This window comes from Ursus maritimus, unplaced genomic scaffold, assembly GCF_017311325.1.
Source record: "Ursus maritimus isolate PB19 unplaced genomic scaffold, ASM1731132v1 scaffold_6, whole genome shotgun sequence".
NCBI classification, from domain to species: Eukaryota; Metazoa; Chordata; class Mammalia; order Carnivora; family Ursidae; genus Ursus; species Ursus maritimus.
In genome coordinates, this window is record NW_024426774.1 from 58736209 (window position 1) to 58808297 (window position 72089).

At 42.8% G+C, this 72089-nt stretch overlaps 3 long non-coding RNA genes across 4 annotated transcripts; 2 read left to right on the forward strand and 1 right to left on the reverse strand.

The window, feature by feature from the left end:
- The first annotated feature begins 22539 nt into the window (after positions 1-22539).
- Positions 22540-32077, forward strand: LOC103671286. Its single transcript, XR_570815.2, has 3 exons — positions 22540-22655; positions 23488-23711; positions 31696-32077. It is a non-coding gene; the product is annotated as an uncharacterized LOC103671286 (long non-coding RNA).
- A 1516-nt stretch (positions 32078-33593) lies between these two features.
- On the forward strand, positions 33594-48219 carry LOC103671285. Its single transcript, XR_570814.2, has 3 exons — positions 33594-33691; positions 46453-46553; positions 48100-48219. It is a non-coding gene; the product is annotated as an uncharacterized LOC103671285 (long non-coding RNA).
- LOC121101034 lies at positions 45571-50015 on the reverse strand. 2 transcript variants are annotated; one of them, XR_005832970.1, is made up of 3 exons: positions 49907-50015; positions 48199-48371; positions 45571-45803 (listed from the first exon to the last, which is right to left on the reverse strand). It is a non-coding gene; the product is annotated as an uncharacterized LOC121101034 (long non-coding RNA). The 2 variants fall into 2 exon arrangements; XR_005832969.1 differs by having other exon boundaries at positions 49842-49967.
- Between the last annotated feature and the right edge of the window lie 22074 nt (positions 50016-72089).

Here is a 72089-nt window from a genome sequence, read left to right on the forward strand (position 1 = left end):
TACCAGGGGCCCCAGTGAGGTGATTCGGTCGGTATCCGAGGATGGACAAAGATGGCAGCTTGGGCAGTGGTCTGGAGGAGCGTGAAGATGGGCCTTGGAGATACGCCAGTGGCAGCTGTGTGGCATGTGGGAAGTAAACAGGATTGAACTGGGAGTGCTATGGGCTCTACCCCATACCCCCAGGGCACTGGGAATCTTGAAGTGGGCCTTGGGGCCAACAGAAGCTAGCTCTACTGTATTTAGTAGAACTTAATTTTACTTACAGGGTAAAGCCATGATATCCTTCCCATTACTTCAGTGTAATTATGTTCTGGCCAATCCAGCCCAACTGTTTCAAGCGAACAGACAAAAAACTCAGGGTGCAGCTGGGACATCATATAAGAACCCATAAGATGGTTGTATTAGTTATCTATTGCCATGTAACAAATTACCCCAAATCTTAATGGCTTAAAACAGTAATACATATATCACTCAGTAGGTCACAAACCTGGGAGTGGCTTAGTTGGCTGATTCTGCCTCAGAGACCGTCATGTGGTGCAAGTCAAGAAGTTGGCTGAGGCTACAGTCTTCTGAAGCCTTGGCGGGCAGGAGGATCTACCTCTAAGACGGCTCCCTCACAAGATTGGGGGCAACATCCTGGCTAGCTTTGGTAGGAGGTCTGAGTTCCTCAACATGAGAATCTCTCCATAAATCTGCCTGAATGGTGTCATGATGGCAGCTGGTTTTCCTCAGAATGAGTGATCCAAGAAGAAGGCCACAGTGCCTTTTATCACTCAGCCTTAGAAGTCACACACTTTGTTAGAAGTGTGTTACTAAGGGGTGCCTGGGTGGTACAGCGGTTGAGCGTCTGCCTTTGGCTCAGGGCGTGATCCTGGCATTGTGGGATCGAGCCCCACATCAGGCTCCTCCGCTATGAGCCTGCTTCTTCCTCTCCCACTCCCCCTGCTTGTGTTCCCTCTCTCGCTGGCTGTCTCTGTCAAATAAATAAATAAAATCTTAAAAAAAAAAAAAGAAGTGTGTTACTAAGTCCAGACCACACACAAGGAGAGGAGTATTAAGCTCCACCTTTTGAAGAGAGAAGAGTTGAAGAAATTGTAGACATATTTTAAAACCACCACAATGGTGGTTCACTTGTATTTAATCCCCTCAAGAGGTTAAAGGGTTAACAAGGATGTCAGGAAGCATGTGAGAGAGGGCCTTTATTTGGAGAAAGGTGTGGATAAATTTGCTGGCCTGCCCAGGGGTGAAATCTATTGTGAGTCATAGAAATTCTTTTTTATTTATTTTGAAATCAAAAGATGGGCTCCAGACATGACTGCTTGTTAAATTGGATGAAATTAAAAATAGCTTAAACGTTTGGGAAGAGGGGGGAGCTGATTAGTTCTCAGGATATATTAAATGTCCTCACATGAGAAGGGAGTCAGCTATTGGGAAGGGCTGCTTTGGAAAACATATGCTGTGTCAAACTCCGCCAGCAGATGCAGAATCTGCTAAAGTTAGCTCCCTGAGAACAGAGCTGGATGGGCTGCCATCACAGATGTCTCTGGAACCAGCACCCGAGACAAATATAATTCTTACCACTGGAAAGCAAGGCCTCACACAAGAGCCTTCTCGCCCTGGTGGAGGGGTTGGAGGGAGGTGCGAAGGCAGATTTATGACCCCAAATGCTGACTCTTCTGCGATTCTTCAGGATAACAGATGATTTTTGAAGCCACGAGGCGTCCTGGTATTTTGCATTTCTAAATTTGAGAATCTCTCATAAGGTGAATTCACGTTACCTTCAGCGGAACCCATGCCATGTAAAAATCCAAGGCCTGATTGGAAAAGTTTTGAAATGTGTATTTTGAGATTTATAGTCTGAAATGTTGGAAGCAGAGGAGTGTTCCAAATGCCTTAAACAGTAGAGGGGGAGTTAGAAAACCACAATAATGAGAAATGATTTAAATTATTTCATTAGCGCAGGAACCAAATGCTTTCCCCAAACAAGAAGGGGACCCAGTTTCACGGCTGACGAAAGATGGGTGATGTCATGTGCTGAGCTTCCAGTACACTTCAGAGCAGGATTTCTCCAAAGTGGGTTTCACGAATTTAGTCTCCAGGGATGCCTCACAAAAGGAGGATTCTCTGATAAATGATGCCGGGGAATGATGCAAACACAGTCTCCCTCTTAGAGGGTCACGGGGCACATCAGCCTTCTAATGGCCCTGAGAACCCCTTAAATGAAGAAATCTATTTAATTTTGTTTAGCTCCGTAGTTCTCAAACACAAAAGCATAGATTTTTTTTCTCCTCTATATTCAGTTAATCTCCAGCTCCTATTTCTACCTTTTTAGAATATCAGCTCCATATGGGCAGGTCTTTGTCTGTTTTATTCATGATTATAACCCCACAGCCTGGAACAGTTCACAAAGGCACCATGAAGTAACAGAGTTTAAGCTCCAGGATGCCCCCTCCAAGGCCCAGAACCTACTTTTGTATTCATAATTCTGTGTTCTTTCTGTTAGAACGGACCTCCGTGATTGTTAGCAGCTTCAGGTCCCACAAAACCTAGATCTGCCCCTGACTGGAACACATGAGGTGCTCGATAAATCATTATGGAATAAAGGAATAACCGACTGGATGCTACAAAACCAGCGTTCCTTGGAACACACCTTGGCAAACACCTTCGTAGAGACAGGAGACTACGGCACGAGGGCCCAATGGCTACTGCTCACGTCAGATTGAGGAGGTGGGAGACAGGAATAAAATCTCACCTGGGAAAGAAAATAACTGCAAAATACTGGAGTTGGAAATAAAGTCCAATTGATTTACAATGGATGATAAGGGCTTGTGTTCTCACCAGTTAGGATTTATCTGATACAGCGTTAGAGAATTTCATTATGAGGGCTTAGAGGGCCAACAAAAATCACAATGCAGTATTTAGTCATCTCACTAAGCCATAAGGTCATTCCTAAGAAGCCAAGTCCTGGTGTTCCTGCACAAAGACCCTCCATAGCTCCCTACGCAGGCCACTGCCCCGCCAGCCCGCAGTGGGGTCCCTCTCTGATGTGGCAAATTGGATTCTGACAGTGTTGGATGATGACCAGAGTTCCATAAAACCCAGGGCCTGTCCTGTTCTGACCCTTCCACCAGTCTTCCCCCCCCTTTTAGTTCTGAACATAGCTTTGACCCTCAATGAATGAGGCAGATTTGTAATAGTTCCACCAGACCTCACATGTCCAGATGAGCGTTGCCTTTTAAAGACGGTACTTTGGGGAGCAGCACACAGGCTCCAATACAGCTGTTACTAATAAAAATGTTGGGGCCCTCTTTTAGAATTGCCACTGTGTCAGTTTTGAGGCGCATGAGATAAATCCATCCCCTCGGCCATATGTTGTTTTTGACCAAAAATGGTCTTACCCAGCTTATCTTGTAAAATGGCCCTGCATATTCAGCTGGCTTGATTTTAGAATCACTTTAGGATTTTTATTCAAACTCAAATCCACTGTCAAAAGACGAAAATTTGCCAGTACTGAGATCATTCCAAAATATATGCCATGTGGTCTGAAAGCAACTCCCCAAGAGGAGACCAAAACCAGTGTCAGCAAGGACAGTGTGGAGAGCTTCTGGGAGGGCTGCCGTCAAGGGGGTAGTCTTTGCTGTCATTTGTCAAGTTCTAATAGAGTTTTGAAAGTTCTGATTCTGAATCCTGGCTACTCATCAAAATCTCCCGGGGAGTTTTAAAAACCTCTCCTGAAAGGTTCAGATTCAACTGGTTTGGAGTGGGGCCCAGGCATTGATTTTGTATTTGTGTGTGTGTGTGTGTGTGTGTGTGTGTGTGTGTGTGTGTGACTTGAATGAGCAGCCAGGATTAACCTCTATGTTAAAGAATCAATCTTATTAACTTTAGTCGCAGCTGTTCCTGTTTAATTTTTCTGTCGAGATAAAAATCTGTTGTACTAGGCCAAGAGGCTCCACTGAAGGTTAATCAGATGGGGGAAGTTTGGGGGGCAGAATTGTCATTAGCAAAACTGGCACTGTGTGCCACAACCACTAGAGGGCAGACTCTAACACTTATTGATAAATGTGCAAAGAACGTAGCTTTCAGGAAAAACAAAAACCAAAAAAACCTCCAGGAAACAAAAGGAAAAGTGGTCTGAGTTTTTCTTTGTGATCAGATCTTCCTCTTACGTGCCTCATTTTACTAAGTCTCCTAAATGCCACGATTTCTTCACATGTACCGGTCATGGAACTGCCAATGCTAACTATGGAAAGGGGACTGGCAGAGAAAGAAAAGTTACTCATGTATTTTGAGCTTTGTGGTGTGTCAGGCACCATGTTGAGCTCATTGCATCTCTTATCTCATTTAATCCTATTAACGCTAAGAAGCAGCATTATCACCTCCTTTTTACAGATGAGGAAATTCTTTATGGATGACTGAGGCTGGAAAGGCAAAGTCACTTGCCCAGCATTACACAACCATGAAGTATTTTTTTAAAAATATCTTATTTATTTGAGAGACAGAGAAAGAGAGCACTCATGAGAGAGCGCAAGTGTGGAGAGGGAGAAGCAGGCTGCCCATCAAGTGGGGAGCCCAATGTGGGACTTGATCCAAGGACCCTGGGATCATGACCCGAGCTGAAGGCAGTCACTTAACCGACTGAGCCACCCAGGTGCCCCACAGCCATGAGGTAGTAACAATAGATCAGAGTTTCAAATCCAGGTCTTTCTGATTTCTAAGGCCGTGCTCTTTCTTTACTCATACAACCTCTCTGGGGACAGATGGTGTTCAGGTGTATGAATTTTCGTTTTTGTTTTTGTCATCACGGATCAGATGGACTAAAGTGAGTGGTGGTGCTACTGTCATTCTTGTCAGAACGACTGTAAGTGATGTGTATTGCAACTGCAGATGAACCATCTTCTATAGATGAGGAGAGTCAAATTTGTTGTCCAAATACCAGTTGTGAGATTTAAGGGACAGAGCTCTGGGCTGTAAATCTTTGTGGAAATGGTCCACTTATGCTTATGTGCCCTGAGAGAATGAAAGCTCTGAGGGCAGGGCTCTATCTTACTTACCTACTGCTCAGCAGGTCATAGCTACACAAAAATATACATCGAATATCCCAGTTGAGGAATGAATGTATGCAAACATACATGAAAGTTTTGAGATCTAAATTGTGTTCTTGGATCTAAAGCAGCCATTGTATAAGTCCTGTCTCCTCTCTGGACCACAGCTTCCTTATCAAGTGAGTTGAAGTGATGGTTCTAGCTGATATGTAAGATTCCTTCCAGATCCAACACTTCTAGGACTCAGCTTTTATTCCCTCATTGGATAGATAAATATGAGGAGGGCCTCTGGGCTTCAGCTCTGGTGTCAGAGATCCCCAAACAGGGAAGGGGTGGGAGAGACCCTCAGAACTTGATGTGGAGAAATCCCACCCTACTTGCTGATGGTGAGGAGGCCTGAACATGGGAACAGGAATTGACAAGAGAGAAACTGGGCAAGCATACTCACAACTTTAAATGAATCTTTGTTGCTTTATCTTTTAAAGTAAAAAAGAGATGGTGGGGCTCTAGAGGTTGAATTCTTCATATGAATTAAGTTAATTACCAAATTTCACCATGATCTGAAGGAGCGGGGATTGGTTTCATTCTTTGCTTTATATATTAAATCATGTTAAGGGAGGCTCAATTTCTCCCATCCTTGGCTTCCCTGAATGCCATCTAGGGCTGAGCCATCCATGTGGGACTGTCAGTGAGGGTAGAGCCTGGGAAGAGGGGCGGGGAGGGCATTGCTTATTACGCTGGCTTAAAAGAGCTATTTCGACAAGTTCTCTACGCATTTTTCAGCCTCCAGAAAGCTGGTTTCAGCAGAGGGTGCAGCACATACTGCGCCTTCATCATGCTCAAAGAGTCCGTGTAAACACACACTGATCACCAATAGATCCTTCTGAAAGATTAATTTAGTTCTTATGGACTTTCTGATTTGTCTCGACACACGAAAAATCACTTCACTTCTCATCCTATTAATGAGCATAATCACAAAAGCATGTGGAGCGTGGCTTTGCATCATCAAGGGAGGAACCTCCCAGGGAGATACCCCCAAACCCAAGTAGAATATAATTGAGAAGATATATCGTTCATTTTTTTCCACCCATGGAGGAGGAGCTTAATAATTCAAGACTAGCTTTCTGATTCAGCCCTTGTTTCTGCCACAACCAGCTCAACTTTCATTCATTCAAAATGTAGTAATATTAGGTAAAAGTCATTAGTTTCTGACTATGTGTCAAATATGTTCTAAGCACTTTACAGCTATTAATTAATTTAATTGTCACAACAACTTTATGAAGTAGGTACTATTATTGTCCCTATTTTATGGATAAGGAAAACAGGGAAAAGAGCTGTCAAGTAACTTATGCAAAGGCACAAGTAGGTGGTGGAGCCACTGGCTTCAGGGTTTGTACTCTGAACCCCTATACTATAGACCCTCTCGAAAAACATTTAGTTAGCACCATTGTACAATGGACCAGTATCATGCTGGGAAGACAGCCTTCAGAGTGTCAGGCCAAACAGGCCAGAATTTAGGTCAGTGTCCCAAGTATGCCAGGAGCTAGGAGACACATGAAGAGTAGAAGCAGAAGCCCAGTCATGTGGACTAGGCATAGGAGATTGGAGATAGTTGTGAGAGGTCATGGCTCCATGGGCATGCAGGTCTTTAGAGGTTCCCTCCAGGAGTAAGGCAGAGACTACCCCAGCTCCCTATAGATCGAGACTGCCCCCACCACTGCTGCCAACCTCCATTTCATTGGCTCAGGCCTTGGGGAGGAGCCTGTGAGGTGAAGGTCTTGGGAAGGTCAGCTTGCCATGCTGGGATAAGCGGGGACAGTTTTCTGCCCATGAGAAATTTGGGTTGCCCAGAGATCCTGGGGCTCTATGCCTTCTTGACCTCCTGGAGCTCATGTCGTTCTTCCAGTGCTGGGAGATCATAAGTAGGAGGAAAAGTTAATGTCACTCCTTTCCCTGCAGCTTTGTGTCAGGGGCAGAAGATTTCATGGATTAAGGTCCCTTCTAGAAGCCATCGATGTGGCTGGGCTAGATATTTCTTTTTTTTAAGATTATTTATTTATTTATTTGACAGAGAAGGAGAACTACTAGGCAGAGTGGCAGGCAGAGGAAGAGGGAGAAGCAGTCTCCCCTCTGAGCAGAGAGCCTGATGCGGGGCTCTAACCTAGGACCCTGGGATCATGACCTCAGCCGAAGGCAGATGCTTAACTGACTGAGCCACCCGGATGACTTTCTTTCTTTCTTTCTTTTTCTTTCTTTCTTTCTTTCTTTCTTTCTTTCTTTCTTTCTTTCACTAAATTAGCATTAGTTTTATTTAAATTGATAAGGGAAAAAATACTTTGTGAACAAATACATTAAATATGACATACTAGACACTGCCTAGTTTGGTGACAAAATGTATTTTAGTGTAAACTGAAATGTATTTATCCATTATGGCTTATAAATGCACACACATTTTCTGATCTGCTATTAGAAATTTTATATGTTACATATGAAAATAAACTTTAAAAAATTCCAGTATAGTTAACATAGTGTGTTACCTTCATTTCAGGTATACAATATAGTGACTGGACAGTTCCCTGTATTACTCAGTGCTCATCTTATCCTCTTTATCTATTTCATCCCTCTACCCTCCACCCTGTCCTACATATTTAATTCTTTCCTCCACATCTCTGCCTTCATCTGTGTCCTCGGAAGGCAACTTTGGCAGACTGGTCACCCTGGTTCCTTTGTGCTCTGGGTTGGCCAAGAGCAGTCACCGGCGGGCAGTCAGAAAGCTGGAGGAGAGAGCTCTGGTTCTAGTAGGGGTTGGTTGTATCGCTCTGCGAAGTCAGCTCCAGCCAGGGGGCCTTTCCCTTTGCAGGGCCTCCAGTTCTCTCTGGTTTTCAGCAATTCCTCCCCTGGCCCCTTGAGGGGAGGGATAGAAACCACCTGCCCTCTCTTGCTGCAAGCTGGGGCCTTCACACTCTTTAGGGTTCACTTAACTCTGACTATGCCTCCCTAAAGAGACACTTCATTCAACTCTTCAGTCGAACCCTTCTGAGTGGCTTCTGATTCCTTCCAGGGCCCTGCCTGATATCTGGTCCCTGCCCCTCTACCACAGTTGTCACAACTCCAGGTCTGATCCCTGATCTGCTGAAGTGCTTGGCCTGCTTTTGGCTGCTGGTGCATTCCCGGGAACACCCACGCTCTTATCCTGGGACTTCTCTCTGCCCTGCCACACAGTTCCATCTGTCCCCAGCCATCACCCACTTTGCTGGCTTTCTGCTCTGAAGTTTCTGTCCTGGCTCCTGACTCTAATTCCTTATAACAGACCAAATATATCTATGAGGCTCTTGCTTTGCTTGGCATTATACTAAATGCATTTATACATGTTATCTCATTTAATCCTCATAATTATCAGATGCAGTTATAATTATGCTAAGAGATGGAAAAAAAAAAAAACGAGCTTCTGTTGCTTCTGCCTGACCAGCATAATTTCCCCCTTTTCTGCTAATAGCACTCTCAGTTTCCTTTGGGAAACCACTCCTCCCTCACTCTCAGCCCTTGTGATTCAGGTGATGCCAACCCCACCCAGCTCCCTGGCCAGTTAGAGACACCATGATTGGCTCGGAGACGTGCAGATCACCTATGTTGGACCAGTCAGAGTTAACTCTAGGTCTTCAGTTAGAAGAATCAGAAAAAGGGCTCTCCTTCTACTGGGGAGTTGCTAAAAAGGGAGACTATAAGCCCTGCTAGTGAACTTGCTGCTCCTGATGAGAGAATCTACCTGGGACAGATGCCAACTCCAGAGGGAAGGAGAGTCAAAGACCAAGACTTATCCATGTGGTTGTATGCAGTCATTCTTGAAGCTAGTCGACATCTTAAACTTATGGGTTGGGACAGGGCAATAAATTCCATTTGTAATTTAAGCTAATTTGAGTTGAGTTTCCATCATTTGCAACCATAAGTAAGTAACCTTAGCATCACACATCTGGTAACTGATGGAGCTGGGCGCTGAACCCAGGTTTGCTAGAGAAACCTGAGCTACGTCCTTCAAGGGCCTGAGGATAATAATGGTTGTGAAAGCTGCACATGTTCAGCATTCTACCCCAGTGGTTTTCATTAGGGCCTGAAGCAGGTTGCATGAAATGGACAGTTTCTTGCCTGGGTGTGATCTTGCTTCCAAGTGGTAGAATAATAACTATCATGTCCATTTTTAGTGACCTCACTAGGAGTTCCACAGTCTTCCTCAAAGAAACGTGAGTTCTGTGGCTAGTTAATTCTTACTAAACATTTCCCCTCTTTCCTTAGTAATAGAACCCTTCACATTTAGTTGTTTGCATGGTTATCCAGAATAAAGACCATAGTTCTTGGTATGGCCATGTGACTAAATTCTAATGAATGGGACGTAAGCATAAGAGATACGTGAAACTCCTAGGCACTATCCTTAAAGAGAAAAATATGCATGTCCTCCTGCAGCATGATCCTTTATGTTGGCTATAGATGATTGCTGGACCCAAGCAGCCATCTTGGGCCATGAGTTAGAAGCCATGTGTTAAGAATGATGGAGCAACAAGATAGAAGGAGCTTGGGTCCTAGGTGATCATTAAATTGACATGTAAACCCCAAACTGTCTACATTTATATGGGGATAAATAACCTTTTCTTTCATTTATGCCACTGGTTTCATGGCGTTGTCGTTGTCACTACTGGCAGATGAACCAAATCCTAAATAATACAGGCCTTTTCTATAAGTCAGATTTCTATAAGGCAGGAGCCTTTCACAGCTTAGGAGACAGATCAGCAGTTGGTCCCTGAAAAGAGTCTGGGACCTTATGAAAGTCAGGGACTGAGCAGAGGTGAGTTTATGTGATGCTAAAGATTTTTAGGGGCTTATCCCAGAAGGCCTGGGGCATTTTTATATTTGTAATTGGTATTGTTTTTCTTCAATATTACAAATTTCAGACTCTACAAAACCAGATCTAATGATGGCACAGACTATTGTTTTTGTCTTGACTTGCAGGGGCAGGATTTGGGGACACTTCAGGTCATTTCAGGGAGGAAGGTCTGACCTTGTACCTAAGACCTCCTCTTAAGTCTTCCCTCTGTCTGACTCCCACATCCTGTAGATTCTCCCCCAAATCTTGTCTCTTTCAGGAAGCCTCCCCTGAGTGTCAGAACAAGCTTGTGTCTTTTTCTCCCCCCACTAAAGGTCCTCAGGATTCACCTCATTTCCTTTTCTGTTCTCAGCTGGGTATTGCTGAAGGAGCACTGCCCTTGGAATTAGAACACCTGGACTTGAGGCCTCGCTCAACATCTAACTAGACCTAAGACTTCAACCAAGTAACAGGCTCCCTGGGCTTCAGGTTTTTCATCTTTACTGAGAGGATGATAGCACGTGCTTCAACTAGTCAGCCAGAGGATTAAATTAGATAAAATATGTGTAATTGCTTGATTGATGATGAAGTGTGATAAAATCAAACATATTATGATTACTAGTATCATCATACTAGTCCCCAAGGGTTGTGCTCTTCTTTTAGCTTTAATGGTATCTGATGAGCCATACAGACACTCAATCAGCTGCTATTGAATATAGTTCTCTAATTGTTTTGTTCGTCCAATTTAATTTTTCCAAGTAGACCGGCAGGTCCTAGAAGTCAAGGACAATGCTTTATAACCTCTGGGCACCAAGAGTAGGGCTGGGCACGCGAAAAACATTTTAGGTACAAAGGGGGCATAGAGGGAGTCAGAGTTGCTATCCAACCAAAAGATAATGTGTTGGTAAATGTACTGTTGTCTTGGGCCTGGCTCTTTGCTGTATTATTATCGGGAGCTGACTGGACTTGGGGAGGCAGACTCACATCAAAAAATCTCACAGGAGACGGATACATAGCAGCCAAAAGTCTTAATAGTGTAAAATAAAGAAATTCTTTTTGATCACTGAAATGCTTGAGCTTCCTGCCTAGCCCCTTCCTTGCATCTGTGCTTGGGAGGCCAGATTTGTCTTGAAAGGGTTGTTTGGTGAGCCTGGAATGATGGTGTGGAGAAGTGGAGAGTTTTGGGGAAATATTCAGTCTTGCCCACTGTGTGGCTTCATGAGTCACCTCTGCCCCAAACAGAGTCCATTTCTCCAGGGAACAGGAAGTTCACATTCCCTGGACTTAGTGCCTCTCCGACCTGAACACCAATGAATAAACAGGGTCAGTTTCCCACTCCAAAGACTTCTCTTTCTATGTTCCAGGCTTTCTCCTAGCTAGGTACAATATCACTGCTTTTTGTGTCTGCTTTTTAAATCACAATCGTATTCAATTCTGCTTCCCGAAGTGTCTTAGTCAACTCAGGCTGCTTCAACAAGGCTGGGTGGCTTGACAGAAATTTATTTCTTGTAGCTCCTGAGTCCAAATCAAGGTGCCAGTTTGGTTCCTGGTGAGAGCCCTCCCAGGCGGCTGGCAGTCTCCCTGCTGTATCCTCAACATGGTAGAGAGGGACAGAACCCTGGGGTTTCTTTCTCTTCTTATAAGGACACTAATCCCTCCATGAGGCTCCCCTCTCAGGACCTCATCTAAACCTAATTACCTCCCAAAGACCTCACTTCTTAATACCATCACATTGGGGAGTTAGGGCTGCAATATATGAAATTTGGCAGGAAGTGGGGGTGACACAAATATTCAGTCCATATCAATTATCAATTGGGTTTTGAGAGTCCCAAACTTCTCAATCTCTTGGCTTTCTCCCACAAATGGATAATCATACCCAATATGTGCAACTTAAAAAAAATTGTCTTAACTGTTTTAACTCTTGCAGAGAAACCCGATTTTAAGTTCTTCAGGATACCTCACTGCCATCCCTTCTGGAATCAGGGATTCTGGGACTACTTGTACATGGATAACTGAATAATGTTTGTGGTGTTGATTGCTGGACTCTGTCCTGTCTTCCAGACTTATTGGCAGGGACTGACTTGTTGATTTTTATTGCCACCTGTTTTCAGCCCACCTGAAATGGATCATCTGAAAATTTACCCAGTCCTGAGCCATAATCCAATGCAGTTAAAAGGCACTTTTTCTCCTGCTGAGAAATTAACACCTTCTCTTTTGTCCCAACTTTCTGGGATCATTTCCAATATGTCCTGGCTGGGAGTTAATTAAATCTGTGTTGACACATACTCAATTTCAAGTGGCTTTGCACATACAGGAAACCTGTTGTGATTTTCCCTTTTGAGTCCAAACCCACTGATCTATCCCTTCATCCCAGTTTTCGGGGTAAGTTTTGCCAGGAAAGGATGCAATTTCAAGTTGGAAATTAATGGGATTCCGCACCCTAAGAAAATCATGGTTTCCTACTTTCCTATAATGCTTCCCAAATTTCAAGACATGTCTTCTGTGTGAAACTTGCTATCTTCTATTAAAACAACTGGATTTATGATTACAAGAAGCCCTCAGATGCAGGGCAGAGGCAAATAACGAGCCAGGTTAGAATCCTCAACTCCACAGCAGCTGTTTCAAGAACACAGTACTCAAAACCAGAGTCAGAAGATCTAAATGTAGGTCAAGTAATTTTAAATTCTGATTGGATATTGCAAATGTACAGCCGGGAGTTAGTTAGGGTTTTTTTTTTGTTTTGTTTTTTTTGTTTTTTTCCCCATCAAGAGTTAGAGATTTGGGTGGCTTACAGGAAAAGTTATTAGCAGCAACATCTAGAGTCTTTGGTTCACCCCAAGAGGCACATGTTAGTCTCATCTGATGCTGTATGCTTATTTTAGTGTCCGAAGCATAGTTGGTGAACATCCAGGGAGAGCATCTTTCCACGCTGAGCTGTGGCCACCGTGCTAAAATTCCTACATATGTTGGTCCTCACATAGCTAGTCTGTCAATGCTGCTGCGTTACTTTGGGGCCAAGGTTGCAAACTAGCAGCTGTGGGCTGTATTTGGACTGCAGGTATGTCTTGTTTGGCCTGTAGGTTATTCATTCTTTTTAGAAAATGAACTAACCTAAAAGAATTCTAACATTTCATACAAAAATCATTATTAGTGTTTTTTTGAAAATTTGGGTGCTCTGGTCACCCTGGCATCGCTGCTTGGTAACAAAGAGCTGTTGCTGAGTGGGGCTGCCCACTTTGGATGGGAAGTGTATCTCTGGTTTGCCAATTCCCATATGGCTTACTTCATTCATTTACATTTTCTGCTATATATAAGAATTCGCCACTCTACCGTCAAGCAATGTCCTACACAAATGGCCTGATACTCTGCAACAGCATAGGGTAGATGCTCATGGCCCCTGCTGGATCGGAAGATGCAAGTTATTCTCAGTTATTTACATGTAAGTCCAAAAGGAGTGTGTCAGAACAGTTGGCCTTGAGTCAAGAATTACAGGGTAGGTTTTTTGGTGAAGCAACGGGGAAGGAAGATTGGGGTCTGGAGTAAGGGTGGGAAAGAAAAAGGGTGCCTCTGAGACCTGGGGAGGGTCATACCAGAAGGTAGAAAGGAAACTGAAACTTTTGCTAAGAGGACTCTGAAAAAGCATCGGTTTGTCTGGGATTTTGTGGAGAAAGAGTTTATGACCATGGGCAGCATTATTCGAAACAGTCTCTCTTCTCCTCAGGAGACTGTATTCCCCCAAGGCCCTGCTCCATTCATTTCTGTGTGATGGTGTCCACACGAGGGGCTCAGTAAATGGCCTTCAAATGGGACTGAAATGTACGCCTGTGCATGTGTGTGCATGTTGCGTGCATGTGTGTGTACATATCTGAGTGTGGGAAGGGGCGGGTTGGAGGAGTGGATAAAGGGGGGACATTAACACAGACAGAGAGGAAAAGAGGAAAAGCATCTGGGGAATATAAAATACATGCCAAGAAATACAGGGCTTTGTCATCAAGATGACAATGGTTCATTGAGAAATATTTCTCCTCCCTTCCTAAGGACAAGGAGTGGTGACGGTTAGTGGATTGCATTCTTGCCCCTAAGGCCCAGGAATGCACAGCGACAGCTCTGAGTAATGAACGCTGGGGTGAGCGGCCTTATTTGGTGAATCACTGGATATTCACCAACCCTCCTCTGACATTCATTTTCTTTAAATCTGTCCCTGTTTCTAATTCCAAAAACTCTCAGCACATCATGTGGCACAGAGGCAGTGAAAGGTAATGTGGCAGAGTGGGTAAGAGCATTGGACCTGAAGTCAAAACAGACCTGGGTGCAAGTCTGCCCCACACCACCCCCTCCCAGCCTCCCCTTAGCTGTGTGACCATGGGCAAGCTGTTCGATAGTTCCGCTTTGGCTTCTTTGCTGCAAGTGGGGAGAATCACACTATTTACCTCTTAGAGTGGATGTGAAGAGGAAACAGTGCCTGGAATTTGGTGAGTGCTCAATAAATATTCGCTATCATTATTCTCAAGTTCAAAGCTAAGTGGACTTTCCAATCTCTGACTGTCCTCTAAGATGATCTCACACTGTTCTACACCATCAGAAGACAATTGGCCTGGATGTTTTCAGATGAAGTGCAGTAGTTGGTTCCCCAATACTGCAATTACTTTCCATGTTTTGGGGTGTGGACGTGCTGTGGTGACCCATGGGGATATGACAGAACAGACTTCTATTTGTGTGCTGTGACCCTATTTACTGCGGAATAAGGAGTTGGCTCTGGTCCCTGCTGTGTCACACCAACTCTCAGATCACTTACCCTTGTTAAAAAGTGCCATCTGCCTCAGTCCTCTTTGCAGAAAGCTTCCCTGACTCCCATCAGGGTGTCCCAGGGAGCTTCCTGACCACACTGCTCAAGCCTAACCATGCTGGCTGCCCACATCACAGCAGGAGGGGTTGGCTCGAAACCTCACACCAATTTTCCCCTCCTCCTCCTTTAGAAACCTGGGACTGCTCCCAAGTGTCGATAGATACCCACTTTGGATCTGAACTAGAGAAAATTCCTTATAGCCCAACATATGAAATTGAAGACTCTTTCATGCTTTGCCCATCTCCGCCCCTCCCCCGCCCCCGCCCCTTCCCCATGGTAGAAAGGGAAGATGAAATGCAGCATTAGCCCTGTTCCTACAGCCCAGCTCCTCGGATGAGCATGTCAGGCTGGATACTGTAGCTAAACATAAATGAACGGTTATTAATGATGGGCATAATGTTTTCTAGCAGTTAGCTGGCTGTGATTCTAGGATTTTTTTTCCACTGTGTTTTGAAGGGTTAGGTTATTTAAACTTACCATCAAATAGAATCAAATCAAAGTGAGCTAATTTTTCTTAAACACTAATCATTTTAAGGCTATTGAACTAAATATAGAGGCAGTTCATTAAATCATTAAAACAGCCTGCAATAATGCTCACAAAGTCATTATGGAGCTATTCCCTAGCCAGAGAGGTAGTGTTGCCTTAAGCACAGTTTAATCAAATTAGATGGTGGGCTATGTCATGGGGTTTCTCCTATTGATATTCATTAAAAATACATGATTTATCACTAATCTCTGTGAGGTAGATCCCACTCTTCCAAATGAATTTTGTAAATGTCAAGGGGAAGAAAACAGAATGGCGTATTGTTATAATAATTTAAGAGTGGTGTGATCACATTTACATTTTATATACTATGCAGTTTAGGAACAGATAATAGCTTTAACAAGGCTAAACTTCTTCTCTTAGTTAAAGTTAGAACAGAAAGGCTGAACCCTGAGGATTAGTCATTACGTTTTATCATAGAATGGGCCCCAACATTTGAATGATCTCTTAGTAGAATGGTAGCTTGTCCCATTGTTCAGCAAATGCTTTGCTCACATTCTTTGGTGGAGGGATTTCTACATTAATGTATGCTGTCCTGTTTTCAGATTCTGTCCTGATTCAGCAGCTGGGATTTTCTGCTCCTGGGAGCCCTCCTTCTGTGTTCACACTTCATTTCCTCCAGAGTTCTCTGGCCTCCAGACCTCTCTTCACAACCCTAGTGAAATTTGCCCAGCTCCTTCCTTCTCAGTGGACTGGAAAGGGCTGATAACAGTTTAAAAGTGTTACCCCACCCAGAGGTATTTGCATTTTAACTGGGATCAAAGCTGAAACTAAAGGGATTAAGTCCTAATAGTAGAATTTTAAGCATCAACCAGTGGGTGGAAGAGGATTTTCTGCTGCTGGAGGATCCCTCCCTCTGGCCCTGATGGGAGAGGAGGGCAGTCCACGGTGGGTAAGGTCAGACCAGAGATGGGTGGAGGCAAGTTTGGTGGTAGGTAGACTAATACTGCTTTATCCTTTTCCACATTGTGCTCCCCCCCCCCTTTTTTTAACTGGGAAATGAGCTTTCTCTGTTTTCAAGAACCTCCTTTCGAAACAGATATCTTTCTACGGGGTACACTTTGAAATATTGATATTCTAACTTGTCCTCTAAACATTTTTCCTCCCCAAACTGAGGACTAACATTTAAAACTCAAAATTACAGTTTGGTTTAAAACTCTCAGTCTTGCCTTGAAAATACCCCGGAAGGAAGAAAGACACTTATAGAAGGAGCAGCAGTACCTTTTCGATATGAAAATGTGCCTGTTCTTAGCAAGACACATGAGATGTCTCCCTACACTTAAGACACTTATCAAAAGCTTTTCAGAATATGACTAACAGCCAGAATGGTCAGAATCAGCAGACAGAGGCACTCGATTTCTGGATGATAGGACGCTTTTAGCATCTTGGCCATTTAACCTAATCTAAAAGAGAAACACAGCTTAAATGAAATCCTACTTATTTTACTCTGCTATATTGCAGAATAATGGAATGCCCACCCTTTTTCTGCACAGGAGATCTCTAACTTGACTCTTGGCTCAGTGAGAAGCTCTCAGAAACATTTCCAATGCCAAACTCAAGATACAATAGGGTCTGGCCATTAGCCCTGGAATCTCCTGCCCGTGGAATAATGGAGATGTGAACAGGATGGTACTGAATTTTTGGCAGGAACTGATTTAACATCTCAAAATAATAAATGAGGGTCCTAGCAAAGCCTCTTGTTAAGTAGCTAAATGTCTAATTCACCAGGGATATTGTTTCAAAATTCATTTCATCTTCGGTAATTTGATGAAACGAAGCTCTGTACTGGTGCTTTCTCTCATGCAAGGCTGCACGCACCTAAGGGCAGGGCACATTTATTTTGATGATTAATACCTGCAAGTTTCGTGGCTTAATGGGAAAATGCTAGATATATTTGAAATGATACTGCCTTCTCCCCCCTCTTCATTCATCAGGTAAACACCTTGATTACTTGCCTTCTAAGTTTGAGCTCAGTAGAACTTATGTTATCCACTGACACTCTGGAAACATTCTTCTTGCATATTTGTGGTTGGAGAAGCCTGGGAGTCACACGGTGACTGATTTCCGGTGGGCAGTGTTGGGTGCACATTGTTTAACTCACAGCTCTTTTCAAAGATGGATAACAGGAGGCTGGGAGAATAAACGGAATGCGAGAGACTATTTTTCCTTCTGCTCTCATGACACCCCTGAAATCTCACGCAGAGCCACAGGGGTAGCTTTGCTGCCAGTCACTTAAAGAATATTGCCCTCATTTTCATAGGTTTATTAGAACTCTGTTAGAAGTGAGAGTACTAAAATTTGAGGTTATGAAATGAAGAGAGTTGAACAGGACGAGGGTGAACAACTCATCCGGGCTTTGGCATGGGAAGCCCTGCCTCTGGGGACTGCCCTCAGTCCTAAGAGAACCAGCATGAAGGGGGACCCTCAAACCTCTTCTGCTTTTGTCCTCCTTAAACTCTATTTTAAATAACCTGCAGGAGCTGAGTCACTTGCAATTTCAATATTATGTATCCAGACTGAGAACATCTCCTTTTAAAGCTTTCCACTCCTACCCTTAGTAAGTTGAAACATTGAAACAGAGAGCTAACCTATTGATAAAAATTGTTTACGTCCATGCTTCTGTTAATAACTGAAAAATATTTTCGCAGCTATTGTCCCATGTAATCCTCAAAATTAAGGCAACAGCCCCATTTTAGAGAAAAGAAAGCTGAGACTGAAAACCGTAGTTGTTTTCCCGTGTCCACTCTCCCCCTGCCTTTGGGCGATGGAAGGCAGCCTTGCCCATTTTTCTTACTCTTGAAGAGTCTTTGTTTGGCAAGTGTTCACAGAGCACACATTCCACTCCTGGGAATACTGAGGCGGACACAGTTTTCAAACCTGCCCTGTTGACTTCTTGCCAAGTCTTCCCCAGTTCTGAGGTGGAAATTACCACCTTGCTTTAAAACCCCCTGTAAGAGAATCCTAAACCCTCTCCACGCTAGGGGGCCGCATTTTGGTATCTTCAAATGGGTTTCACCCAACAATCAAAAGTTAAGTTCTCCCGATTGTAACTGATGCCACAGTCATTTGAAAACCCAAAGACAGTGGAATGAGTCTCCTTGGCAAAGTGCTTGGGGTGTACACAGATGCACGAATGCATGCGTGTATATGGCTTCTAATAACTACCCCTTTCCACGGCTGAATCTCGCTGCACCCAAGGAACAGTTATGGTCAATTATGTCATTGTTAAAAAAAAGTCTATCTCTTTATTGATACAATATAGACTTTTTCAATATATAATAGTGCCATTAACCTTCATGTGGCCACCCGGCAGCCCCTCCCCACAACGTCCCTGTGTGCAAGCTCCCTGGGATATAATTAACCTTAGACCCATATCTGCCTCTTTTTCACACATTGAAGCTTCATTCAAGGCCCTGACCCCACACTCACCATGGGACTTCGAGCTGCAGATTCCTGTTAAGTTTGGTGTGTGCCAAGGTCCTGCAGGGAGAAGAGACACACACATGTTATTAGCAAGAGCATCTAGCACAGGGCTATGTACAGGTGGCAGCTTAATAAGTACTCTTGGATGACAGAATTGAGTTGTCAGGCCCTCTGTTCTCCTGGCTATTAATCCTTTTCTGTCATGGTTTAAAAGACAGGATGAGACAGCCAGAAAAATAAGAAACCAAAAGCTCTTAAATCCTGGCCTTCAATTGACCAGAATAGAAAAGAGTATTTCAAAAAGATGAGTGAGGTTTGAGTCATTTGCATAGAATGAATGACCACTGGACTCCCAAAGCCTGGGCACAGTCTCAGAAGGCAAGATTTGAAACTGAAAGACAGTGAGGGATTTCCTTTCTAAAATTTACCTCTTCCCCTTTTTTCTTATGCGTAGTAACTAGCTTTCATGGTCAATAGCATATAACCCCCTCCAGGATAGCAGGGATTTGTCTGTCTTTTCAGTGCTAATTCTTAGTGCTAACCAGTGCCTAGCACGTAGCAGGTGCCCGATACATAGTTGTCGAATGAATGAATGAATGAATGAATGAATGAATGAATATCATAAGCCCTGGCAAAAAAAGAAGGGAGTAAAAGTAATATGTGTCGTTAACTACCTCTGCTATCCTACACTTACTAATGCTAGGCAGTAGTCCTAATCATAGACTACTCTACACGATAGCAGGCAACAAGGCTGCGTTTGTATGAAGCAAGTTTAATGAAATCTTGACTGTTGGATGGTCACATTAACCACTGTTCACACTTCTTTATCTGCTCTAATTAAGCCTTGAAGTTTCTTCTACTGAACAAATACTACAGCTACTAAACAAATACACTCTGGGGAGTAGCACATGGATTCCGTTCAGCGTTTGACCTATAATACAAATATTTACTGATGGACACGACATGGTATATGTTCCTAGGATGTTGAGGGATAGAGAAAGACAAGTTGGTGAGTAACCTTAGGGCCAGACTTGATGAGGCAGGCAAGAAATACTTTGCCAGGCGAGTGCCAGCTTCCTGGAATAAGGCAGACACCCAAGCTTTCTACATATGTCTATCAAAAGTAAGGGCTGTTTTTGCTCAGTGTGGGCTCTCTTTCTAACCTCCTGAGCTATTTTGACTTCCAGATCAGAATCAGTGTGTCACAGATGGAACCCCGACCAGGGGCATCTGCACTTGCTCTATTGGGAAGGGCATGGGAAAGCCCCCAGGGACAACGGCTTTTCAACATCAAGTCTAAGAGATGTTTTGTGTTCCTGGCCTGAGTCCTTTCAGAATACAGTCTCTCATGTTCCTGTTTTCCTTTGGATGGCGGCGAAAGATGCAGTGAAGAGGCGTATGATGCTAATACTCAAGGGAAAGGCTAGTTGTTAAAGGAAGATGGAAGCAGAAATTGATTTTAGCTTAAAGACCAGAGGGAGGAGAACCCAACCCAGAGGGTTCCACTTCTGTGAAATGAGACACACAGAAGATACAGTCGACCCAAAACAGACAAGGCCGACTTGGAGCTGTCTTCAACTACAATGTGTATGAACGACATTCTGAATTGCATCCCCCTCCTTTTTTTTGAATTGCATCCTTTCTTATCACCGACATCCCCCTGTAGGTTAGAATCTACCACTGGGTTTGAGGCTGGGTGAGATATGCTTACAAAGACAGTGTCACTTCTGTCTCCCACCTAATGAGACAGCAATGTCAGGGGAGGTGAAGATGAATTCCTTTACCCAAAGGCATATAAGCAAAAGACAATCATGGCACCCCTTAAAGGGCATCAAATTGTGGCTGCTTTAAGTCTCCCAACTCAAAAGGGAAGGCAGGGTATAACGGTGGAGCTGAACTCGGACATTTCTAGAAAGTCTCTAAGATTTATCTCTTTTCCCCGAGAATATGAATTCAAGAAAACAGAAAGCTGCCATCCTCCATGGTCAGATCTCTCTGAAAGATGGACAATTTCTTGATCATCACAAGTGATGAGCAGGTGAGTTAGTGAATTTTCATGTCAGTTTGGAGAGAAGTTTTATACTAGATGTGTTTCTTGCTATTCATAGAACAAAGAAATTTACCATTAATTGAAAATCTGAACTATGTATTTTGACTCAGTGAGAGCTCATGGCCTGATGAGAAAAAATTTCTTTATATCCTTAATTCAAAAGATTGGGAACAATTTATCAATGTGATGGAACTCCTTTATGGCATGTGAAAAAGATCACTCTTAGGAGCAAACAGATACAGTTTTTGTAATCATTAAACATCTTAGTTCATAAATCTTTTTTCCTCCTGACCCTCAAAGCTGAACGAAAATAAATGCAATAAGGTCCATGATTTTAGAACTTTGACACTAAAAACAAATGCATACACTATAGCCTTCCCATATTAAACTTCCTCTTGGTTTCTAAATACGTTTCCTTGAAAATGGGAGCAAAATGTGTCATCCATTGAAACAGACTCTTGTTTGCTTTACAAGATTTCTCATTGAGAGTAATTAAAATATACTAACTTAGAAAAGTCAACACATAAGAACTATTTTTATTAATGTGTCTAAAATATAGGTTTTGTCTTCTATATAGGAAGGCATTAGAACAACAAGGGTAGTATAATCCCACTCTTGCAAACTGAAATAATTATATGTGTGTTTAAAATGAAAGAAATGATCTACACTAAAAAAGGTATTGAGAGTAGTTGCCTAGCTGCATGGGTTCATGAGCGTTTTCTGATTTCTTCTTTTCTTGTTTTCTCTTTTATCATGAACAAGGGTTGCTTGCAATAAAAATGAATCAGGATTTAAAAAAAATAATACTCAAAATAACACTCATAAATAATACTCACAATACTCATAAAAATGGAAAAATAATACATCATGGATTTGATATGTAGACTTTTCTTCACTTATCTCCTGAAGTTCTCTGAGTATTGCCAGCCATTCCTTCTGCCTCATTTTCCTGTGACCACAGATCTGATGCTTAAATGCTTCTCCGATAGGTGAGGAGGCAGGCCCCTAGAAATGGGAACCAGGAGCTGGCCTAGGACATGAAACAGCAGTTTGCTTTGTGCCTTCCTTTTGGTGGTATTGGTACAAAAAGATAAGCTAAATCCAGTCTCCCTTTCAAAGCTTCACTGACACCAGTTTTTTCTTTCTTTCTTCTCTTTCTCCATTTCCCCCCTCTCTTTCTTTATTTTTCTCCTACTAAACTTGAAACTTCTTTAGGATAGGAGCCTCCTCTAAGCTTGCAGTCATGATGCTTCATACAAGGTGGATACTCAATAAGTGTTTGTTGAGTAAAGGCCCAGAGATGTTAAGTGATTTATCCAAGGCCACACAGCTGGTTAACAGCAGGGCCAAGACTAGAATTCAGGCTAAATCAGGAAGCCCACTGGCTACAGAAAGCATACTATGCCAAAAGAAAAAGAATGTTGGTGTCATAGGCAGTAGGGTATGTTAGTAAACTGACAAGGACGTGGGTGAGACGTAACATATGTCATCAGACTATAGACAGAGATAAAGGAAGGAAAGGCAGGAATCAAGTTGATATACTTTGGTGCATGTTTGCCAAAGCTATGGTTATTATTACAGTTGTACCTTCATGGAATAATTACATTTGACTATTGTTTTCAACTTCTCATAGACAAGAAGGTATATAGCTTTGTAAAAAGTGCAGACAGAACCAGCATTATATTTTTGCAGAGACCATTCATGATAAATTTATTCAGCAAAGGGAAAAAAATAAATCCATCTACACTGAAATCGCAATGAACCTGTTTCCATTAAAGGCCCCCAAGAGACAGAGCGCCAAGTGCAAAAGCAACAAGAGTGTAGATGAGAGATTTCTCCCCACTGAACTGTCTACCCCAGGAGGCAGCCAGTGCAACCTTCAGACCCAGGAGGTGAGAAAAAATCATTTTGTTGGGTAAAAGTATTCTGAGTAACTGCCTTCTTTGGAAATGGAAGAATTTCATTTTTCCATCTGACAAATGGAGAAGAACCTGTTTGCAGTGAAGACACTGGAGTTAATCGTCCCAGGATAATGGCTACCTTTGACCGAAGACACAGCCCCAGGAGTTGTGGCTTCATTCCCTTCAAGTATTGATCAAGTCTCAATCTTTGGGATGGTTGTGACATATTTTATTTCTGTAACTCCCTTTGAGAAAAGCATCCTGTAATTTTTCTCTACTTCTTGTAGTTGCTGCTGGTGGTGATTCGTATCTCCACTAGAAACATGCTGGGTGGAATTGACCCTTTGCAAGCATCCCTTCATGACACGATGAATAGGAAAATAGAGGGGTGGAAAGAGGAGAAAGCAAGCAAGCAAAGGGGGAGGTGAGAGAGACCCCGGGGATGACGGAACCAAGAAGAATCAGGATCTCTCAACAATCTGACCCTTACATGCCTCTGCACCCACATCCAACTTGTTTTATTAAAGACATGTTGTTTTTGAAAGCCTCTAAGTACCTACAGAGCTGGGTTTAGGGTCATGAAACCACCCCAAGCATGCCAGTAATTTGACTTCCCTTTAAAATAATTTTTTAAAAATTGCTTACCTTGAATTTAATAGGATGTGGAAGACACTGATTTTCCAGAAATAAAAATTGTAGTCACAGGCCAATTTTCTTACTAATTCTCTTCTACTGGCTGAAGTAGGAGCGACGCTCTGAAAGAAATCCAGCATAATGTTTTTTAACCTTTCTGTTTTTGTCCTCTTTTCCGTTTTCTTTTTAGTGATTTTCTGAACTTGACCACTTTCTGGAGGAGCCTTGAAGTGTTTAAAATTTAGATAAAATATATCACTTGTTCCTGATAGTAGCACTGTGCTACCTGTGTGCTATTATGTAGTTTTAGAATCTCCCTGAATGTGACCATCAGCTGACGGACCTTAGGGGGTGTTTCTGTTGGTGTGCAGCTTATATGGGAGCAGTGCGAATATACTCAAGAGAACAACATTGGTAAGAAATTTCATTTTTAAATATTTTTTTCAAAATCTTTTATTTTGAAATAATGACAGATGCACAAGAATTTGTAAAAACGCTAAGTGTCCTTTGTACCCTTCCCCCAGCTTCCCCCAAAGGGGACATCTTACGCAGCTATGGTATAAGATCAAAACCAGGGAATTAACATTGGTATATTTCTGTTAACTAGACTACAGACCTTATTCAGTTTTCACCGTTTTAAAAACCTACACTCATTCGAATGTGTGTGTGTGTCGTCCTATGCAATTTTATTCCACATATAGATATATGTAACCACCTCTCTAATCAAGATCTGGAACTTTCCCATTCATCCCTATCAAACAACCCCCACACACTACCAGGGATTTCTTTTGAAATTTCCTTTCCAGACAATTGTCTATTGCTGCAGGGATTAGTTTGCTAGGGCTGCCTTGACAAAGCACCACGCACTGGGCAACTTAAACAACAGAAATGTATTGTCTCACAGTTGTGGAGACTGAAGTAAAGGTCAAGGTGTCAGCAGTGTTGGCTCCTCCTGAGTCTCTGAGGGAAAAGCTGTTCCATGCTTCTCTCCTAGCTTCCCTGCTACTGGTGGTTTGCCAGCAATCTTTGGCCTTCCTTGGCTTGTTGATGCATTTTCCCAATCTCTGCTTTCATCTTCCTGTGGTGTTCTTCCTCTGTGCATATCTGTATTCAAATTTCCCTTTTTTATAAGAACACTAGCCATAATGGATTGTTCACTCTAGTGACTTTGTTTTAACTTGATCACCTCTTTAAAGACCCTATCTCCAAATAAATTAGGACTTCATATAAATTTTGGGGGAACACAATTCACCCTATAACAGGGACTAATTTATATTTCTGCAAGCTACGTTGAGTTCTGGGTGAAATCTGGGTTAACCGACATTATATTTCCAGATTATTCTGTGATGTTGAAATGCCCTATACAGATTGGTATTCTAGGCTGCTGCCTGGAAGGTCAGATCCAAGTATTTCAATGAAGGAATTCTCTGGGATCTAAGAAATTCCAACACTTGAATAAATAAAAACAATATAGAGAAAATGATGTGTTTATTTGGCAGCTCAATAGTAAATAGGAACTTTCCATACTAGATTGCTGGTTCTCACTAAGCATGAGGTAACCTGAGGTCATTTCTGTATTGTATGTTTCCGAGACACCTTTTTAAAAAAGATGGCACTTGTTTTTAAAGTTTACTTACTTTTTTAAGTAATCTCTATGCCCAATGTGGGGCTCGAACTCAGGACCCCGAGATCTAGAGTCACATGCTCTTCTGACTGAGCCAGCCAAGTGCCCCAAGAAGACGCTTTCAACAGCAACCAAACAATGACAACAAAAAACAAACAACCCAATTCAAAAATAGGCAAAGGACTTGAATTTCTCCAAAGAAGACAGACAAATGCCCAATAAGCACAGGAAAAGATGCTCAGCATCACTGGTCATTAGAGGAATGCAAATCAAAACCACAGCGAGATCCTATTTCACAACTTCTAGGGTGGCTATAGTTTTTTTTTTTTTTTTTTTTAAGGAAAACAAGTGTTGGTGAGGATGTAGAGAAATTGGAACCCTTGTGCACTGCTGTTGAGAATGTAAAATGGTGCAGCCTCTATGGAAAACAGTTTGGCAGATCCTCAAAAAGTTAAACATAGAACTACATATAACCCAGAAATTCCACTCCTAGATATATATTCAAAAGGATTGAAAGCAGGGACTCAAAGAGATACTTGCACACTAGTGCTAATAGCAGCATTATTCACGAGAGCCAGAAGATGGCAAATGTCAACAGATAAACAGACAAAATGTGGTATATACACATGATGGAATACTCTTCAGCCAGATAAAGGAATGAAATTTTGACACATGCTACAACATAGATGGACCTTGAAAACATTATGCTTAGTGAAATAAGCCAGACCCAGAAGGACAAAAAATGTATGATTCTACTTATATGAGATACCGAGAATAGGCAAGTTCATAGAGACAGTACAATAAAAGTTACAAAGGGTGGAGGAAGGGGGAAGGGGAAGTTATTGTTCAATGCATACAGAGTTTATGCTGGGGATGATGAAAAAGGTTTGGGTATAGACAGTGGTGATGGGTACATGGTATTGTGAATATATTTAATGGATTTGAATTGTACACTTACAAATGGTTAAAATGATAAATTTTATGTTATATATATTTTACCACACAAAAAATGTAGCATATGCATTAAAAAGAAGGCTCTGTTTTGGGGAAAATGGAGCTCATAGACTCCTCTGTTTCTGCCAGATTGGTTAAAAGGACTCCTTGAAGTCCTATTTAAACATGGCTTCTCTTCTCTTCATTAATTTATTGTAACTCAATATAACAATACTTATTCAGCACCTATTCCATACAAGGCACTGTCTCTGTTCCTAATTAATTCACTAAAGGATGGGGATGGGTGGAATAAGAGAAATATTAGCAAAGAACCATGGAAAAGAGAGGCTATCTCCAGTCCTTGGATAGAACCAGTTCAGGGAATCATAGAAGTTTTGAAAAGAGATTGGTCTTGAATGGTGGGTAAGATTTTACTGTGCAGAGGTGAGTGGAGAGAGCATTCTAGTCTAAAGAGAGTGAACACCATGAGCAGAGACGTGGGAAACAGCAAATAGTCAGTGTGACTATGGATTAGGGTGTACTGAGGGAGAGTGAGGAGTCAAGCCTGCCAAGTGCGGTTGGTGGGCTATCATAGAAAGCCTGGTCACTGGGTTGAGGACATCGTACAACATTTGGTAGCCAGTTGTGAAGAGATGAAATGATTGGAGCTGTGCTTCTGTAAGATTCATCGGTGGAGTTTGCTGGTTTAATGTGGTAGTTCAGGCAATGGCCTCAAATAGGGTGATGGCGGCAGACACAGAACAGCCCAGAGCAAGATGAGGGATGCTCCTCAGAGGAGCATGTCTTTGGGAGGAGGGTGGAGAAAAGGAAGTAGGAAAGTCTCAAGAAGAAGGCATTTGAGGAGAGAAATCAGAGAGTGTGATTCCCCAGCAGATGGGTTGTGAGGGCTTCACATATTGGAAGCTCTACAAATTCTAACTTTTAATCTTAACAAGGCCTTCGCCCTTTGGTTCTCTTTCTCATTCTCTGAAGAGCTATTTCAGGCCTTCTCCACCTTCCTCAGATTTCCTCCTGTTCCGCCATTTTCCTCCTCACCGTCAGCCTCCACTTTGCCAAGAATCCTTGAAATCATCAAATCAGAATTCCTTCAGCTTCTTGCCATCCTGGTGACAAACTGACCTGCATCTGATCCTGCTGTCTCTTCCTTCGCTCCTCCTGCCCCATGCACCTGAACCCTGCCCACCTCCTTTGGAACCTGGAATGATCAATTATCCCCACTGTCATACAAAAACTGATCAGTTCTCTTCTTACTTGACTACTTTTGGGTTTTTTTTTTTTAACAGATTTATTGAGATATGATTTACATCCCATACAATATATTCATTTAAAATGTACAATTAGTATATTCATAGAGTTGTGTAACTATCCCCACAATTAGTTTTTTCAGTTATTGCTTATGTATCTTTTTATTTGTGGTGAAACACACAAAACATGAAGTTTACCATCTTAGTCATTTTTGAAAAACATTTATTATTTCTTTTAAAGTAATCTCTGTGCCCAATGTGGGGATTGAACTCATGACCCCGAGATCAAGAGTCAGGTGCTCCACCAGCTGAACCAGCCAGGTGCCCATCATCATAGCCATTCTTCAAGGTCCACCTCAGCACATCACGTTGTGCGTGATCATCCATCTCCAGAAATCTTTTCATCTCATAAAACTGAACCTCCGTACCCATTCACAATAACTCTCCACTCCCTTTTCTCCCTAGCCCCTGGCAACTACAATTCTATTTTCTGTCTTTATGAATTTGACTACTCTAGGTACCTCATGTAAGTGGAATCATGATTTTTGTCCTTTTGCGATTAGCTTATTTTAGTTAGCATAATGTCCTTACACATAATCCATGTTTAGCATGTGTCAGGGTTTCTCCTCCCTTTTTAAGGCTGAATGATATTCCACTGCACCTAGATATCATATTTTGTTCATCCATCCATCCATTGATGGGGCTCTTGGGTTGTTTTCACCTTTTGGCTATTATGACTAATGCTGCTGTGAACATTGGTGTACAAGTAAATTCCCCATTGCCTAGTCTTGTTTGTTTTTTCTTTTCAAGATTTTATTTACTTATTTATTTATTTAGAGAGCATGGGGGGAGGGGCAGAGGGAGAGAGAGTCTCAAGCAGGCTCTGCGCTGAGCATGGAGCCTGACTTGGGGCTCAATTCCATGATCCTGAGACCATGACCTGGGCCGAACCCAAGAGTCGGATGCTTAACTGACTGAGCCACCCAGGAGACATTTTATTCTTGGGTTTTTTTTTTTTTAAGATTTTTTATTTATTTATTTGACAGAGAGAGAGACAGCCAGAGAGAGAGGGAACACAAGCAGGGGGAGTGGGAGAGGAAGAAGCAGGCTCCCAGCGGAGCCTGATGTGGGGCTCGATCCCAGAACGCCAGGATGACGCCCTGAGCCGAAGGCCGACACTTAATGACTGAGCCACGCAGGCGCCCCTATTCTTGGGTTTTTGACACTAATGTTATTCTTTCCTTGAAGAACTCTTGCATTGGCTTACCCTCTTCTGGTTTCTTTCTACTTCTCTAGTTGTACCTTTGCTCCATTTCCTCTGTCATCAGTTAAACTTCGACATTTTTCAGAATTCCATCCTTGATCCTTTTTTCCTCTCATTCTGCACTCTCTCTGGGTGGTCTCACTTATTTTCATGATTTCTATGGTGATTTTCAAATCTCTATTTCAAGTCCCAACTGCTTAAGATGGCATTCAATTTGTTTACACTTCCTTGCTGGCTCTTACTCTTTTATTCTAAATCCACTGGCTTCTCTCCATCTCCATTGCACTCTCTGGTTCTCAACCACCACCATCCATCATCTCTTGCCTGGATTACATCACTGCCTCCTAACTGGTCTTCCTACTTCCAGTCTTGCCTTTTTCAAATATACATAGTTCCCAGAGAGATTTTCTATAGTGTGAATCTGATCATGGTGTTCCAACCAAACAACTGGCTCTGCAGTCACTTCAGTGAGTCTTCTCTTGCCTTAAGGTCATTATGCAGGCTGTTCCTTCTGTTTGAATGCTCTTCTAACCTCCCCCCCCCACACCTGATTGACTTGCCCACCTATGTCACCTTATACCTCACTTTCTCTGGAAGGCTTTGTCCTACTCCCCAAGGCAGGGTGGCTCTGCTCACACCCTAGTCACCCACTTATTCTTCTGCATCTCCTACCAGAATGCAAGCTCCCTGTGTGCTTGCCTGGCACACAGTAGGTCTTCAATATATATTTGCTGTGTGAATTCGTGATATCTGTTTTCTAGCCCAGAGTTGGGACTATTGCTCTGGAACTTGATGGAGAAGGCTAGGTTGAAGATCTAAATGGGAAACTAACTGCATGCAGGAGACAGTCGAAGCATTGGATTACATTCAGTGTTTATTGAATATGAATATATATATATATCTTACTAAAAATAAGTGTGTCAATGTACTATTAGTACATATTACTAGCATATGAAGTAAATACTATAAATAGGTATGTATGTATAAAATAAGTATATATGTTGTTAAGAATCTGAATATATACTTTACTATATAAACTTTGCTATAGTCAGATTTTTAAGGCAATTGCAAAGAATTCTCAAGTCTCTCTGTTTTCAAAATTTCTACATTCATGTTTTAAGCCCAGAGTTATTAATAACTATTTGGGCTGCTCCACATATTCCATGTTCAGAATAGACTTGTTCAGTGCTAAGACTTAAGAAGTCCATTCCAGTGAGTTGCGTGCTTACAAAATCACCTCTGCCTGTTGTCCTGAGGCTCCTGGTGGCTCAGTCAGTTGAGCGTTTGACTCCTGATCTCAGCTCAGGTCTTGATCTCAGGGTTGTGAGTTCAAGCCCTGCACTGGGCTCCACACTGGACGTGGAGCCTACTTAAAAAAAAAAAAAAACATCTTAAATGCCTAGCCCCCAAAAGTATGATGATGACATTCCTAAGCCCTCACTGGGTATACTTAGTTTCCATGACTCATGTAGGCCTCCCAACAGCCCAAAGAGATGGATATCATTACGTCCATTTCACAGACGCAGCTGCTAAGAGTTAGAGAGGTTATGTAGTTTGCCCAAGGTCACTCGGCTTAGAAATAGTGAAGCCAGGATTCAAGCTTCAAGCTGGTCGGACTCAATGCCCAGGCTCACCAGGCCCGTATGGTGCAGCTTCCAAGTATGCCCTGAAGCAAAGCCAGGTTGCCTGGTGTCTGATGGTGGCATGGATAAAACCATACGATGGCAAACACATGGCAAAAGTACAGCGCTCCTAACTCATGAGGGGCTTCTACTTCCATCACTGCTGTTCATCTTTACAAGAACCCCAGGAATGCGAGGATAGGGCCATTATCCCCATTTTAGAGATGAAGGAACTGAGACACAGGCAGGTTAAGCGACTTGCCCACTGTCTCACGGTGAGGCAGTGGTACAGCTGATATTAGAACCCAGGTCTCCTGGCTTTTAGTTAAAAAGCTTTTTTCCATTACAGCACAACCTTGTGGCCTTCAGCTTTCAGACTCCGATTGAACAGCAGCATATGAATTAACTGAGGTTACTGTATTATCCCCTAAAATGACGGCTTCCCATTAAAAAAAAAAAAAAAGAAGAACAGCAAAAATTCACCAATGGAACATGTGCAAAATGCATTTTCACAAGGTCATTCTTACCCAGAGCTGTTTTAAAAAATTATTATTCTCCATTTGGGCTTTTGGTCTATGATCCCATGGTACGTGCAGTTAAATGGTAATTTAAACAATGTTTCAGAATTGATTTCTGGTTAACAGGACTGGTTTGGAAAGATGGTGGGTTTGGAAGATGTACGTTAAAAGGAATTGAGAAATCGGTCGACCAGCACAGTTAGGGAATTTAAAGATGTTGATTTGGAAAGAACCACCCAAACAGTTCTAGCTGTAGTTGGGTTTGGTGGGTCTGCACGACAGCATGATAGATACTGTGTGTTGGTGACATGTACTTCACAGGACAGCCATGCACGACGGCCCACAGTGGGGACAGCAACAGTGACGTGGTTACCAAGTACCGTATATAATGTGCACCCTTAGCACACTTGTCGGGATTGGTGTTGGTTTTACTGAAAAACATTTTTGTTTGTGGAAAGTATGATGTCTTTTAAAACATCTACAGGTATATCTGTTAGATTGTAATTCAACAGATATTGATTGGAACCCTATTCTGTTCAAGATTAAAAGTGCCAGGTCTTGAATCAGGATTTTTGATGTTATGTGAGTCTGAGCTTCAGGCGGGATGCAGGAGCTGCCCTGGGGCTGCCTGCGCCCCATCTCCTGCTCTCTGCTCTCTGCGGGGAGCCTAAATCCTCACTTCATCCATAAAGGTGCTTGGGGGATTCCCAGTTTCTGAGCTCCCAGCAATCCAAGAAGCAGATGTTGGAGGGGAAGCCCCACCTACCTTTCAGCTTTGTTCCCAGGCCAAATAAAACCAGAAAAGTCTTTCTATTTTGAGAAAAGCAATTTATTCTGGACTCATGTTTTCTCCCACACTTGGGCAGGTGAGATAATCTTAATGCAGTTTTATCAGCCTTAACTCTTGAATTCTTGGCTGCTAAACTAAAAAAAAAAAAAAAAAAAAAAAAAAAACTCAAAGAAGCATAAACCCCCCATTTCCATACCAAAGAGCACCAGGCTGTTCTTGGAAAGCTTTATCTCTTTCATGGCGGTGCTTGTCTCATATTCTGTCACAGAACGGTGAGAAAATCAGCTATAAGAAGAAAAAATAGTGCGACAGAAACTTAAAACTAACTCACTGATAACAATGAAGCAGTAAGCATATGTTCTTTCCTCCCCTCTTTCTTCAGCAAATATATTGAGAAGAAAACATGTCTTACATGAAGCAATCTTTCACATCTCCATACACGAAGACTCAAAAACGTAGATAGCCATGACTTCACAGCGTATGGATTCAGAACCACTTTGGTTTTCAGTGTTTGCTCAAGTTCTCAAGAAATGCCACTCCAGACGGATTTCAATACAAAACAGGAAAAATTAAAAGGTGCGTCTGAGGAAGTGGAACACAAATCAGGGTTCATCTCCCACCAGAAAAGCATGGGTGTTTGCGTGTGGTGGAAGTTTTATGGATGCTCCGAAGGTCACCCAGATGTTAAGGGAAGTCTGCAGTTACAATTTCACGTCTGTGCTTATGTGCTATATGATAAATCACATTTATCTCTCCAAACATTTCAGCCACTTGTTATCATTTTTCAATTATTTTTACTCTGTTCTAGGGGGCTTTCTCAGGGATAATTTGTCTCTTAAATCTCCTGTTTTTTATTTGCCCCCAGTGAGAGAAGCAGGAAGTACACAGCAGATCTTGGAAACGAAGGAGTTGGCTGTTCCCCCCGAAACTCTGAGCCGCTCTTAACCCCTTTTCCCCCACAAAGTTTTTTTTTTTTTTAACCTGATGACAGAATGGCCAACAATTGAATGGATCAAAGGATGGGCATATGAGTTCAAAAACCACGTACTTTCCCGAAGAAAATATACTTGGGGAAGAATCAAATATGCCCCCCGCCCCGAGACCCCGAAGTACATTAAAACTAAAAACATGTAAGAGCGTATGTGAAATTTATATTTATGATTTTCTATAGAGTCACAGGATTTAATTTCTATTTTTAAATATTTAAATGAAGCTCTTACCTTTCCCTCTGATTTGTGAATATCAATATTGTCATACTTAATATGTAGGAGATTAGTCAACTCTATTGAAAGTGGTAGAGTAGGATAAAAATAGGACCTCCATGGGGCTGTTGTGAGGATTAAAATATGTAAAATGCTTGTAACAGGGTAGCACAGAGTAAAGTGTTCAATATTTATTATTATTATTGTTATTTTTATTACTTTTAAATGTATTCCCATATTTATTTTGCACACAATGGGGATCAAGTTATATGTACTCTTTTGCCATCTACTTTTTTTTTTTTTAACATAATGGCTTTTAGACAGCTTTCCATGTTAACAACTGTAAATTTATATTTTCTTTAAAAGAGAGAAAGAACAAAAAAGAAAGCAGAAATACTGGATATTTGTTGGACTCCACCGGTCTTCAAAATGGATGCCACAAATTCACCGGGTCATTCTCTTCTAGATTCCTATCATATGATTCAGTGTTGCCAAAGAGAGCAAAATAAATAACATCCAGGTTCTGTGAGCTGACTTGGCAGCCAGACCCCAAGCAAACAGCAAGCCGGTGGTCTGTAGGAGCGTCTAAGTGGCTCATCTACATTGTGGCAGGCAGAAGCACCCCCTGAAAATTTTGTGATATCCTAGGGTGACAACATGGTGGGATTACTTCTTAAGCAGAATTCACATTTCATTATTGTTTGGGGACTTCGACTTTCCAATCAGGTCCCCATTCCCAGATATAAGCTGATTCTGAGTGGTAGAAACATGATAATCTGGAAGCCAGCTAGCCTTGCTGCTTGTCCTGTCCTTGACACTGGTTTTGATCTGAGAGGCTTCTAGGAGGAGCCCATGGCAGGGTGCAAAGGGACTGACTACATGCTTGATGGTAGTTGCCCTCTGCCTGGGGTTGAACAGTGTCCCCCAAAAGTTAGTTCATGTCCACCTGGAACATGTGAATGTGACCTTATTTGGAAATAGAATCTTTATAGATGTAATCAAGTTAAGTTGAGGTCACAGCGGATTAGTTTGGGCCCTAAATCCAGTATGACTGTTGTCTTTATAGGAAGCAGGAAATCTGGACACAGAGACACACACGGGAGTGCCACGTGACAATGGAGGCAGAGATTGCAGTTACGCTGCCTCAAACCAAGGAGAGCTGGCAAGGGACTGCTGGTAACAACCTGAAGCTAGGAGAGAGACGCTGAACACATTCTCCCTCTGAGCCACCAAGAAGGAACCAGCCATGCTGACACCTTGATTTAGGGTATCTGGTCTCCAGAACCGTGAGAGAATTAATTTCTATTGTTTTAACCCACCAAATTTTTGGTAATTTGTTATGGCAGCCCTTGGAACCTAAGACACCTTCTTGTGAATACATGCATGTTGGAAAGGAAATATGCAAAGGATATACCCTGATCAGATAGACAAGTAAGAAAGGAAGGAAGGAGAGAAGGAAGGAAGTGTAGAGAAAGAACAAGTGTCAAGTTGGCCAACACTATTTAATCAAAGGGTATCAGATACCGCTTTGTTAAGATGCTAAGGCTCAATTAACTCCTCTAAGAATCTGACCCTGAATCCACAGCTGATGGAACACACACTCTGGTGGAAACACCAGCCAGTGATAGTCAACATGTTTGATTAGCAGGGGATTTATCTGTAAGCATTACGCTACTTAGATGCTATATGTAAGTTCACTCTCACACTGTGCACCCACAGCACCCTCTCTTGAAGACCCAGGCACAAGTCTGGTGGCCATGAGGAGGCCTGAGTGTCCCTCAAGGTGCTGACTCTAAAATTACATGGAGCTCTCTCCCTTAAGCAAACCTGGGGGACTTGACGGTGCTGGCAAGTGTGTTCTAGAAACATCGGCAGCCTTCCACCCAACCTCAGTGGCGTCCCAAGCTTACTCTGGGCCCTGCTGCTGCTGCACAGAATCTGGGTGCATACTACTCACTCTTGCATAAGAATACTTTAGCCCCTGTTAGCTCAGGCCCTGCAGAACTAGGATTTTTTTTTTTTTATAATATTATGTTAGTCACCATACAGCACATCATTCGTTTTTGATGTAGTGTTCCATGAATCATTATTTGCATATAACACCCAGTGCTCATTTTAACACATGTCCTCCTATTAAGGCTACCCCATCCTCCCATAGGATTTAAGAGTATTTGAATGAACCCCAGTCACATAAATGATCACATTGAAAGAGAAACCAAGAATTTTTGCTAAATGAATTTTAGAGTGTCTTTGCTTTACAATGGGGATCAGTGACTCTATTATTTTGCTACGGTTTCCCAGACAAAGTACCACAAATTGGAAGGCTTTGGCAACAGAAATGTACTGTCTCACAGTTCCGGAGGCCAGAAGTCTGAAATTAAGGTGTTGACAGAATTGGTTCCTCCTGAGGGCTGTGAAGAAGCATCTGTACCAGGCCTCTGTCCTTGGCTTGTAGATGGCCATCTTCTTCCCTGTGTCTCTTCCTGTTGTCTTCTCTCTATGCATGTCTGCCTCTGTGTCCAAATTTCCCCTTTTTATAAGGACACCAGTCATATTGGATTAGGACCTACCCCAGTGACCTCACTTTAACTTGGTTACCTATGTAAATACTTTATCTCTAAAGAAGTCATATTCTGAGAGGCTGAGGGTAGATTCCAACATATCTTTGTGAGGGGAGGGAGTGCAAATTCAGTCCATAACACTAACCAAGCCAAGCTAAGAGCCTGTACTCTGCCCAAGTTCACATCCTGACTGCTCTTTACTCACTTTGAATGTTTAAGCAAGTTATTTAAGCTCACTGGGCCTCAGTTTCCTCATTATACATGGGGATGGTAGTAATGGAACCTCTTTTAGGGTAGTTGTGAAGCGTACCTGTAATAGTACTTGTCCCATGCTTAGTGCAGGGCAGGAAGCTACTAAACACTCGATAAATAGATATCAGTATTAGTATAAGGGAGGTGACAGACTGGACTGAAGAACAAGACATTGTTATGATGGTATCAGGCCAATCCGATCCAAGCTGACTTACTATGTGACCATTTTCTAAGGGTGTGGCACCTGTAGGATCATCCCAGAGTTCTTATGGCCCCAAGTCCCTCGATGTGTCTGCGTTTTTGGAAGATTCCAGCAAGTATTCATACTTACTTCCTGAGGGTTTGACCTGAGTCCTAGTTTTACCCGAGTCTACATTTGGGCTTTGGAGTGCCGTTGGCTGTCTTAACTAAAATCCCCATCAAATCCAAACCAAAAGAGGTTATGTGTGTGTCTGCTCCTCTTCCTTCTCCAGAAGATGGCCCAGTGCCCTGCGCTGATATTAGCAGAGGCTCTTCCACACTCCAGCACACAAGGCACTCACTCTACATTCCACGCCTCCATTTCTTTAAAATATATATAAACAGACAACACTTTAGATGCTAGGAAATGATGTGACCTAGAAAGTGAGCTGACAGATAAAACGAGAGAAGGATCTCCAGGAACACAATCTTGTCGAGGTAGATCTTGTCAGAGCAGATTTTCTGTGACCATAATAAAGGGCTTTTAACACGAGCTGGGTTGCCTCATATCTGAAGAGTAGAGGCTAGAGAGATTCTTAAAAAGGAAAAATAAATATTGCTCTAATTGGAGCCAGAGGTGAGGCAGGGTGGGACAATGAGCAAGCAAGGACTATTTATGTTGGAAAAGGGAAGCGTTAGAAACGATGTAGCTGAGGAATTCAGGAAGATGAAGGGCTTGGTCAAAACCAAAGCAGTCCCTCTTGTTTGAGAAGAAAGGACAGGGTCCAGGAATGAAGAGGAAGAATCAAATTACAGGGCAGCGGATGTAAGCTAAATGAAAAGAGAAACCACTGCTTTCTGCAGATATTGAGGCTGGGAAATTCAGTGTTAGGACAGGGCGTGCAGGCTGAATCTCCAAAGCTTTGGGAAAATTTCATGCTAATGAAAAATGGTCGTGGTTAATAAAGATTAGATAGTAGTTACCTGAGTGGAGACCAGGGGTATTTTAAAAGATCACTGTACACAACAGTGTCCCCCACCAGATGGGAAATTTCTAGAAAGTTGATTCAATGTCCTATAATTTTCTTTTGTAATTCCCCATTCATGAAAAGTGACACAATAGTCATTGCTACCTTTTTTTTTTTTTTAGGCAGATATTTTACATGATTTATTTCTGATTCTTACCAACAACCCCTTTTATATTTAGGGAAAATGAACAAAGCTCACAGAGCCAAAATGAGTTATTCATGGTCCTTGGGAGGCAGAACTGAGATTCAAACCCAGGTCCATCCTGTGTCTAAATGAGCACAATTTCTCAGTACATTTCATAGAACTTAGAGAGCTTAAGGTATGAAGTAGAAATTAGAAACCATACAATCTGGCCACCTTTCCTCCTATTTTACAAATGAAAACGTTCAGTGTAAAGGTGTGAAGGGATTGGTCCAAGCCCCCATAGGGAATAGCAGAGCAGAGTCATTTGCTGAATAAATTAATTCATGAATATATGGAATTTCTAGCAATTTGAAGAAAGATATTTGTACACTTCACAATTCCAAGTTCCCTTAAAATGTCTAGGTATTTTTACATTTCCTAGGTTTCAAAAAATCCATGTCTGGGCAACTAAAAAAGAAATTATACCCTCCTACTTTTAACAAATCTCAAATAATAGCACTGGAGGAAGTAAAAATTATTTTAATCTTTCTGCCTCTGCTAGTCTCAGTTTACCAGGACTCAATTTATATCAGGATTCCTCTTGGGAGTAGAACTAGATTAAAGATGGAACGTTTGAATCAAACAAAAGTGTGAATTATAGAAAATTTGAAAATATTCAATGACTAGAATCTCATTCAGCTAGCACACTGGGTCACCAATGACTCTATATGTCATGCTAAGTGTTAGGGATACTAAATGGAATGGAAGGTGATTTCTGCCTTCAAAGTTCTTATAGTTTAATACAGATCTTTAGTACAAAGATATAAGTTGTCACGTGGTCTGAAAAGTGTTATTTCAAAAAGGAGAGAATATACAAAATACTCAATTTAACTTGGTAGAGGTCCTTAGGGAATCTGTCAAATGAATACTTAAATGTAATTCATAATTAGCAAAGGTATGTTTGTAAATTGGTGCTCTAGAAGTTCTTCAAATGTGCTTGATATTTTTCTTCTCTTTTTCCTTGTGAATATTACCCTACCTTGTTTGTGGCATTGGTTGCCTATTACTGTGTACCAAATCACCACAAAGCATATCCCACAGTCTCCACGGGTCAGGAATCTGGGTGACGCTTGGGTCTTCTGGCTCCGGTCGCTCACAAGACTGCAAGGTATTGGCTGCGGTGATAGTCATCTTAAGGCTTACTTGGGCCAGATCCACTTGCAAGACCACTCAAATAGTTATTGGCAGGATTCAGTTGCTACTTTGGTCTCTCCCCATGTGGGCTCTCCATAGGGCAGCTTACAATATGGCAGTGACTTCCGTCACAGTGAGTGAGTGAGTGAGTGGGAAGGCAAGAGAGAGAGAGAGCGAATGATCCTAAGACAGGAGTCACATGGTCTTTTGTAACCTAATCTTGGAAGTGCCTCCCATATCTTGCCATATTCTATTCATTACAAACAAGTTACTGAGTCCAGCCACACTCAAGACAGGGATATTACACAAGGGCATCAGTGCCTGGAGGTGATCACTGGGGACCAGCTCAAAAAACTGCCTATATACTTACCCTGTGAATTTATTTTCTCTATGAATTATGTTTGCAACACCATCCTCCCATTGGCCCAAACCAGAAATACAAGACTTGCCCTTTACTCCTTTACCTCACCCCTCACCCCAGTAAATCCATCATGATGCCTTGCCATTTCTAGTCTACCTCCTAAATATCTCTCAAGGTCATACAATCAGGAGGCTAATTTTCTCCATTCCTATTGCTACCACCTTGGTTCAGGCTTTCATTGCCTCTTGCCTGGATCTAGGATGGAGAAGAAAACCTCAGTGTTTTGCCTGGCTCCAGTCTGGGTTCCTACAGCCATTCTGCATACAGGGCTGGTACCATCATTCTAAGGCACAAATCTGGGTAGGACAGTCCAGCTTAAGGTCCCTCAGTGGCTCCCACAGTCTCCAGGATAAAGCCAGAAGTTTTCAGCATGGAGAACAAGGCCCCTCATTTAGTCCTGCCGACTTCTCTGAGTTCTCCTCTCCCTGTACTCCAGCTTCTTGGAACAAATGGCATCTTCCAAACTGGCTGTGCCTTCCCTGAGTCCTTGGGATAGCAGCTCCTTTTTCTTCCTTTGAATAATTCTCACTCAGGGCACTACTCAGACAGGTTGTTCTCTGAGTAGCCTCCTCTGTCTTCCCAAAGCAGGTGGAGGCCCCTGCCAGGGTCCCCGTGGTCCCTGGGCTGACTTCTCATGATATTTGCCTCCCTGCACTGCAGCGACCTGCCTTCATATGCCTGCTCAGCCCTCTCCAGTCTCAAAGTTCACTGACTTCCCCAACTGTTGTGTCTCTTTAGTCATTTATCCCCTTAGGTGCTTGATAACTATTAGTTGAGGAAAGAGTGATGAAAACTCTGGGAAACTCTGCTTCTCGGTTCTCTCAGCTCCTTTTGTTCCAGTCATTAGGGACAGCTGCATGATTTGTGGACCTGATGCAAAATGAAAATGAGGGGACCTTTGCTGAAAAACCACGAAAAAGACATTTCCTTTCTTCTTCCCTCTCTCTTGATCCATTGAGGTGTTTTCTATTTGCTAGTTAACGTTGCACACCCTCACGCATGGTGATAGTTGCAGGGAGAGTGCAGACCCTCACAGGCAGCTGAGGGTGTGTACCCGACCCTCCCACCCCCACCTGTGCCCATGCCCTCTCACTCACTCCCTCTGGGCAGGGCAGCACTTTCTGGGTGGGGGTGAGAGAAGGGGCCAAGAGCCCAGCCTGGGGAGGCAGTGTGAGGCAGCACAGCATTTGAGCCAAGGCTCCAAGCCCTTGGTGCCTTCTCCATTGTCCCAACAAACTTCACTTATAAAACATAAAGCCAAAGATAAAATTATTGACAGTTTTAAGACGGTGACCACAGAGCATTAAGCCCCAAGCACAGGACCCTCTTCTGAGCACAGGGTGCTGTGTGACTGTATGGGTCGCACACCCATGAATCCCGCCCAGCCAGTTATCCATATGCTATTGAACCACTTCCTATGGAATTTGGGTCATTCCTACTGTTTTTGTTTCTGCATCCACCAGCTTTAGCAGGACCAGGCTTTGGAAACTTCCTACGGCAGATAGATCTGCATGCTCGGGAGGAAGTAGCAGTAGCTTTTCAGGGAATAACGGAAAAAAACTGAAGCCTTCCTGAGCTGGTGCTCCCATCATATCCCTGAATGCATCCAGAAGGCCCAGAGTTCTCCTCCACATTAATGAATTATTAGCAAATATTATCCTCAAAGTATAATAAGATTGAGGCAGAATAGAATGGAAAAACCTATTCCCTCTGAAAGTCACTTTCCATTAATTTCTTCTGCCTTCTTCCTCGTGTCTAAGCAATCCCCGCAACCCTGGGCTCTGGAGCCTGTTCCCTGCTCCCTTCTCAGTAACACTTCCCTGGTGTTACCCTGCACCTTCAATCTCAACCCTCTGTGGGTTCCTCTCAATGCTCCCGTCCCTTCCATCTTGAACCCCCAATACCCCGCCCACCCAAAGTCTCCCTATAGCTATCCATGTGTTTCTCTCTCCCTTTCCTGACCAATGTCTTGTGAGAGCTTCTGCTCTAGCGTCCTCTGCAGTCTACCTCTGCCCCCCAACCCCAGGGGCTCCAGGTACTCTTGGTTCTCCTCTTTCCTCTCCAGTGCTCCCCTCCCTCTTTGCCTGCCCTGCCGGCTGCTCTTCCTCTACCTATATTTTAGAAGATGGTTTCCCCATGGTTCTTGCCAGACCTAATCTCTTCTAGCTCACTCTCTGGGCCAACAGCCTGTATCCTGGTTCCAGTTTTGCCCTAATGTTCTTAGTGATCTTGTGAATCACTTAAACTCTCCGGACCTCAGTTTCTGTATCTTTAAAAGAGGATTTCTGAATCTTGGCAATACTGACATTTTGAGCCAGATAATTCTTTGTTGAGGGAGACTGTTCTGTGCACTGCAGGATGTTTAACAGCATTCCTGGCCTCTATCCCCTGGATGGCAGTAACACCTCCTGCTGTGACAACCAAAAGAAATGTCTTCAGATGTTGCCAAATGCTCCCTGGTTGGGGGGGGGGGCAGAATTCCCCCATTGAGAACTACCACTCTAAAATGAAGAGTGAACCAGGCCATCTAAATTTGTTTGCTATGGCTCCCATAGCAAAGCGACACAAATCGGCAGGCTTAAATGAGAGAAATTTATTGTCTCATAGTTTTGGCGGCTGGAAGTCCAAGATCAAGGTGTCAGCAGGGTTGCTTCTTGAGGGCTCTGAGGGAAAATCTCATCCAGGTTTTTCTTCTACTTTCTGGGGGTTTGCTGGCTATCTTTGACATTCCTTGGCTGATCTCAGACTGCATGTTCATGAGGTGTTCACCCTGTGTGTCTCTGTCCAAATCTCCCCTATTTACAAAACACAAGATATGTTGAATTAGGGGTGCACCCTATCTATGTGTAACCTCAATTTAACCAATTATATTTGCAATGACCCTATTTATAAATAAAGTCACAATCTGAAGTACAGGGAGTTAGGACTTCAAATTAATTTTTGGGCACACAATTCAGCCCATAACATCATCTTTTTATGCTTCTTGTGAGCTCTAGTGTTCTATAATCTAATGAACAGAAAGGAAATATTGGTCTTTGTGGACCCCAGTGTAGATTCAGATTCTTTCTGCTAAGTTTCTTCTTGCACCAACTGCATCTCTGGACACTTCTCTTTGGGCAAACCATTCCTTTTGACTTCAGATAAATTTCAAAGGAAGTGAGGGAATGGGAATTTCAACTGCAGCTATCTACACAGTCTCTGGTAGGTAAGACTGACAAAGATCTCAAAGAATGCGAAGGGCTACCATTACAATGCTCATCTCCCATCCTTATGTTACTGTAAACACACAACACGGAACTAATAACATGAATTAATCTGCATAGTTATAGAAACTATGTTATTTTGGAATTACTCAATTACCTCCCTCTACCCCTCTAACCCTCATCCTCTCTCATCACAAAAAAGATACAGCTACAGATCTGCCCAGTCTGTCCAAAGAGACACTGTTTCTAGAGTCAAATGATGAACAACTTGGATGAGACATCAACATTTGGGGGCTGGTTATGCTTAGGTACTAAGCACTCCTCTCTGCTTAGTCTGATAGGGGCTGACCCCAGGAGGTCAGGACCTTCGGGGGTGCTGATAGCCCTTAAGGCATCATAAGCTCAAACAGACTGCAAGTAGTTATTGTAGGAGGAAGCATAACATCCCAAATCAGGAGGCCTTTTCAAGTGGATCTTCAGTGTGATAGGGCTCTGGCAGTTCCTACTCAGACGTCAAAGGCATCAGGATGTCAGATCCACAGCCATGTCTCAGACACTCTTTGTGAACACAGGAGTTCCCAAAAGAATAGTAGCTCTTTCCCTCACCCCTAATCTGTTCAGCTTGCTACCCCTAGTTGGCAAATAGTAAGTATTTTGAAGGACTCTGAGCCATTATGATCTCATAGCCATGTCTCTAAGGCCATAAGATAAAATATTTCTGCTTTTACATTCTGAAGTATGCAGTTGAGCAATTATTTGAGTAAAGTCAGAAATCTTCCCTCTCAATAATGGTGCTTTTGCCCAGGGTTGTCTGGAGAGTGCCCCAGGCCTCAGCTCTCCTCCCTCTGTTGTTGTCTTATAAACCAGAACACAAGTAACATTACAGGGGAGTAGAGAAGCAGGTGTCCAAAAGGGTGCCCCGGATATGAAGTGCTGGCACTGTTCATAAAAGTAGGCATCGCCTGAGTGTCCAGCAGTTCCTGAGAATGTGAGGACAGAAGTAGGACTTGCAGAATCTTGCTGGAGGAGATAACTGAACTCAGAAATGTCAAAAGCGCTCTTTCTAGTCTAGGTCAGAAGGAGAAGTCCTATGAGGAAGAAAAACCAGGGCAATGTGGCAGAACATAACTGGGGTAGTGGGGCTAGAAAAGTTCTCTCAGTGAAGATGACATCCAGTTGAGACCTGAACAGTAGGAAGGACGGAGCCATGAGAGGTTCTGAGAAAAGATCAATCAAAGCAGGAGGAAGAGCAGGTGCCAAGGCCCTGGGCCTGTACAGACACATCTGAGAGTGGTGCATATCTAAAGATAGACAATAAGTGGGTAAGCATAAGGATAGGGAGCTTCAGGGGCCGAAGTATGTAGAACCTTCTAGAATTTTGGGTTTATATTTTGATTGCAATGGGAGGCTATGGGAGGTTTTAAAAGGGAGGGGGAGATAGTATTGTGATTTAAGGTCTAAGAAGATTCTCTGGTTACTGTGTGGAGGATGAACTACAAGGAATGGAGAGAGAGGGGAGCTGAAAGTGTAGCTGAAAGACTGCTGCAGTTGTCCACATGAGAGATGGAGGTGGCTAGAACTAGGGTTGTAGCAGTGAGTGTGGTGAGAAGCAGTCAGGAGGGCCATGTAATTTGGAGATAGAGCTAACAGGACAAATTGATGGATTCGTTTCGTGGTTTCCCTTGTGTTGACTGGGATGGGGAGAACCGTGGGGAGCAGATTGAATGGGAGGGGTCATGGAACAATTCTGCCAGGGCTACATGATGTCTGAGGCGCCTCTTAGACATCTGTAGCCCTCAGAGTTTAACCAGAGATGTAGAGCTGCTAGAATATGTATCTTCTAGAGTAGGTATCCTGCCGAAGCTGGGGCCCTTTGTCACGGAGCTAAACAGACCCCTGACTCAGGATCCAGAGAAGCTGAAGGAAGGTCCAGAGGAAGGTAGAGCAGTTGCAGGCCTCACTGCTGCTTCCTGCCAAAAAGTGAGCCAGGAGATCAGCAATAATCGCTGGGAACTACAATGGGGTTGCTGCTTTCCTTCCACCCTCCAAAATCTTCCAAGAATCTCCTCTGTAGCCCAGCCTACCTGGAAATATACAAGAAGAGGGAACCTGGGAAATGTAGCTCAGTCTAGTCAATATGACACATTCCAAAGCCACCACCATATCCACATGGCACGGTTGAGTGAGTGGTTGGAAATACAAGTCTGGAACTCAGGAAGAGGTCCAGGCGGGAAGGAGACATTTGGCAATCATCATAAAGCCAGGGAGCTGGAGAAAGTCCTCTGGGGAGAGAAGGTGGACAGAGAATAAGAAGAACAAAAGAGCCCTGAGGTACTTCAACACTTAGAGGTTTGTTAGAAAAGGAGGAAACATCAAACGAGAATGAAAAGAAATCAGTGAGGTGTGAGGAAAACTAGGCAAGTAAGGTAGCACAGAGGTCCAGGGAAGAGAGAAGGAAGTGGTTGAGCACATCACACACTTCCGAAAACGGAAGTCGGATGAAGACCGTGTCAATACGACTCTGCGAAGATAAGATCCAAGGGTTACTTAGGATGTCATCCGCTATGGTCTGTATGTTTGTGTCCCCTAACCCAAACACATATGGTGAAATCCTAACCCCCCAAAGATGATGTTATGAGGACCTTTAGGAGGGGATTAAGTCATGAAGTGGAGCCCTCATGAATGGAATTGATGCCTTATAAGCAAGGCTCCAGAAAGATCCTTAGACCCTTTCCATGTGAGGGCATGGCAAGGAGGCACAAGCCATGAACCAGGAAGAGGGCCTTCAGCAGCATGGGACCATGCTGGCACCTTGATATCGGACTCCTCAGTCCGCAGAACTGGTAGGAGTAGATTTTAGTTGTTTACCTGTGGTGTTTTGTTATAGCGGCCCAATGGACCAAGACATATCCAGGTACAAGTACAGTACTGAATAAAAGGGTCATGGGTGGTCAGCAGTGGGAAGGATCAATCCGCATTGACCTCTGAGTTACTGGGGAGCACCTCAGAAACTAGTTCATGTTTAAGAAGAGCTCAGAAGGTCCAGTGGAATCGGAGCATTTGTGACAAATAGGATCTGCAGGGCCTTGTTCATCTCCAAACATTTTCAAGAGCCACTTAAAAGTCACAAATCCCTAACCATTTCCCAACAACCCACACAGAGACCTCTCAGCCTCCTATGCACATCTAAGAATAGCCTACTTGGCTGCAGTTGGCCTGAAATTCTTGCTTTTTGCGTCAAAACACTTGGCCACTATTTTCAGGCTGACGCTCCCGTCTACAAATGAGAAGAGGTGCCATTGCTCATTGGAAGTGTTCTCACTTATTTGTTGTTGGCAAAGGAATGTGTCAGAACCTGGACAGTAAGTCAAAGAGTTTGCTGAAAGGAATCACTTTGGTTCTCTGCCTGTGGGAGAATCTTGATTTCAGTAGCTCAAGAACAGGCAGAAGCAGGATTAAAAGATTAAAAAAAACAAAAAACAAAACGCTCAGTTTATTTAGCTTCTGAGTAATCCAGAAATCTCCAACAAGGCCTTTCAAACAAAAGGAATCCTTTCTTATAAATGTGGAAACACCACTGGTTTTTTGGAAAGCCCACTTCTGCACAATGGAAGACTGTATGAGAAAGGAGGAGGCAGACCCAGCCCCCCTTATTATAAATAAATCACTTGGATGTGTTTTGGTGAATAAATTTAGCACATTTTAAAATTCTATTTAGAAATATTGGTTTTTGACGGATTTATAATAAGCAGCCGGAATGTCTGTTTCAAGATCGCTGGTCAAATGGATTGTTTAGTTCTGCTTCAGATTGTGCTTTCTTATGGGTCTTACCACTCTAGAATTGCTAAGGGAGGGGCGTCCTCACTATCGGTGCTACTTGAATAGAGGTTGCTTGAGACTTTAGTGGGCCCCTGGCACTTTTGCCTTTGGGGACCCCATCCTCCACTGGAAAAAAAAAATCTATTTTATAACTGCATTGGTATAAAGATGACTGTGTTAAGATTATATGTTAAAATATTTTCTTTAACCCAAAGAAATTCATGTTTTTTGTTCTTCTGAAAAGAAATGAAAACGTTTTTTGTGGGCCCCATGTTAGTTTCTTATTGCTACTGTCACAAATTACCACAAATTTAGCAGATTAAAACTACACAAGTGTATTATCTTACACTTCTGGTTTTCAGAAGTCCAAAATCCATCTCACTGGGCTGAAATCAAGGTGTTAGCAGGTCTGGTCGCTCCTGGAGACAATCGGGGAGAATCCGTGTCAGCTCTGTTGAGCTTCTCGAAGCTGTCCACATTCCTTTGCTTGTGGCCTCTTCTTCCATCTTCAAAGCCAGTAGATTAACATTTTGAAACCTCTCTCTGACTCTGAACTCTGTTTCCCTCAGCTCATGTCCTTCTCTGACTCCTCCCCTCCTGCCTCCCACTTACAAGGAGCTCCATGATTATTTTGGGCCGCCCCAGATAATCTGGGATAATTTCCCCATCTCAGAATCCTTAATGTCATCACACCCACAAAAGTTGCTTTTGCTACGTAATCTCTACAGGTTCTGGAAATTAGGATGTGGCCATCTGGGGTGGGGGGCCATTATTCAGGCTACCCCAGTCCCTAACGTTATTGTGGGGCCAAGGCAGTGTGCCTGCTGTGACTAAAGGACAGATTGGTCCTGACCCAGAGCGCCAATCCAGGAACAGTTTGCAGCAGAATGGAAACTGCTGCACTGCATCCTTCACTGAGAAAGTCTTGCTATGAAAAACCGCTTAGTGACACAGTCTATTTCCAGTCTGGTGCAAGCTCCTCATCTCCTAGCAGACCAGTAACCAACGATTAGGGGCTGACAGACTGACGTAGGTGGATGAGGTCTGTGTTAAATAGCTACAGGAATCTTCCCGTTATTTTACTCGTTCTCTTTCTCTCTGGTGATTTGGGCTATCCTCGGGTGCACCTGTGGGCACACTCTGTTTTCTCCCCAGCAGACTGCCCTGGCGAATAATTCAGAAGGTCGGGGAGCAGGTCTGATCTCCGGGAGGTGCTGGATACTCGCTGGGGGTTCCACTGAGGCTTGTCCGAATGGGTGAGTGAATATATTCACATGAATGGAATTTAAGTATCCAGTGACTCTGGGCCCACCAAGGAAGTGGTCTGTTTACAAGTTGGTCCACAATGATCTTGAGAGAGAGTAAAGCTCTGTGTAAATGCCTTAGAGGTCCTGCCTTGGGGGAAGGGCGAGCTTCTCGGTCGCCTGGATCGCGGCTTCCAAGTGGTGGTGCCAGTGCAAGGCCCCTGAGCGCCACTGCCTCCTGCGCTATGTCTCCGCGCTTGGACAGGGCTCTCCGGATCCCCGAGGACAGTGGCGGCGGACTGCCATGTGGTGGGGGGCTGGGAGGAGCGCGCCGTGGCAGTGGCGGTGGCCGCGGAGGCCTAACAACACGTAATTTTCTTCTCACTTCACGCGTCCTTCTCCATCCGACATGGCAGGTGCGCTGAGAAGGAACGGTGTGTGAATCGATTCGGAGAGGGTCAGGAACACGGCAGCGAGCCCGGGCCGCGCCCCGAGCCATCGATCGCCTCCAAATCAATTTGCACACCGCTCCCACTTAGGTCACCTGCCATTTCAGACAGGGACGCAACCGTGAAGTGAGAAGGAAATTATGCTGGGAAGTCCGGGGACCCTCTCTCAAGAACGTGGGGGTCAGCCTTCAGCTGCTCTGGCATCTGCAGCCTTTGGAGGGGACAGAGCTCCCCAGCCCAGGCCCCTCGCTGTCGCTCAACCCCGCCCTGAAGGGAGGGAAAGCTGGAAGGCTGCAGCAAAACGGGGCCACTCCGAAAATCTATCAGCCTTGAGCTCACCTCTGGGGTTTGGGCTGCCACAGTCATAATCCTAAGAGCTATTTCAGAAAACCCAAATTGCCAACAGTAATAATCTCTCCGCCGCGGGACTGGTTTTCATTTGTGCCTCTCAATGCACTTTACAATTAATTCTCACCAACCTCTGCCTCCCACGAGCCAGGAGCCCAAGGGGAGCCCAAGGCAAGGCTTGGAAGCTTCATGGCTCCCCCATTGAGAGGGCAAAGGGCTTTCCCACTGGGAAGACAGGCACCGAGGCCCAAGTCTTCCTCAAGGAGCCAATGACAGCAATCTTTTTTGAGGAGAGAGAAGGCAAGGCCATATGGGGGTTGGATAAGGAGCTAGAGGACGTCTCTGGCTCCTGGTGTGTCCAATCAGCCTCCAATCAGTTGAGGCAAGAGGCATCTTAACTACTTACAAGGCGGAAGACCTGATCAGTAAATGATTTCCAAGGATGCTGTCCATCTAAACCCTGACTATGCAGTGGAAATGCTGTCTTCTCCAGAGCTATGGAGACAGTGGGGTCCACTGCCACCCTGTTAGGTCGCAGGAATCCCAACAAAACAAAATGGAAGATGACTCCCTGCCTGCTAGTGCTCAGCACAGTGTAAGACACTGAGTGGGTGCTCAAGAAATGGACACTGAATCTGAAGCTGCTTCATGTTGACTTGGTCCCCTTTCCCAAGTGGATGGTTTAGATTATCAATACATTGCAGTTGGCTAGGCAGATTTTCCTTACTGTTACTAATGCCTTTTGTCTACCCCACCGGAAGCAGGACCAAGGTCCACGAGAAACCTTGTGGCAGGAGCAGAGAAAGTGCAAGTCTGTACCCACCTTGAGTTCTAAGAAGAAAACAGGAAAACCAACTCACCTATGTCGTGCCTCCTGCAGTGCTCGGGTATCCCTGTAGAGCTTTCCCTCGCTGTGAAGGAAATGCTGATCAGGTCCTCCCTGTCCTGCCAAGTCGCTCCTGCTTGTGCTTCGGATTTGTCAGAGCTCCAGGAGAGGGCTCGGGGTTAGGTTTTGCATTTTTGGAACTTGTATCTGGGGGATGGAAATAAAGCAGTAGAGACTGTGACTCAAGAAGGTCTCACTCACCTGCTCCCCGAATCAGGCCATTTGCTCCCAACAGGTGGGTTTGGTGAAGCAGGGTTCCTGAGTGCTCAGTGCCCAGACCCAGCCACGTTGGCACGTGTGGGGATACACACACACACATAGACCCTTCTGCTCAGCCCAAGGTGACACTTTCCCAGCCTGGCTGGAATCTCTCCTGGGTGACGCCTTCTCTCTGCAATCCCCGAGCTCAGGACTCTAGCTGTTTCCACTTTGCATGGAGATTAAGTCTTCTTTATAATCAGGAGAGACTCATTCAGACCCTAAGGCCAGCCCTGCTGCCCAACATACTCCCTCTAGCCCAACTGCAGGAAAGCTTATCTTCCTGTCTCATCATTTCTTTGACCTCATGAAGCACTTCCAGGGTAAATAAAGAACAAGTTTAGAGTTCACTTCAATGATATTAGACTGGGCCTGGGATGACCAAGAGGTTGATGGTGTGGTCCCCGCCTGGAAGAGCTCTACTGGTCTGGTGCATCTACCTTGACTCCTTGGCCAGATTTAATGCTCTTGGGGGCCAGGCTTGTCTGCGTCCATGCCACAAGGCCCAATTCAGCAAATATGTGACAGAATCAAGACTATGGGGATTGGAAGCTTAACTGTAACCAATTCTAACTTGCTAAATGACCTCGTAAAATTTGTTGGAATCCATGCTGGAAGATGGAATTGGATGTTTAGGAGAGAAGACTGAGTTAGAAAGAAATCGAGCATCACTGCATCATTTCTAAGAGCTTCAACTCTATTCCTGTCTTTTAAAGCAAGCCAGGGGGTAAATGCTTCTTTTCTGCCTATCTCCCCCAGTGAGCATTTTCTGAGGCAAAAACCATGTAAGAGGCATTTGGTCAACAAAGAGAAGACAACAGGTACGTTTTGCATCCTCACCAAGTAAGACTGCAAGGGCCTCCCCTGCTGAACAGGGNCGTTCCACCCAGGAAAACCACTGCTTGTCCAAGGGCCACTGGACATGTGGGTTAACTCCCTTTCTGTGACTAGCTGGGTTGTCTGTGTAGACTCTGGGTCCCCAGAAGGCAGGAAGCTGGCGTGTTTAGCTATTTATTAATCTTTGGCTCCAGCCACATTTGCACGTGGTACATACCACAGACACATTTTATTAAATGTATCTTTCTATTACTAGACGCTTTCGTTTTGAACAGGAAATACGTGCGTTTGGCACAAGAGTCGGAAGAACCAGGAGCCACCCTTTCACATTTGTTCCCTAGACACGCGGCTGCCTGAGGTCACCGGGCAAGTACTATACCCAGTTGCTTGTGTGACGTTTCAGAGATATTCCACATATGCAAGCCCTATATTAACAAGTATTCTTGGTCTGACTGGATTATTTTTATTCCTCCCACATAGACAAGTACGTCCACTTCCTTCCACTTTTTCTGTTGGCATTACCTCAGATGCCTTTCTTAGCAGCGTGACCTGTTTGCCTCACGCACAGCATACCTAGCAGAACGCACCAGAGCCGCCGAAGCAGTCGCCGTCGCGATGACACCGCCGTCCGCGCGAGGATTCCAGCCGAGCTCGGCGGTTCTGGCCGCGCGAAGGTCGCGCCGCGCCTCCGGGGGTGCAGTGCCCGGCTCCGGCCGCACGATGGCGCGCGCTTCCTGCGGACCCGGCCCTCCGCGGTGGCGCAGACAAAGGCGGGCGCCGGGCCTCCCCCGCGGGGTGGCGGAGGCGGCGGGCGCTCCGGGTGGCCGCGGTCGCCCCTGCGCGCCGATCCGGGCAGCTGCCGCCTGAGCCTTTGTCTTGCGCTGCCCGCGCTTGTGCTAAAGGACAAGGGAGAGGACGCCGGGGGCAGGTGGCGCCGGCGGGCGTCCACCCGAGTCCCGACCCGGCTCCCACGCTCGGAAGCTCGGTCCGGCTGGAGCTTGGGTTCAGGGCGAGAAGCTGGCAGCGCCGGAGTGGGACCCAAACGCCTGCCCGGGAAGCTTCCTCCCCCTTCCTCCCCTTAGCAAAGAATTGGCCCCAGAATTCCGCTCTGTGGAGGTTTTTCACCACGGCCCTGAATCCCCGGTTGAAACGCTATAGGGCCTGGGTGTCACAAACGCAGAGAAGGTACTAGCGTTTAGATTTAAGGAAACTAGTGAGCGCTTGGGTCTGGCTCCCAAGCTCAAGTCCGCAGGGTCCAGGAAAGCTTCTCTGCTCTCTTGTCCCCTAGTCCCGCGATCCCATAGAACTTTCTGTGATGATGGAAATGTGCTGTATCTTCACGGTCCAGTATTTGGTAGCCATGAGCCACATGTAACTATTGAGCGCTTAAAGTGCGACTAGAAGAACTGAATTTTTTATCGTATTTCATTTTAATGAACTTAGAGTAGCCACATGTGCTTGCATGCGTGTGGGCATATAGCTACCCCTCTTTTAGCCCGCGCAGCTTTAAGGGCTCAAGTTCATCTGGGCGGTTGAGTATGCAGTTATGCTGTTAACAGCAAAATCTTATAAAGATTCACATAAAGGACGGAGCATGTGCTTGTTACACCTGAAAAGATGCCTGAAAGAAGCTGGCCTGGCCGAGAGAAAAAGTGGTGTTGGTTGAGTTTATTTTGGCTCTTTGGGGAGATGAGTAGGGGGTGAGCTCTGTGCGGGGTAAGATGGCCTGGGAAAAAAGGTGAAGAGGAAATGATTCTTTAAAAGGCTTTGCTACTATGGCAAGTGGGACTGGCCCAACTTTGATCTGTATTTAGAGAAAATTTGGGGGCATAATCACTGTTATGTGACTGAGCATACACCTCTCTCATGCTGAGCTTCCTGGAACAGGTTAATCAAACCCAGAAGCAGCTTTGACGGAACTCGGGGTCTTCTTCAGTCCTGTGGGCTTGTAACCAGGCCTGGAGGAGGGCCTGTGCCTGCATCACTGGCCAGTGGAGGTTGGGGTTATGTTGCTGCTGTTCTCCCTGGATGGGTGATAAATATTGCACAAAGACAGTAAGAAGTATCATTGTAGGTTAGGATAGCGTGTATCTGTGGGATGGAAGTCATTCCCGGATAGAGAAACTGGAGGATTAGAAGTGTTTCTTCATGGGCAGAATGTCTTAGGTTGCAAGTTGACTTCTCACTCATCATCATCCTTTTTATGTTCAAGGAAATAGTGAAATGTAAAATTCACAAGTTACCTGCAGCCCAAGAATGCCTAATCACCTGTTTCCTCCAAGAGTGTAAAACAATCAACAACTTCCATTTATTTTTATTGAACATAAACATGTACACCTCGATAGTTTCCCTGGTCAAGTTTATTGAACATTTCCAATAGCAATCCAATGATGTGGATTCTAAAATCCGACGTGGATGCTTCCTTTTGATCTTTTAAATAACACTGGGGTGTGTGTGTGTATGTGTGTGTGTGTGGTGGAGGTAAATGGCGAGAAGGGGCGAAGATGGACCAAGAAATCTTGTATTATCTTTGCGGATTCGATGTGCCCTTTAACTTATTCTAAAGTTTCCAGAAATCAGCCTGTGCACACTGACATCTTGATAGAGCGAAAGCTCAGCGGAGGTGTCCTGGCAGGGCTCCTTGCCCATAGTAGGCATTCAGTAAATATTTGGTGAATTTTTAGGAGAAGGTAAAATGGGCTGTGATACCATATCCAGACTATCATTGTGGGTTGTCCATCCCTTTTTGGTTTTTTTGTTTTGTTTTTTGTTTTGTTTTTCCCCTGGAGATGTTCCCGATCACAAATAAAGGACAAGGGGGAAAATAGTTAAGCACACCTAGAGCTGCGTCCAAACAAAAGAGGCAAGAGACTAAACAAACGCAAGGTTTTCTATTTCTCCCTGAGCCACGTAATCCCTTTGATTACATCTAATACCTGCCAAAACCCAGATGGTGTGCCCACCCATCTCCCGTGTGATAATGCCACATTGTGAAATCTACCCATTAATATTAATTGTCAGCTAGAGAATCTGTCTGAACTACTAAAGCTTGAGATTGCCTTGAGAAAGCAGGCCCTGCTTTAGCAGGGATTTTAAGATAATTCTCATTCTTTCATTCTGTATCTCACATATGTAGAATGTTAAATAATAGCAGGAGAACGCTTTTCTAATTTTGGCACATGTCTGCCTCTCACAATCCAGGTCTTAAACCACTGTTCATTTGGGCTCTACACCTGCTGACCAAAATATTACCTTAAACTGCTGTGGGCTTGCCAGTGACATGTCGGCACCCACTGTTCGCCATGTAGAGAGAATTTTAACTCCCTGGGAGCTGTTTGAATTGAATGTGCCCTAGCATGCGACGCTCAGCGAGTCCCCCCTTTATTTTTCTCCCTCTCAGTAATTGACTTAGTAATCCTTGAAAAGTATTACAAAATCTTGGGGTTTTTTTCAATTATTGCCTGGGCCTTCCTGAGGAAGGAAGGCAGGGGCAGGAGAGAAGGCCTGAGAAGAGAACTTGAGGTCCAGGTGCCTTTGGGGTGCAGCTCCTGGCGGATAATCCCATCTGCAGTGTGTGATTTGGGCTATGACCATAACCATGCCCAGGGAGGCGCCACAATCCGATCGGAGTTTCCAGCTCTCTAGGTTGAGATCTCTCAGTGTTGCAGTTTCTGCTGTGTTCACTGAACTTTTTTTTTTCAAGCCACAAAATTTTAGAATCCATTTATGCCTGAAATAGATATGAAAATTTAGTAGGTGTGAGATTGAGTTTTTCCTCTGGAGTCTCCCCCCCCCCTCAATTCTCATGGGTTATGGTACAAACGCCTCTTGACAGTCGTTCTTATAGCCAACACCTTAAACTTTATGAGTAAATGCAGAATCCAGCCCACACACTGCCTTTGTTTTTGCCAGGAGCATACAGGGCTGGGAAAAAGAATTAATTCGATATTCCGTGTCCCTTGTTCAAGGAGCTAGCTCCCCGTCATCTTGAGCTTGATGCCCAGCTCTGGCCAGCGTGGCAGCTGATGGCTGACTGACTGGGACAAGGGACAGTGCACAGATGAAAACTGGTGACGTTCTGTTCTTCTGGGTACATAAATGAATGTTTACTTCAAAGCCCTGACAGTTCTTTTATTAGCAAATATTAATTTCAACTGAAAAAACCAGAAGACCTTCCTGGAGCAGCACGTCTAAATAGACATTGAGATAATTTTAAAAACACCTATTGGTATGTAAAGCAACCTTCCTCATGAAAAGAAGTAACTGCACAAGTGGCAGAAGCCAGTTTACACAGCTAAATATTTTGATTATTTAATTTATTGCCATTATTTTACAAAATGTAAAAAAAAAGCAGTTGAATTGCAATTTTGTTCCCATTCCTGGCCAACTTCGCAATTCTATTTTGAACGAATGCTGAATTTTGGGAAGAGATGAGGGACGAGAGAGCAAATCGCTTTCTGTAGAGAGAGGTGAGTCCTCTTGGCCACTTAGTCTTCTGTGTCGATGGGACTGGTGAAGGTGACTTAGGGTCCTGCCATGAGGAGACACAGTCGCTGGGTGTTCAGCGGAAGGCGTTGTGAAATAGTGGTGTCCCTCCGCTTCTGTCCTGCCTGTGGAGGTTTTGCAAAGTGTTCTCTATCTCCTTCAAGGGACGCCGTTAAATGGGAGGCACATGTACAGGGTGAGGGGGATGGCTCTCTGTCTCCTCCCCTCTCATTGGAAAGTCGCTTTCTGATGCCAGAGATGGGGACAAGTTGTTCTAAAGGCACTCAGAAGGCAGAAATTAGCACTTTTAAAACTGAAGGTGAATCAGAAGGCCTATTTCTGCCTCACATGCTTCTGTTCAACCATTTAAAAGGACCAAAATTAACTTCTGAACACATCCATTCTTTGTACAAATAATAGTGGGAGGTGGACCAAATCGTTTTGTGAAATAGAAATCCTCTCCGAGGGTTCGTTTCCAGTGTATATGTTTTCAAATGATCAAAATTCAAGTTCTTACGGTGTTTGAAAGAATTCACCCGCAGGAGCAGACCCTAACATTTCAAGCTTAGCTTTGAGCAAATTTTTATGGCTGGCTTAGAGACCTTTGAAAAATACACTTAATTATAACAAGGCAGCATTGTGCAAACATGTGAGGGTGATGTTTACACTATTCCATTCTTATCAGTTAGAAGAAACACAACAAAAATATTAAAGAGCAAACAAGCCAAAATCAATGTGAAAAGGGATGAACGTATACTTAATTGAAAAAGAGAGTGCATGTGAAAATAGTGTAAAAATTGTGAAGCATCACCCCACGTAAGGTAATATCCTATTACCATAATCATCTCTAAGCCTTAAGAGAGAGCACACAGTGCCAGTGCAACGTGGTTCCTAATGTGCTGGGGCTGTCTGCTGTTTTGTGTATTTATATATTTCAGTTGCCGGACACCGAGCCATTTTAAACCTCTTGGTAAACCAGTCTGTGCCTTCGTTTTATGCTGTGCCTTCTCAAAGGAATTTCCTGAAACCTGCAAACATTTCTGATGCTCCTCGCGGGAATTCTGGATGGCCAAGTCCAAATAGAAGCATAAGTGGTTCTAACTAAACATTCCTTTTTAGGGAAGAGTGTATCTTGAGATGAGAAGGTCAATTTGAAAAACAGTGTGAAGACATATTAGCGGAGTCTATAGACGTCTTCTAACACCATCCCCCTCACCCCCAGGCCAATTTATTTGATTTCCCCTGTAGAGGTCACCTACTGAGGTACAGTGCTAACCCCTACCCACACACACACCGTCCTGAAGGCAGAGCTGAAGACTGCAAAATTCCAATATCCTGGAGCCCTTGGGTCTTTAAAACACTTGTTTGCAGTTCCTACTCTGGTTGGAACAGAACCCAAGCCAGGGCTTCTGAGCTGACACCCTAGGAGTTCCAGGGGCTCCCCGCTCCTGCTCCAGAATGGAGCTGCTGGTATGTTCTTATAAATCCAAATGAAAAGAAATCTCTTTGATGTCTACTCTATAGTATCTGAAACCAAGTTTTCTTTTACATGAGCAAATTGAGGGGTAAAAACTTTGAAAAAACCTACTTCCTCCCAAATCAGAAAAGCAAACAGACATGAAACAGACTTCTATACTTCATTGCCTAGGATCTTGACATTTTTAATTGGCTGGCAGAAAGTTATCTAATTATAATGGGCAGGGCAAAATAAATATGTAATCTGATAGTCTGTTAGCAACTCTTTTTACTTACCACATGCAGAACATTTTCCAATTTTCCCTTTGATTGTAAATAGAAATCTAGTTTATTAAGCAGAAACATAGATTATTAATAAATAAACCACTTGATGCCTGTAAAGCACTTTGAGGGTGAAAAGCCCCTACTAAATGGCAAATATTATTATTTTTATTGCAAGCTAACGGGAGGAAAGTAAGCTAATGAATGCTTACAGAGCCCAGAAGTAGTCATCACACTTAAACTGCCATATATTATAAACTATTAAAGTTGTTTCTTAGATAGAGATGGGTTTAAATTTTAAGTTGATACTTTTTAATTTTTGCCAAGGATGAAAAGCAACACTTATGGGTCTGTAATTTAAAGAAGAATAACTCAAGGGATTAATCAGCTTTTACATTTAAACAGAAGTTGCCTAAAACATATACCACTTTTGAAAGTACAGCTAACAAAAAAAAAAAAAAAGAAAAGAAAAAGAACAGACCGAGATGTATTTTCTGAGTTAAATTGTTACCAAGAGATATAGCTTTTTATAAGTATCACTTCTTTTGAATAATATCATATCCATACACCAATCTACATTAAAATAATACCCTAAACAGAGAAAGTGAAACCTGATGTTCTAGGGTTCAGGCTCAATGCTTTCTCAGGCTATCCTCTTTTGTATTTGGCCTTGACACTATGGTTTATATGATATGTAAGATGAATGAAATCTTCTACTATCTGATATTTGAAGTAGGGAACCATATAGAAATAATACCAAGTCACAATGGAATAGTTGAAAATGGAATTATGGATGTAAGTCTGATTTTCCTCCCAGCATTTTTCAAAAGTCAGACCGTAATTATTCACTTTTGATGTTAGTTAAAGTGGACATACTGTATATTTTAATGTATTATGTTAAATTTGCTAATACACATATGAATATGTGTTTACATAACTGGAACCCACACTTTTTGCTCATTCTTATTGACAGTAGATTTAATTTAAACCAAAACACATAATTTAACAGAGAAACCGATAATAATTGTAAATGTTACAATAGAAACGACTTTGTTTAAATCTCATATAAATATATATTTTGGCTAAACCCTGCATGAGAAATCCATATGGGTTACTTGAGATTTTCCTCACTGAAAATGTCAAAGCAAGTCTTCATTCTCAAGAGAACTAGGTTCTGATCTGGGATCACAGTGAAGGTGTGCTGAAAGGAAAGCATTTAAAGACAATTTTCTTGTCTCTCCCCCACCTCCACACACACACATTCCAGGCATTTTAAAATGACACCATTATGCTCCATGTCCAGGACTGGAAAACAAAGTCTCCTCCTGTTTGACAAGATTCAGCCTGCAGTGATTTTAGCAGCCAAGATACAAGATTTTTAAATTAGGGCCTTCAGAATGGAATATTAGCAGACCCGTATTAAAACAATGCTGGCAGCCCTTATGATGAGACAGGGTAATTTGCTAATTAGCAGAAGGCTATTTGAAATGCAGCATGGTGTCCCATTTTTCATACTGGTATTTTCTACTGGGTGGAACTAGAGAAATAAAACAAAAGCCACTAAACCTCACAAAGTTCTATAAATTGGTCTCTCCAGCCCTGTAAAGACAGAATCTAATTTTAAAGGGTTTTTAATTTACAGAACTCAGCTTTGCTGCACTAGGAATGTTGTGCTAAAAACCAGAGCACCGTTCAACCAGTGATCAGATCACAATAGCTACTCTCTAGTTATTTGATTTTAGGGTTTAAAAAAATGGATAATGGCCTGTATTATTCATCCTTGTTTCCTTAAAATCTGTGTGTGCATTCATTTTTGTAAGAGGGTTTAGCAAAGGGCTGTGCATAGAGTGGATGCTGAGTAAGTATGATTGGGTGGTTCGGAGGCTTAGATACCTTCCACTCTTTATTCTTTTGAGGTAGGAAAGAGAGGTTTCCTTCATGAGTTTGGGTCTTCCTTTTTGGCAGATTGGGTCAGGGGAAGGAGTAAGGGTTGGAGGTAAAAACTTTTGGGACTCACACAGGGAAAGGCAAATTAGATTCTTGACATTAAGATTTCAAATATAGAAGCATTCAAAGAACAGATTTTTATATGTGAAGATTTCGAAAGTCAGTCATCCTGTGCATGTAAATAGAAATCACTGTCGAGCACATCATCTTCAATTATGAAGGAGAAAGCCACGGTAATGTTCCATCCAAGTTGCGTCATTTGCATATGGACTTCTTCTTCTGCAGATTGGCGAACAGGAAAATAGGTTCAATGGCAGAGAACAACTTGCTTCAAGCCATCCTCCAAATTGCCTCCAGGTTTTATTTCTCCAAAGAGCATGTCACCTCCCACCCTTCTCAAAAGCCTCAAATGGTTTTCCACTGCTTATGGAATTTGGTCAAGATGGTGAAGCCTGCCACTCGAGGCCCCTGCCTAACTTCCCCAACCTCTCTCTCCAGACATCTTACGGCCACTCCACTCTGCGCTCTAGCTGCACCAGGAGAACTGCAGCCCCAAACTCCCCGCTCCTGTTTGCGTGCCTAGTCTTGGCTCAGGCCAGCCCTTCCTCCCTGAGCGCTCTTCCCACGTCTTCCCACCCAGCAGAGCCCTGCTCACCCTTCCCCAGGAGCTGAGAAATCCCCTGCTTTGGGGTGCCTCCTTGATCTCTTCTTTATTTCCTATCCTTAGTCTGACTCGGTTTGTGGCCAGATGTGTGTCAATTTCTCCCCTGGACTGGGAAGGACTTGAGGACATGGGGATATGAAACTTTTTTCTTTCTTTCTTTCTTTCTTTCCTTCTTTCTTTCTTTCTTTCTTTCTTTCTTTCTTTCTTTCTTTCTTTCTTTCTTTCTTTCTTTCTTTCTTTCTTTCTTTTCTTAATTTGCCTTCAGTCCCCTCCACACTCGGTACAGGAGCCTGAGTATGGTAGACAACAGACCTGGTATTACACTGACTCTAAATAAGAGGCCTGCCTATGTCACATCATACACAGTATTCAATATTCTGTAAGTCAGAGAGATCGGTTAGGAAGCAAAAGCAAAACGAAACAAAAGCAACAGCTGCCATGTTCCAGGAATCACACTTTGAGTAGAAAGGGCGAGAAAGCAGCTGATGTTGAGGGTTATCTGGAGCAAGTTCTTCACTCCCTTCCACCTTGTTCCAGCATGATGAAAGCGACTTCTACATCCTTCCCAGGGCCTTGGGATTCACAGTTTGACTTTTACCTGCACTGGAACCGGACAGATCCAGCCCACTCTTCCCTCTGCCTGACACAGCCTGATAAACACAGACACAACTTAGGAAGTTTTGGCTTTTGGATCATGGGGCAAATGTCTCTCTACAATAAAAGGAGACACGTCCCCTCCCACCCCCTTCCCCAGAACAGTCAGGGTTTAAGAAAAGAAAAAACAAAAGGAAAGAAAAAAAAGTGATCATATTATTCTATGATTAACTGAACAGAATTGGAATTCTTTACTCTTAAGATGATTAAAAATCAACGTGCTTATTTGTCACGTCTGAGCCTGGGATATGGTTTAAAAAGCAGTACGTTCAACTCTGTGTTGGATCTCCTGTTCGACTCCTTGCCCTGATGATTCCTGCTTATCCTCTTCCTTGCTTGAAAGCCAACAACTCGGTCCATCCTAGGTGATTTTTCACAGTTTCTGCTGGTGGAATAGTAAATTCCATTGGATCCTGTTTGCCAGGCCCTCAACAACTGCTTTCGATAGCCATGGATGACAGATCTACCCACCAGCTTTCTTTCCCACAAGTAATAAGCTAAATTGTTTCTCATACTTTTTTGTATCTATGTCTCTATTTGATGGGTTACCCCTTTTTCCTCCAGGTCTGGGTTCATGGAAATTTGTTTTATTTTCTTCCTATCCTCAGAGGATACTGTGAGTGTTCACACAGGTCTCCCAACATAGTTGACATCTATGACCAAGTTGGGGTTACTGCACATTGCAGTCTACTTTACCACATCAACCCAGGGGCTTGCTTATAATCTAATAGACAGAGGTAAACAGATTTGTACAATATTCAGGAAAAGCACTAGAACCTGCATCTTCTGATAGAGCATATGTAAGTAATTAAGAAAAAAAATAATTGCACGTTTGAGAAGGTGGACTCACCAAGCAGTTGTTGAACTATAAAAATGCATTAAGTGTAGTCAGTTTCTTTTTTTAATTATTCAGGAATGTTGTTTATGTTATCATGAAAAAAAGAGGTGAGAAAATATATTCGACAATTTTTGGTTTTCCCCCATTTGAGCAGATGGCAATTTGTAGTTCAAAATTTGTAACTCAAATTATTTCACATTTTTATTAATCAGTACAATATGTTTTTAAAACAACAAACTGCACTTAGAAATATCAGTGTAAGTTACCCAATTTGCCCAGTTCCAACAGAGAGCAGTTTAAGAATTAGAGAATTTGTTAGCAATATTGGGGAAACAGGACATTCTAGTTCAGTATTTCAATTGTAATTATTTTTATTCCAGTGTTCAGAGTATCTCATATGGGGGAGGGGGCAGTTGAAAATAGTACAGAAAATTGCAATGGGGAGCTGTAAAAAGCTGGGAGAATCTGTTTCAAGATGTTTGCTTTTTTGGTAGAACAAAAAGTGCATTTTGTTAGAGACAAATATTTTTGTGATAAAAAAACATTTTATGTGAAGTGTAGATTGGACTTTTAATATAAAAAAGAAATGTTAAGCCATTCTATTTTAGGAAGGTTTGCCGTCTTAGAATGAAAGCTGTTAGAACTGCATATATTGGAATGTTCTCACAACTGTTGTCATCCTATGTTCCTCTGCAAACCTGTTAAATTACATGAGTGTAGGAATAAGGGATCTTTTTTATTATTATTAATTGACACTCATTTTTAGCTGGCATGTGCTGGCAGGTCTTTCCAGACAAACCTCAGACCGTATAAGGCAGAGCTTCAATCTGAAAGTTTGGAAGTATTCTAAAGCTCTGTAATATGGAAGCTAGGAAGTGTAATATTAAAGTGATAAACATCTTATATTCAGTGTAATTCACAGTTTCTTTCATTCTTTTTACTATCTATAGATCTAAATCAAAACAAATTCCATAAAAGAGGGGGTTATTTTCAAGCACATTTTCCTTCAGAGAGCTCTTGAATATTTTATCATATCTATTTCTATACATATGCTATACATTTCTAGATCCCTGTTGAACAAAATCCAAGGTGATGATTAAAAAAAAACAACTATGACATTAGAATTCCCAGGAGACATAAAGTTAGCCTTTGTAAATGAAATAAACTTTGTTTGGGCAATTAAGGAATACACAGGGATATTAAGTCAAAGAACAATATGTCTGAACTATTAAATTTTTTTCCAGGAGGTTATTAAAAATGTATTTCAAATTACCAGAGTGGAAGGAAAAAATAAAAAATAACAACTTAAAACGGTTACATTTTCCTTTGCTGTTGAGAAGGAATATTGGATTTCATACGATTTGATTTCCAAATAGGATATTTCCAAATATCCACTTTAGGTCGCAGTGAGAGGTTCACCCCCCACATTCCCAATAGTGAGATCTTTTGAGCTGTCAACTGCAGCTAACTGTGAATGGGTGGACACTTCAACTGTCATCTGGCAATGGGAATATATGGATTTTCTGGGCGTCCCTCGAATTGTGCAGACCCCCGGGTTTAGACAAGCTCTTCACAAGGTCAAACAAAAAACCAGACCCGGATCACGGTGCCGCCCAGCATCAAATGGGGCAGGAAGGATAAGCTTATGATGTGAAGAGGCAATCTCTGGTGTCTGAACAGCGTCTGTGTCCTCAAATGGTTAATTCCCCCAGGCTGTCATATTGCATAAACAGATCCTCCTTTAATAAAATTAATTAGGTTCTGAGCTTTATAGGGTGATGCCCACTGACCCTTTACATGCCTATTGTTCCCAGATCCAAGCGAAAGAAAAAAGAGAGGCTGCCCAGTCGACAAGAGAGAGTCCCAAGTTGAAAGATTAGAAATCTCAAGTAGGAGCCGCGAGAGGGGGTGGAGGAAGCTAGGTAATGGTTGCTTCTGCACGGAACTTAAAAAACAAAACAAAACAACACGAAAACCGGCACCGTGATGGGGTTTTGCTAATTTCGCTTTTGTAAGCGCCGCGAAATTCAGGCTGTGTTGAGCTCCTGAGGAACATGCAGAGTAATTGCAGATTGCAGGGATGCGCAGTTTTAGTTCAAAAAAGACCCGAGGCATAGGGGCAGGGTTAGGTGGAGGGCACCACAGGATCTGCAAAAGAAAAGCAGTAACCTGCAAACCCGCTTAGATTCCCACTGCATCCCTCCCTTTTCTTCTGGCTACCCCCTAGCGCTATCCCGGGCATTTCATGGCACAAGTTGCTTCTGATATTCTTTTAAGTTTGCTAAGGGAACTCCTCGAGGGTGGGAGCGGGCGCTGGGATGGGGAAAGGTGAAATGAGGACCGTGTCTTTCTTTTTTCTTCATCACAAGGGGCTTGAGGTCCCGGTCCTGAGGATTGAGTGAGCGCATCCCGGGCGCCTGTGGTCGAAGAAAATCTGAGGCACGACAGCAAACACTGCCCGGTGTTGTTAGGGGAAAAAAAAAAAAAAAAAAAAAAAAAAAAAAAAATTTAAAGGGAAAGAAAACAATCGTCGTCGACCGGATGTTTCCAATTACAGGGGAGCCAGAGAACAGAAAGTGGGTAGGGGGTGGCGTTTGGCGAGGATGCGCCAATATTTGGAGAGGGTGGGGGAGGGTTGGAGGTGAGAAGAGACGCAGGAGGATAAAATACAAGAAATGAGGCTTCTGTGAGAAGAAGAGGAGAATGGGAAAATGAAGCAGAACTAGAAAAATGACAAAGTGTTGAGTGCTGATTTATTGCAGAAGCCTCTGGTCATTTCCATATATTGAAATGCGCCCAAGCGGCCAGTCAGTCAATTTCTTTTGAGCTGCTGCCGCCGCTGCCCACGGTCTGCCCACGTGACTCCCCCTCAGTCAGCCTCTTTACCACCCAGCCCCTGAAACAGACAGAAGAAGAGGAAAGAAAGAGAGTGTGAGGCAGAGGAGGCATGTGTGTACTGTAGTGGGTGATTTGAGAAGGAGCCATTTGGGTGGGTTTTGGGGAAAGGAGGAATGTGGCCTGGGGAGGGGAGAGGTAGGTTTCAAGCTCCATTCAAGCGTTACATCCAGTTATCTCTCTGTTTGGCATCTTTCCATCTCTCTCTTTACTCTCTCTCTCTTTTCCCCTCAGTCTCTTCTTTTCCTCTTTATCTCTTCCCTCTTAAGCAGTTAAAGGGGACAGAATACACGGAGAGAAAAAAAATCTATCTATCTACAAATACAGAACGGAGATGGGTGTGGAGATGTAGGATATTCCAGTCGGATTTGATTTTGGTGTCTTTGATAACTGTCCGCTGCTTTTGGCAGATTTTTCTTAAGGAAAGGCTCCCGGGCTCGCGCGCGCGCGCGCGCGCGCACACACACACACACACACACACACACACACACACACAAATCCTAGATAAAAGCCAGTGAGTTGTTAAAAATGAATTTGCAGCATTAGAGCTGTTAGCATCATTCAGCAAGCAGCAAGCTTGATAATTTCCAGGTGTTGGGGAAAGCCGTTGTCCGGGAGCTCTTACAGAGCTTATAAATCCCTGTTGGGAGGGAGAAAAAAAATCTTTAGAGGTGAATGAAATATCAAATCACAAGACTCCTATGTAGATTTATGATTGCATAAGAAGCTTGATCATTTCCATATACTGAAATGTGCTGTCCTCCTGAGCCTGCCCAGCCCTTCCAGGAGAAGAGGCGCTCCGTTCTGCCTTGATCAATGTTGACTATGAAGCAAGAAAGGCGGGGGTGGGGGGGTGGAAAGCAGGCTGGCACCAGATGGAGCGGGGTCTCGGGAAAGGTCAAGGTTAGCCCAGGCTGCTATTGAGTCGGTAGCAGCCTCACAGATAGATCTCTGCCTCGAAGGCACCCACTGGGGCTTCTCAAAATCAAATCTAATAGAAAAGGCAGTCACAGAATGAAATCGCTTCATCTGAATGCTAAAATTGTTATTAGGCTACATTAGAGAGATATCAGGCACGTGGTTACCAAAAAAGGGAGCATGCCTAGCAGTTTGTGTCTGAAAGAAAAGCTATGAATATGTTGATAACATCGGTAATGGGCAAGTAGAAGAGAGAGATATCTTTTTTCTTTTCTTTCTTTTTTTTTTTGTCTGAAGACCAGATTAACATATTAAATGAACATTTTTTTCCTCTCTTTTCAGCAGAACTACCTTATATTTTGAATTGCTTGGAATTCTTCTTTGGGAGGGGGGTGTTTGTGGGGAAAAAAAAAAAGCCATTCAATCCAGAAATAGGTGATCCTTACTGATCAAGAAGTTTGACTCACTTAAGGAATTTTGTTAGCCTCTTCCACCAGGTGTGTGCCTTTGGAAATTTATTCCTCAGGCATTATATTAGGGGTTGACACTACCATGGAAATCAGTCTTTCTGGCTTTGGACCACTGGAAATCTGTCAGAGGCCTTCCTCCTCTCCCACTTCTTCCCCACCCTCTTTTTCCTTTTGCATTCTTTTTAGAGACAGAACTGTTTCTGGAGAACATTTCATCTCACAGGAAAACCCAGCCTAGGAGAGTGCTTGGGACCAGACATGCATAGCCTGTTAGGGTAGCCGCACTAGCATTTTTCAGACAGTCTCTCCCCCCAATTATCATAATGAAACCCACATTAGCAGTTTTTAACCTATAGCACAGCCATATCTTAAAGAAGGATTTAGTCTTGCAAAATAAATGCGGGCTACACTAGATTAAACATGATGACTGCACTCCAAGGGTTAATAAATTTAGAATTAACAGATCATCCCAGCTTGATACAGCTACTATAGATGATTTAATATGCAGCCTAAGTAGGTTGACAGTCAGCTCACAGATGCAGATAAGATCAAACAGTCTCTTGATTCAATAGATTGAATGGTTGTACTGAGTGTCTAGAAGGTGAGTGACAGAACATATATGGCAGGGGTTCTGGTAAAGAGGAGCTTCGATGCCCAACTGCTGTTTTGTGCACTGGTTTTCTTTTTTTCACAGTTCACCTTCTGCAGCAATAAAGACCAGAGCAGGGGCTTAAAAATTCTCCTTCTCATATAGAATAATGGGAGCTTGTTTAAGTTTTGAGTAAGGAAAAGATGGATACCTTTAATATCAAGATCTATTTCTAATTAGTTCTGCCTAGTAACTAATACCCACCCGTTCCTCTCCTTCTCTCTCCTCCCAGGCTCTCAGGTCAGGGCTCCACAGACAGGATACAAGATTCCTGGACGATGCAGATAAAGGCAGACTCATTGCTAAAATTATATAGGTAATTTCCTCAGTCCTTTACTGTGCTCTAACTGTGAAGATCTGAATATGGAAATGAAGTGCGAAGCTAAGGTGAAATTCAAACTCCAGTACATAGCCACTGTAAGATGTTTACACTGGGAGAGAGCCCACAGGTCTGAAACTGATGGTAAAAAATAGCAAAGCTTGGGGGTGGAGGACTTTGGGGTATTGGGGAAGGCTGGGGAGTGTCCAACAGCTGAAGTATCTGTGTCATCAAGGCTTGCCTTGGCTCTAGCTAGAGATTCTAATACGTAAGTGAGGGTTGCTTTTTTTTTTTTTTTAGGTTTAATTTCCTTTATGTATTCTGACTCTAGTATTTAAAGAAGACAAAAACAGTTCTAAAAGAAGTGTGTGTGACCTGATGTGATAGACAAGTTTATAACAGTTTTTATGATTTGATCAAGAGCGAGGGCTCCTCCTAAACCCATTAGATTCTGTCATGTGAATATATATTCAGGCAATTTAAAAATGCATATTATGTAGTCAATAGACCGGCACAGGTCTGAATTGTATCGTGTTACTCTGCTCTATCAACCCCCCCCCAAAATCTTAATATGAAAATCTGTAACAGTGACAGTAGAGCTACGGCAATCAGTTTTCCAATGTTCCTAACTTGGTTGTTTCTTTTATTTCTTTTCTTTCATTTTATTTTTGAATATCAAAATGTCCAGTCCACGCTATGAGCTAACGGCCTACAAAATTTTCCTTCAATAAAAAAAAGCCATTTAAAACTGAATAATAGCTCTACACACTGTTTACACTTTAACTTTTCCCTTCCTACTCTAACCTCCTAGTGGGTAGCATGATATTCTTCTCATTCAGAATTTATTATCATTAGGTAACCTCTAGAAAATTCTTACAATATTTCATTCTCTAAAAAACGCAGTTGCAGATCTTGGTGTGGCGTGCTTTTTGAGAAAGAAAACCTATTCCTATGTAACCTGCATATTTAAAGATTTTGAGATAAAAGCAAATATTCCCAATTTTAGGCCAAGGACAGTGTTTAAAGTGTCTTTGTGACTGGCAGAAGGAACTCTGAACGTGGGTATGGCTGTTTCTGGAGTGGGGGTGGTGGGCATTTATTTCACATATTAACCAGATCTAAATGCTTCTGCATTTTATTCTCCCTTTCTTGGCCAACCGGTGATTGCAGCAGGGGGCACTACCAACATACGAATTACTTGGAAGTAGGCAGCTCCAGCCTCCTGTTTCCCGGACTACTTGGAGGCATAGCCACTGAAAACAGTTATCTCTCAGAAATTTGCATATTTATGGTGCCTCCTGCAGGTTCCTGTGATTGCTTTACAGTCAGGAAAGGTAACAGAAAAATATATATCCTCCTTTAAAACATGAAAAAGGATCATATAGGAACAGTGACTCTAATAGGAGACTAATCCTTGCAAAGCCTGTAGCATAAAATTTGTTTCTGGAACATTTTTGTTGTGGTTTTGTTTTAGGATTTGAAGGGAATATTTTGGAAGTTATTGGACTAAGTCCCCGATTCCTTGAAAATAGATATAGGAAAATACTTAACATCTTGAGAAAAAAAATTAGCATAGACTTACTTATTCATTGAATGAATACCTCTAAAGAACAGAAAATTCCTTACAGACACAGAAAAGCCACCCAATAGATCATTTCAAAGCCTGGTTCCATGCCACATATATTTTTTTCGTCCTGGTCATAAGCAACGAACAAATGCGCAGGATAGCTTTGGATATAAAAGTTAATTAGGTCTCAGAAGAGAATAGTTTCATTTTTATTGGCTCTGAGTTCCAAGGCTACCTTTGATACACCTTTTCTCACAGCCCTTGTGGAAGTGGTACATGGGCCACTCAGGTGTATTTGGTTCAGGATGCCAGATTTCTGTTACTCTGTTCACCTCTGAAAAGCATTCTGCCAAAGTAAGCATCACCATTGAAATTACACCCAGAGAGATCTAATGTTATCTCCACCTCAGGACCAAGGTGCAGTCTGTGTGATATTTGATTAGGGGTTTTAGTTCGGTGAGAGGCTTTGTGCAATCTTCAGTTGGCAATACCTGAACACAGGAATATGGGGGCTGAGACTTGAATTCCAAGTCGTTCCCTTTCTGTGTATCTTCATGAGGACCTTATCCTGATTTTATCACAAGTCTATTGTACTTAATTTCCTCGCCTCTGGACAGGACTCCGAGAGAACTGTTAGCGCAGCCATCAGCAAACCTCCTTAGTGATGGTGGGACTCCACAACACACAGCCTTCTCAGGAGCCCGTCCTTTCCTGTGGAAGTGTCTATCGAAATCTAGGGGATGAAAATTATTTCTCCTGCAATTAGACTTTAGAAAATAAAGACACCATATAGTAAAAGTAATATGTGCTATCAATAATATGTGGTGACATAAATGCCCAAAATGCCAATGGAAGGATTCTCTTAACACACAGTAGTCCCCACAGCAGTATTGTACTTAGGTTCCACCTTTCAACGCAACATTAGGCGATGTATCTGTTTGTTATTCTGGCTGAGGAAATTCTCATTAAAATAATTACTGCCATCGTCTTATTATTTCAGGGCTGGTATATCCACAATATTTAGGCATTTGGTATTATGTTGAAAAATATATATACATATACCTCAGGATTCAAATTTATTTACTTGCTGCTGGTCAATCCTTTGTCCCTAAAAAAGGAAGAAAAGATACCACCTGAAATCAGGCCTCTTTTGCTCCTTTCGGGTCCCATAGTGAAAAGTGTCTTCCTTCTAGAATATTTAAAAATTGGAAGTAATGAATCACAACCTCTTAGTATTGTCAGAAGTATATTAACTTTGAATGTTTCTACAAGCAAGATGTCGTACTGAGGGTAAATTAGCTAAAAACACAAGCCTGGACTCAGCTTAAAATTTTTCTTTTTGTCGCATTAGTTTTAAAGAGATTGAAACCCTTAAATGTGAAGACCGGTGGAAATAAAACAATCCAGCTTGGAATTCTAAAGATGTTAGTAGAACTAAAGTTTTATCGATTTTTTTTTAAAGAGTAGTCCCTTTTTGGTTTGCAGCTGCTTTTCAGTGTGATTTATTTATGCTAAAATAAAAGAAAAAAAGTTGAAGTTTGCAGGTTCTCATAAAGAAGAGTTGACTTCCTCTAAAACATGTTTTAAAATGAGCATATTTAAATCTTCTAGAATCTTTAAATCAGCACAGGCAAAAGATCAGTAATTTTAGCAAAACTCCTTTAAATGCTTAATATTCAAATAATTAATATGTATGCTTTCCCCGCTCATGTTTACAGTCCCAAATGGAGGTTGTTTTGAAAATCCACTAATCTTGTGTTCTACTAATTAAGCTTGGAGTTCAAGATTCAATCTTTTGAGGAGAGGGTCATGATTCTTTTTCCATCTTATGGGAAGAGCACATGTGATATTTCCCTTGTTCCCTGAGCAAGGCCACAGAAATCACTGTTTGGAATAGGTAGGAGGGTGGGTGCCAATACAAGTCTCCAGGAGCCTTGCTTCCTTCAAGTAAGAACCAGCTAAAACAGGCCTCGATATTTGAAGAAGGTAGTATGTGAAGAATCAGGCTCCAGACTTAATCTCTCAGAGTTACTCTGTTACAATGCACTTGGATTTGAGCTGTTTGAATATTTTATTGTGTTTCAAAATCTGAGAACTGAGAACAATGAAGAGGACATTGCAATCCAGGGTAGGTAGGATTTTGAAGCTCCTGAAAATCTGAGTGGTCCACTTTGTAAGTCTTTATTCATGTACCAGACATTTTCCTAAGGTCCTACTCTGTGCTGAGGTGTGTGTGGGGGAATGATGAAAATGACAGAGGCTCTGCCCTATAAGCCCTGACAACCCAGGACCTGAGTCAGGCAGTGGTGGTGGTTTTTATGACAGAAGTTATTATGTGAAATATACACAGAGAGACATGCAATTGTTTCCACCTGATACAAATGGGGTTGCAGTTTATAATGTGTCAGTTAGATAGTGCAAATGGCCTATACTTCTTAACTATTTAAAAAGTGAAATAATATAATTTTCCACTGCATGCATATTTAATTTATTAGTGAGCAGTCACAAATACTTGTATCTTTCTCACCTGCAGCAGCATCTGAAAATGCATTTGTGGGATTCATTCCTTGATTCAAGAAATGTATTAAATGCCCACTCTGTGTTAAGGAAGTGAAACAGTGTCATTTTAAAAAGGATACATTCACAAATGCATGCTAGAAATAGCCTATAATATTGCCTACAAAACAAATGTAATACAGAAAACTCATTTCTCAAAAGTAACTAGTTATTTTATAACATTGTAGAAATTGAAAACAATAGATTATCACAGATATTCATGACCAGACCTCCTCATTTACCATTTTCATTTCTGGGAAAACAAGTTCTTTCTCTAGAAAGTAAAAATCTTGTGTCAGAAGTGACCAGAGCGGTGTTCCCTCAGACAGGTCCTTGCTAAAGGTTTAGAACTATTCAAATCAGCAGTGTGAAACCGGGGCTACACGGAGCAAGGATAATAGTGTGCATCAGTATGGCTTTGGCATGTGTGACTCCCGAACTTTATGGGATATGCTTGTGCCTGTGTATGTGCGTCCTAGTGCCTTAAAAATAAAAGGCATCCAGGAGCAGGGACCATGTCTCATGTCTCGGTGCAGTGCTCCATAAAGAAAGAAAGAATAACAATTCTTAGGACAAGATTCTTCATTTTATAGGAACCTGGAGGCTTAGATAACTGACCTTGTGCAAAGAATGTTTTTTAAGAGAAAGAAAGAGAAAACAGGCAAATTGTATACAAGCAGAAATGGGAGACTAGAGAGATTTGTTTATCCTCTACCAGGCTGCCAAAGAAAGATGAAATAAGAAGAGGCGTTTTCTACCAGAAAAGTTCCCTTTGCTGAATTTGGCAGGAAAAACAAATACTGATGATTAACTATTAGGGAAAAAAGGTGTTTTAATTTCTGGAAAAGGGACCAGAATAGTCCCAGCTATTCAGTGATCTGTGGGAAGGGTGGGTACACATCTGGAGTGGTCGTAGAGCTTGGTATTTGCGGGGTTTATGAGAAACTGGCAGAGAAGGAACTTGAGCTTGGTGACATGTCTTGATGACTACTTCTCTTTTGTTACCTAACTAATGCCAGAAGAGACCAACTAAAGCTATTGTGAGGTGAGAATTATCAAGGCTATAATGATACCTGATGATCTGGTTTGGTGGTCTGATTTCCGTAAGTGAGAATAGAGGAAAATGAACTGCTCTTCTTCTTGAAGTGAAAAGATTTCTGAATGCAGACATGGTGGCTGCACAGTTTTTGGTGGGTCCTTCTGTCTGAAGTCAGTGACCTTAGGGCCTACCAACAACACCCAGCCACGGCCACATCTTGCTGTGTGTATGGGAGGGGCATAGGGCATCGTGCATTTGAAAACTTCCTTTGAAATCATCTACCATCTGCTCTACATGGAACAGTTAAAACAACAAGAATTGGAGAAGCAAGGGCTTGAGCTTTTTACCTTCATCTTCGTCTCATTTTTATTGTGCTCTCATGGACATGTTAACTAGAGAAACCACCACTATCCCTGTCTCTCACCCCATGGTCATCACTATGCTCTCTGCCACCATCACCTCCGTTACCACCCACCATCCTTGTTTTCCTTATGATAGAATCAGCCACATCCTCACTAACAAACATTAATTACATAGTATATTGGTGGTATACCAGGTTAATAGAACATACTGCAAAACTCTGACACACTAGATAATCTGAGGTACATCCTTCATTTATCTGTGAACAAACAGAAAGATCTCGTGTATGTGTATACGTAGTCCTTGGGTAGTTCAATGCTGACCACTACTTTCTGAGCAAATCAATTGATACCAGGAAGACACAACTTTCTAAAATAAGATGTTAATACCTCTTTTATTTTTACCACATAGTTGATAGACTAGATAATGAAGATCTGAAGTGCTTTATTTCTCTTTGGTAAATTTGTACATTTTATCAGAAAGTAACACAGAATATATACATCTGTATATGTATCTGAGGTTGCAACATCCCTTGATATATAGTCTGAATTTTAGTTGTTTCTCTCCATCTCTCTCTTCCTCCTTTTCCCTCCCCCCCGTATGTATGTATGTATTTTCTAAGATAATAAAATAATAAAAACTTACAATAACAGCAAAGAGAACTTGTCCAAATAAAGGACTAACTGCCTATAAAATTTCCTTTTAGACAGTGAAGTCACAGCTAGAAGTTGGCAATAAGACCATCTGAAACCACTAAAAATCATTTCTGTGATGTTCTATGAGGAAGAGAAGGAGGATAAGAGGAAGGAGTGGGGTGGGTAAGAGGGAGAGGGAGAGAGAGTTCTCCAAAAGCTTTCTCAGCTAAGTTATTCTGTCTTTTATAAAACAACTTCACATCTGGACTGATAACTTGAATTCCACCCAGTGCCATTTAAATAGCCCAAGTTATAAACCTCTTAAACTTGAGGTTTATAATAGAAACACTGACAGACCCTTAACTATAGTGCCTCTATAGTAATGAAAGCACAACTATTTCATTATAGCAGTGTCTGGCAGGGCTGCTATAATTAAGAGTCTGTCAGCGTTTCCATTATAAACCCAAATTTTAAGAGGTTTTTAACTCACATTGTTTTAAATCACATTGGGCTGAAACTTGCTGTACAAAATGTCAGACCAGATGTGTGTGTGTGTGTGTGTGTGTGTGTGTGTGTGTGTGTGTGTGTATCATGCTGCTTTTCCTTTTATTTACCCCTCCCCCTGCCAAAAGAAGCAAATAGGTGAGGCTTGTTTTGTGATTGGATGTGAAAAACATGTCCTGAAAAAATTATTACCTTGTTAAAAGAAAACGAATAAAAGGGGGGGCAGAGAATTAAGTTTGAGATACTTTTTTTAAATTTTTGATTGTTCTGACTATTTTTCCTTGAGAGGTGCTCTCCTTTGGGAAACCAGATTTGTACAGATCCAAAAAACAGTGCTAAAAAAATGAATCTTTTGATACTGGATTCCTGATACTGGTTTATTTGGAAGATGTTTGATAATGTAGGCTGCTGGAGATGATGGGAATATCTTGCATTGTATTCTTAATTATTCAATTGCCCTAATATTTGGGATGATCTTTTTGAACTCACCATCCTTGGTGGGAATCACTTTTAGGCTAAAATTAGCTCTTATA